A 62,583-nucleotide genomic window follows, 5' to 3' on the forward strand; every position below is an offset into this window, starting at 1 on the left:
GCAGCTGTTGGACATCCCAAAATCTGTAACCTGAAGTGTATGTAACCTGAAGTGTCTGTAACCCAAGGTACCACTGTACTGTTTTTGAGAAGCAGTCTTAATCTTGCTGCACAGACTGCTAGTGAAGCAGCATAGACCGCTTTCCTAATGGTTATACTGGTTGCCTGTTCGAATACTCACTTGGAAACGGAAACTCAAAACCAGGCTTCCTCAACCTTTGGCCCTCCAGATGTTTTGAAACTACAATTCCCATCATCCCTGACCACTGGTCCTGCTAGCTAGGGATCATGGTAGTTGTAGGCCAAACACATATGGAGGGCCGAGGTTGAGGAAGCCTGTGCAAAACCAACTCTCACTTTTGTTACCGTCTCACCACAAAGCTGGTTTCCCCCTTACTTTGGATCTCGTCAAGCTGTTGCTGAACGGATTGCAAGAACCTGTGGTCCAGGCTGGGGATGCTAAGTGCTCAGAAGTCAGCCCCCAATAAGATGTGGTGAGATTTTAATTCTTTTTCAGACCAGCGCAACTGTTCTGGAAAGGGAAAGTTTTGTTCGTAAATTGGCCGTTCAGCAAGAACCCAGCACCCAAGTTCCTTTGTCACTCCTGCTTCTCAACTCTTTCCCTCAGACTGGCAAAGCAGTGAAAGCAGGGAAGATCACAAGCGATCAGCGAGAAATTGAGTTGCAGGGCAGAGGAGACTGGAGGTTCCCTAACCCTGCTAAAACCTTTTATTTCTTGCGGTTGCATTTTGGGGGGTGGGCTTGGCAAAGAGGAAGCAGCTGGAAGACACAGCTAAAACCAGCTTGTGCCTATTAATGCCTCTGCGGCGGCTGCGTTTGGCCTGCACTGCACAAGGCCTGGCAATCCCTTTTGACAACGCCACAAGGCTTGTCCTCCTGCTGCTTTGCCTGGGCGCACAGCAGCTGGTCTTAATTTTTAGCAAGGAATGAACTCGTTGCCAGCAGCCAAACATTTCTTCGTTAAGAGCAAACACAAGAGCTGGGTGTCTGGGGACAGCTGGCCAGCAGCTGTAGGGAGATTGCGCAAGAGTCGGGTATTTGGCGTTTCAGAAGCATCTCCCAGAATGACGCGAGTCTCGTGTGCTTTTCTCTTTTGGGGTTGTTCTTTGGAATGTCCTTTGGACGGTCCCAGGGATCCCCTTGCTATCACATCCAGGGCTAGAAAAAAACAACAAGGATTCCTTGTGCAGGGTCATTTACGTTAATATGATGCATATGATGCGTTTGAGCCAGAAAACTCTCTTCTCTGAGCCCAGAATGTTTCGTTGAGCCTTGGAAACAATTTTCATGTCTTTTTTGGGGGGTGGGTGGTGGGTGGGAAGGAACTAGAATCTCCAAATTCTTACTCAGACAAGTTTTATTTTATTTTTTTAAATGCTTTTTATTGAGTTTTTCACAAACAAAAATAAAACAATCTTTTACAGTCATCATTTTATGTCGTCTTATTTACACTGCGTATATTCACGCCCAGACTTCCTTCCTTCCCTGCTTTGGTTTTCTAATATATGTCTTCTCTTGTAGATTCTTACTCACCTTCTATACACATCACAGGATTTATGTTAACCCTGCTATAGTTTTTAAACCTCTACAGTTAGTTCTTATATATGCCACAAATTTACCCCACTCTTCTTCAAACTTTGTCCCTTTTTGGTCTCGAATTCTATACGTCATTTTAGCTAATTCTGTATACTCAAAAAATTTGGCCTGCCATTCCATTATCGTTGGGGTCTTCTGTAATTTCCATTTTTGGGCCACAAGTATTCTAGCTTCTGCAGTAGCGTGTTGGAATAATTTATGGTCCTCCTTTTTTACTTCCTCCCCTATTATCCCTAATAAAAAAGCCTCCGGTTTTTTTTGGGAATGTATACTTGAGAAGTTTCTTCAGTTCATTATATATTAAATCCCAAAACTTTTTCATCTTTTCACACTCCCACCACATGTGGTAGAGATCCCCATCTTTTGTTTTTTTTTAAAAAATAATATTTATTACTTTTAAACCTTACAAAAAAGAAGAAAAAGAAAAGAAAAAAGAAGAAGCAAAAGAAAGAAAAAAAACAATACAATACAATATATAAACAGTACACAACACAACATTAACACATTAGACTAAACAAAACAGAGCAAAAACAATTTAAAAACATACATCATACCATTTCAATGCCTTATCTTTCATTCCCTTGTTTCATCGACCTCCTCTCACCTCCCTTTTTGTATTCCACTTCTATTAATTGTTTCAGCAATTCCTTTCCAACTTTCTATATTTTCTGTCATATAATTATCTTAACTTATTTTAACCTTATTTTCCATTAATACTATAATACTTATTTATGGTTAACTCCTTATAACATTTCTACTAAAGCCATATAATTTCATTCCAACATTTTTCTGACACTCATTAATTTTACAGTATAAATAAACTTTAAACGTTTTCCAATCTTCTTCCACCGTCTCTTCTCCCTGGTCTCGGATTCTGCCAGTCATTTCTGTCAATTCCATATAGTCCATCAACCTGGTGATCTTCTGTCCGAGGCTCTTAACTCTGTTCCAAGTCCGAGATCCCCATCTTTTGATTTGCATTTCCAACAGGCTTTATTACTCAATTTATTCATTTTTGCCAATTTAACCAGGGTAATATACCACTGGTACATCATTTCCCCTAAATTTTCTCTTAACTCTTAACTCAGACAAGTTTTAAAAGCTGATTCCTCCTTCATTTCATCTGGCTACCCCTGAATCAGTCGGTCCAGGTTTACATCTTATCTCAGGCCTGGGATAATCAACAGGAACTTGCTGGCACAACTCTGAACGCTTGGCATAGTTGTGTAGAATAGCGACAACAGCCTGAAAATGCAGAAGCTACTGCTGGTCATGCACTATAGCATGTGCGCATGCAGGAAGAGGAACCCGGTGAAGCCCAACATTTTGATGAATGCGGCAATCAGTATGCTCCTTGCAGTTGTGGCATATGGCTTCCACTTACCATATTGGCCCAAATATAAGCCGCACCTGCAAATAAGCTGCACCTTTAAAATTGAAGGGGGTGGGAGGGAAAAAGACAATAACCAGGCTGCTTCCTGGGGGGGGGTGCGCCACTTTGCCGGCAGCCTCCCCTCCCCTTCCCCCAAAAGCTTGGGAGAGGCTTGGGGGCTGTGGGCAGGTGGTGCGCCATTGACCCACGCTGCGTCCTGGAGGGAGGGGGAGAGCCGTAATGTTGCAAATGTAAGCAGCGCTATAACTTTTCAGAGTCAGAATTTGGGGGGGAAAGGTGAGGCTTATATTTGGGCCAATACGGTACAGTGGTACCTCTGGTTACGTACTTAATTCGTTCCGGAGGTCCGTTCTTAACCTGAAACTGTTCTTAACCTGAGGTACCACTTTAGCTAATGGGGCCTCCCACTGCCGCCACCGTGCGATTTCTGTTCTCATCCTGAAGCAAAGTTCTTAACCTGAGGTAATATTTCTGGGTTAGCGGAGTCTGTAACCTGAAACGTATGTAACCTGAAGCGTATGTAACCCAAGGTATCACTGTAGTTGCTCTGGCCTCTGCTTTGCTTAGTACAGTGGTACCTCGGGTTACAGTGGTGTCCCGCAAGAAGAATGCCTCGCAAGACAAAAAACCCGCTAGATGAAAGGGTTTTCCGTTTTTCGAGGCGCTTCGCAAGACGAATGTCCCTATGGGCTTGCTTCGCAAGACGAACGAGTCTTGCGAGTTTTTTTCCCTCTTTCCCCCCTTTTTCTAAGCCTTTAAGCCGCTAATAGCCGCTAAGCCGCTAATAGCGCTAATCTGCTAAGCTGCTAATAGGGATGCTTTGCAAGACGAAAAAACCGCTAGATGAAGAGACTCGCGGAATGGATTATTTTCGTCTTGCGAGGCACCACTGTATAGTGGTACCTTGGGTTCTCCGATGCAGCAATATACAAGGTTTCTGAGTGCCATCTGCCTGGTGTCAGAGCTGCTGCCTCCAAGCCTTGGGCAAGCCGAGCAGCAAAGATCGCGTAGTTGGCCAAGGTCTTCCAGGTATTGCTGGCTCTCCCACGCACCCATCAAAGCGATTGCAGATGGAGTGATAACTCTTTCCCTGGTAACAAGACCAATCTCCCCCCCCCCCCGACTGTTGCATCCCCTGAGCAAGGCCACCAGAAGTGCCTATCTCTCCATTTCAGTTCCACAGACATAGGATGTTACCTGCGTAAGTACATTTCCTGGATTCATGCTGATCTGCTGACATGTACAATATAATCATAATAATTGATTATCTCTACCCCACCCATCTGGTTGGATTTCCCCAGCCACTCGGGGCGGCTCCCAACAGAATATTAAAAACACAATAAAACATCGAACATTAAAAACTCCCCTAAACATGGCTGCTGTCAGATGTCTTCTAAAAGTCAGATAATTGTTTATTTCCTTGACATCTGATGGGAGGGCGTTCCACAGGACAGGTGCCACTACCGAGAAGACCCTCTGTCTGGTTCCCTATAACCTCACTTCTCACAGTGAGGGAACCGCCAGAAGTCCCTTGGAGCTGGACCTTAGTGTCCGGGCTGATCGATGGGGAGACGCTGCTTCAGGTATACTGGGCCGAGGCTGTTTAGAGCTTTGTTGATTTGTGTTGCTATCCAACAGATGCATCTTATTCCTTTATAGCTGAAAAAATGTTGCTTGGGGTTCGTGATTTTGCTCAGGAGGCTTTTGCTACTCAGGAGGCTGATGGATGTCTACCCTAGAACCCTTTTGAGCACGTGTGCCAGCTGTTTGAACAACTGCAGAAGTCATTTTCATTCATTTAGATCAGGGTTTCCCCGTGGACTGAAGCACATAACCGCATGCCCCAAGAGGGGCTGAAGTTTGCCTTGAAAAAGCAGGCGACCCGGTTGAAGGCACCTGCCACATATGTCCCTCGTGGAGGGAGGGGGCTGTTTGCCAAATCAATCCTGTTCCTTTCTGCTCTTACACGAACAGCAATATTCCCAGGGGAAATAGCAAGGATACCCAAGGGATTCCCTGGATCTGCATGATATCTGACAGGTGTGGGCATTGGGGAACATCAACACAGCTTCAATAGTACAGTGGTACCTTGGGTTAAGAACTTAATTCGTTCTGGAGGTCCGTTCTTAACCTGAAAGTGTTCTTAACCTGAAGCACCACTTTAGCTAATGGGGCCTCCTGCTGCTGCCACACCGCCGCTGCACGCTTTCTGTTCTCATTCTGAAGCAAAGTTCTTAACCCAAGGTACTATTTCGGGGTTAGCGGAGTCTGTAACCTGAAGCGCCTGTAACCCGAGGTACCACTGTACTAAGCAAAGCAGAGGCCAGAGCAACTACAGTGGTACCTCGGATTACATACGCTTCAGGTTACATATGCTTCAGGTTACAGACTCCGCTAACACAGAAATAGTACCTCGGGTTAAGAATTTTGCTTCAGGATGAGAACAGAAATTGCACAGCGGCAGCAGCGGGAGGCCCATTAGCTAAAGTGGTGCTTCAGGTTAAGAACAGTTTCAGGTTAAGAACGGACCTCCAGAACGAATTAATTGATTTGGCAAACAGCCCCCTCCCTCCACGAGGGACATATGTGGCAGGTGCCTTCAACCAGGTCGCCTGCTTTTTCAAGGCAAACTTCAGCCCCTCTTGGGGCATGCGGTTATGTGCTTCAGTCCACGGGGAAACCCTGATCTAAATGAATGAGTTACAGATAGGTAGCCGTGTTGGTCTGCCATGGTCAAAACAAAATAAAAAAATTCCTTCCAGTAGCACCTTAAAGACCAACTGAGTTAGTTCTAGGTATGAGCTTTCGTGTGCATGCACACTTCTTCAGACACCTGAAGAAGTATCTGAAGAAGTGTGCATGCACACGAAAGCTCATACCTAGAACTAACTCAGTTGGTCTTTAAGGTGCTACTGGAAGGAATTTTTTTATTTTCTAAATGAATGAAAATGACTTCTGCAGTTGTTCAAACAGCTGGCACACGTGCTCAAAAGGGTTCTAGGGTAGAAATCCATCAGCCTCCTGAGCTAGAATCACGGAACCCCAAGCAACATTTTTTCAGCTATAAAGGAATAAGATGCATCTATTGGATTGCAACACAAATCAACAAAGCCCTAAACGGCCTCGGCCCAGTACACCTGAAGGAGCGTCTCCACTCTCATCGATCAGCCCAGACACTGAGGTCCAGCTCCGAGGGACTTCTGGCGGTTCCCTCAGTGTGAGAAGTGAGGTTACAGGGAACCAGGTGGGGGGCCTTCTCGGTGGTGGCGCCCGCCCTTTGGAACGCCCTCCCATCAGATGTCAAGGAAATAAACAACTATCTGAAGGCAGCCCTGTTTAGGGAAGTTTTTAATGTCTGATGTTTTATCGTATTTTTAATATTTTGTTGGAAGCTGCCCAGAGTGGCTGGGGAAAACCAACTAGATGGGCGGGGTATAAATAATAAATTTTTATGATTATATAATTATATATATTTAGGTGCTGGGCAAAAACATTGCTCTTCTCCCTGACCTTTGGCTAAATGTTCAATCTACGGCCTTTTAAACTGGACGGGGGGGGGGGTATCGCTTTTGTTTGTTTCTATGCACAAAAATGGATAGCTCAGTCGGCAAAGCATGAGACTCTTAAATCTCAGGATTGTGGTGGGCAAACGATTCCTGCTTTGCAGGGGGGTGGCACTCGATGGCCCTTGGGGTCCGTTCCAATTCTATGATTTTTGTCTTTTTCTATTGAAAACCGCCCTGTGATTTTTCGGATGAAGGGTGGCATAGAAATTTAACAAACAAATAAAGGCAACCCATCTTCTGCCATGCTGCCCCTAGCCCAAGGTGAAAGGTTGTGTGGGTGAGATAGAAATAATCTACACCGGATGGGTGGGGTAGAAGTAATCAATTATTATGATTATATTGTACATGCCAGCAGATTAGCATGAATCCAGGAAACGTACTTACGAAGGTAACATCCGATGTCTGTGGAACTGAGATGGAGAGATAGGCACTTACAGGCACTTCTGGTGGCCTTGCTCAAGGGATGCATTGGAGATTAGTCTTGTTACCAGGGAAAGAGTTATCACTGCATCTGCAATCGCTTTGATGGGTGCGTGGGAGAGCCAGCAATACCTGGAAGACCTTGGTCAACTACGCAAGCCTTGCCCAAGGCTTGGAGGAGGCAGCAGCTCTGACACCAGGCAGATGGCACTCAGAAGCCTTGTTTATTGCCGCATCGGAGAATCTGACTCATCAGAGACCTTGGAAGCCCAGCTGGCCCCAGATGACAACCAGGCAAACTGGTGAGAATCCATGTTGCGGATGGACTAGCAAATTTCCCCAGCTCTTGATCCTTCTAAGGGGGAGTTTACCTTGCAGCACTTGAAATAATTTCGTTCAATCTGAGACTGAGTCCCTTTGAATGGCATAATCTTCCTGGCTCTGGTAGGTCATTGGACTGCCAAGACCATATAACACCAGTCCTGAAAGACCTACCCTGGCTCCCAGTACGTTTCCGAGCACAATTCAAAGTGTTAGTGCTGACATTTAAAGCCCTAAACGGCCTCCGCCCAGTATACCTGAAGGAGTATCTCCACCCCCATCGTTCAGCCTGGACACTGAGGTCCTCATCCGAGGACCTTCTGGTGGTTCCCTCACTGTGAGAAGTGAGGTTACAGGGAACCAGGCAGAGGGCCTTCTCGGTAGTGGCGCCCTCCTTGGGGAACGCCCTCCCATCAGATGTCAAGGAAATAAACAACTATCTGACTTTTAGAAGACATCTGAAGGCAGCCCTGTTTAGTGAAGTTTTTAATGGTTGATGTTTTATCGTGTTTTTAATATTGTTTTGGGAGCTGCCCAGTGTGGCCGGGGAAACTCAGCCAGATGAGCTGGGTATGTATGTATGTATGTATGTATGTATGTATGTATGTATAAATTTGTTGTTGTTGTTGTTCCCAACCAAATGATGCCAGAATAAAGGTAAAGGGACCCCTGACCATTAGGTCCAGTCGTGACCGACTCTGGGGTTGCGGCGCTCATCTCGCTTTATTGGCCGAGGGAGCGGCGTACAGCTTCCGGGTCATGACTAAGCCGGGTCATGACTAAGCTGCTTCTGGCGAACCAGAGCAGTGCACGAAAACGCCGTTTACCTTCCCGCCGGAGCGGTACCTATTTATCTACTTGCACTTTGATGTGCTTTCGAACTGCTAGGTTGGCAGGAGCAGGGACTGAGCAACGGGAGCTCACCCCGTCGCGGGGATTCGAACCGACGGCCTTCTGGTCCTAGGCTCTGTTGTTTAACCCACAGCACCAGAATACAGCCTTGTAAATAAGAGTAATGGGGGCTGTCAGGAGAGGCAGTGGCGTAGCGTGGGTTGTCAGCACCCGGGGCAAGGCAAGTAATTTGCGCCCCCTAACCCATGGATTTGCGCCCCCAACCCGTGGATTTGCGCCCCCTAACCCGTGGATTTGCCCTAACCCCAGATGTTGCGCCCGGTGCGGCCGGCCCCCCCTGCACCCCCCACGCTACGCCACTGAGGAGAGGGATGAGGAACCTGTTGATTTTTATGCTAAGTCTAGAGGAGAAAGCTTCCCCCCCCCCCGTCTTGGTTTTGATGGTGGGCATAGAGGGACACGGGCAAGCCTTTCCACTCCTCCTTTACCAGCTCACTCATGTAGCTGCATAGAACTCCTAATGACCCTGGGAACCTGTAGCCCTCCAATGTTGTTGGACCATAGTTCCCCCGACCCCTGACTGTGCTGGTTGGAACTGATGGGAGCTGGAGACCATCAACAGCTGGAGGGTCACTGCTTCCCCATCCTGGGGTACCAGGTGAACGCTACAATACAAGGCTGCCATAATATATGTAAGTCTTTAAAGCTCCACAAAATACCTTGTTTTTGCTTGTGGAGATGAACATTGCTACCTGCCTTATTAGCTGGGGACGGAGAACCCTCCAAAAGTCGCCAGAGGGCAACTGCCATCTTCCCTGACCATCGGCCAGGCTAGTTTGGGCTGATGGGAACTGGAGGCAAACAGCATCTCACAAGGCCAAAGGTTTCATGTAAAAAAAGGTAAAATATTTTGATACACTTCCATGGGGTTTGTTGGGTACACAGTGCCAGATAAACACCTTCAACCCAGGTTTTTACCTAAATAGCCACTGTTGCTATACCTGCCCTTCTTCAGGGCATAATTAATTTCTGCTTGGGAGTTCAGGATTTGGCAGACTCTGGAAACTTCTTAAAAGTGTGAAGTATAAAAAAGCGAGCAGTATATAGGCATTAGAAGGGTGGGACAGAGCACCCTCTAGAATTAACAAATACTGGAAGTAATTTGCAACGTTCATGATTGCATGGCATCTGTGGACAACATTCAGGCTTTGCACCTAGAAAAAATATACCAGAGGTTGCTCAGTTGAACTCTTCTTTGTGACTACAGTTCCATTGTGGAACTGAAGCGGCATAAGAGTGCCTTAAATATATGGTGTGGACGTGACCTCTATCTACAAATCTAAGGTTGGGCTTACTTGCTTAATGCGCAAATACAGCTGGGGGGGGGAGAGATACTTAGCTGTATGTGCAAATAAAGCAAATATGGAACCAATATATAGCGATTACAGGATCAGACTAGGAACAGCCCCTCAACCCGCAAGGGCCCAATCCTCAGCAATAAAGAGCACACCGGGTAACCACATTCAATCTAACCTACTTCACAGGGTTATTGTGGTGATAAGGGGGGGACGGACACATGTATATTGTCCCACATTCCCTGATGGAAGGGCAGGATAGAAACAGTATCTTATTTAAAACCTCATCTTGTCTTTCACTCCCTACAATTGCCCCTTTTCTTTTGTGGCACCTTACAGGATTCCCTTTCCCCAGCCATCATCAGGAGGGTGTATACTGTACAGTGGTACCTCGGGTTACATACGCTTCAGGTTACAGACTCCACTAACCTAGAAATAGTACCTTGGGTTAAGAACTTTGCTTCAGAATGAGAACAGAAATCGTGCTCCGGCGGTGCGGTGGCAGTGGGAGGCCCCATTAGCTAAAGTGGTGCTTCAGGTTAAGAACAGTTTCAGGTTAAGAACAGACCTCCGGAACTAATTATGTACTTAACCCGAGGTACCACTGTATTTACTCGAGTCTAACACACCATTGAATCTGATGCGCAACTCGATTTTCAGAACCTTGAAACCCCCCCAAAAGTTTTTGCTGGCGAATGTAAATATGCCATCAAATCTAATGTGCATCTTAATTTCCGCAACGCAATTAGACAAAAAAAGAGGTGAGCATTAGATTCGAGTAAATACGGTAATTTATTCTACTTCTCATACAAATACAGAGTTGGAAGGGACACGGAGGATATCTAGTCCAACCCCCCCCCCTGCAAAGCCGGAATGTTGTCCCTTACGGGGATCGAACCTGCAACCTTGGCATTGTCAACACAACACTCTAACCAATGAGCTATCCACCTCTAGTCATTCTGGGGATCAAGGAGGAGATTTACAGGGCACTGCATGCTCTCTTAGAAATCCTGCTCACATCGCTGTCTAGCAAGGTGTGCTTCCGTAGCGTCCTAACTTCACAGCAGTAAAATTAGAAACAGAAATCATGTGGAATGTGTAGTGCACATCCATGCACAAGTCTCTCCTGGCCTTTTAAAAGTAATGCCTTGTTGTTGATCCTAATCAGCACCTTGCAGTCTCCAACTGCATGTTAAAAGTATAGGAAAACAGAATTATAGGGCATTTGGGGAAAGCCGATTAGAATGCAAAAACTGAGGCCCAGATGGCGATCTCCCATTGAAACCGACCCCCTAATTTCATTGGGTTGATTCTTAAGGGTGGATGAGGCACCATAATATTGTTAAGGGATAAAGGGGGGCAATCCTCTCCCACAACATGCTCCGTTCACGGGGGCTAGCAAGTGAGGTTCCTAATCGCAGAAAATTGGATGAGCAGGTAACCCACACTTCTGCCATAAAAGAAGCTTAAAAGAAGCAAAATTTATGCTACCAGACTAATGGAAGGGTGGGGAGGGGAATTCTTAATTTCTGTTAAACACACTCCACAGGCTTAAGGCTGGATAAGCTTGTTACTGCCACTGGAAACCCTCAAGCAGAAATCCAAGATGACACTTTAACATGGGTAAAAGATTTAGCTTTTTATTCCTCCTTCTTATGCTTCACATCTGTCTACTGCCACCAGTTATTAGTCAAATACCATAAATGGAGTGGAAATATGGGGCAAGCATATTTGTTTGGCAGTAAGGGATAAGGAATGACAGGCTGACTTCCTGGTTTAGGAGTAACTGCTCCCCCCAAGTCTCAGGTGAAGGCGCTCTGGCTTCCCCCTGGCTCCCCCTTGCATAAAGCAATTTACCATATTTTTCGCTCCATAAGACGCACCTAGTTTTTAGAGGAAAACAAGGAAAAAAATATTCTGAACGGAACAGTGGATGTATGATTTTTGTGGTTCATGCTGTGGCCACAGACATGATATGTGATCTGATGGTGAATTTGGGGTGACCCAATGCAAAAATCCTGAGGATCTATGTGGATCCATGTTTTATAACCACGTTTTTGTGCCACTGCGGCCCCATGAAACAGTGGATGTGTGTGTTTTTTGGTGCAGGCTGTAGCCATGGACATGCTATGTGATCTGATAGTGAATTTGGGGTGATCCAATGCAAAAATTCTGAGGATCCATGTGCTTTTACCTCCCCCCTCCCAGGCAGCCTCCTTTATCACTAGTGTCCCTTATCTCCCCCATGATCGCTTGCCGATCAGCTGCTCAGTGGCTTCATTTCAACACCCCCTTCCCTCTTTCTAAAAAAAAAACAAAAAACAAAAAACACGATCTGCTTTTCGCCCCTGGGCAATTCGGCTCCAGGGACCACACATTCGCTCCATAAGACGCACAGACTTTCCTCTTATTTTTTAGGAGGAAAAAAGTACGTCTTATGGAGCAAAAAATATGGTATGCATAATGTGCAGTGTGATCCAATACATGGTTACGCAGAATTAAGTCTGACTGTTTTCACAGGATCATACAACTGTTAAGAGTTGGAAGGGGCCCTAAGGGTCATCTAGCCCAACCTTCTGCAATGCAGGAATCACTGCTAAAGAATCCCCCGACAGATGGCGATCCAACCTCAGTTTAATAACCTCCAACGAAGGAGAGTCCACCATCTTCCGAAGGACAATTTCCCAAAGAGTGACGGGTGGCTTGGTCCATTTGCAGTCTGTGTCAATGTCACCTGTGGCCACTCCTAAGTCTATGGTTATTAAGAGTACTGTTAGCTAGAATTAACCAGAAAAGAAAAGATCGCAGAGCTGAAGTGAATAAAAACAAACTTTTAATAATGTACAACAGAAAATTGGACAGCCTCATTCTTATATTAAAACAAAAGATTTCTTTACTATATTACATGTATTTACATTTGCATACTGAGGAGGTAAAGTGTCTAAGTGGCTATTTTACAGTCTTTTTCTAATAAAACATACAAAACCTGAACGAAATATAAAGATCAAGTAGGAATCAGGGGTAGGTGGACGAGAAAGTGGGAAAAGGGGGTGGGGCAGGGAAGAGACAGACAACAATACCAGAATGATCTATTCTGAAGCCAGTGTGCCACCTGACAAAATCTAATAGTACCAGTCAGGAACCCACACCTTCCATCTTCTAGATTTGAAAAAAAAGCAGTGAATGAACTCTTTTCCATTTGGAGGTCGGACGTCACCAGATTCTTTCATGTCTGCCTTGATGCCAAGATGAAGCTAGTCGCTCGTTCCCAAATGGAATTAAGAACTCAAATTCCATCCTGTGACTTACCTGAACTTCAGACCAGTGGACTAAAAACTTCAAGGTTGTCTGGCTACAGTTATTGGTTTTCTTCACTCTCCTAGGTGCCCTTAGTTTATGCTGTCTAAAAAAAAGATCTCAGCAGTTATTGTAGCTGCACTGTTGGGTATGTCTTTTATTTGAACTTTTCACATTATTAAGAAGAAAACATGCACAACGGAGCGCAACTGTGTCTGTTTGAATTTTAAGAAGAAACTAGTGGCCCTCCGACTTGCCCACTTCTTTCTGATCTGTGGGGAGTGGGACAGGAACAATAGTCCTTTGAACGTGACATTAGGATTTCTATCCCTATTTATCTTTGTAGCAGGTGAAGTGGGAGCAGGAAAACCTCTCTTCCTTCAGACTGCTGCAATTTGCAGTGCTGTAAATTGCAACCCCAGCCAACGTCTACCTGTCACTGGTCAGATATATGTTAGAAGAGAGAAATGTGCTAAATGAGCATCTAGCCTTGTAATGGCACAGTGCTTTTTAATGCTCTTTAGCTAGCTGCCTTGCTCCTCTTCTGATAGCACTCCGGAGCAGCACTGAGCAAAAATGTGTTTCTGCTGCAGCCTCTTTGATAAATGCATATTATGACGACTCTGGAAGCCAACTGTGCGATACAGCCTATCCCTTTTACTTTTCAAGGTGCAGCACTACACAGTTGGCTTATTCATAAGGACACAACAGCGGTGTGTCTGTGTAGTGGTGGTAAGTTATTGTAAGATATTAATTAGGTGAGTTGTACTCCAATTCAAGCTGCTTTTACATCAGGGACATCATGTGTAGGCTACAACTCCCATCATTCCTTGGCTATTGGCCATGCTTGCTGGGGATGAAAGGAGGGCATCATTCTGCCTGCCTCTGCTTTACATAGAAGTAGGTTCTCATCACACTTCCAAGTGGTGTGCTTAACACTGCAATGTCATAAAGTTAGAGTGTACAACTTGCTTCTTGGGGGAACACTCAGAATGTGCTTAGGCACCATGTTACACTACAGCTTTCTCAACTCTTCCAGCCATCAAGGCCAAGCGGTTTCAAAGGACAATGGCTCTCTTGTTACTTAAAAAAACAAACCCCAACCAAGGAGAACTTAGCAATGGAATTATGTTACCGCTGCGAGGTGGACATGTGCATCTTCCAAATTTAAGCCTCCATGACGTACTATCTTCAGCTTCCAATGTCAGCAACCGAGTAGTCAATTTTTCATTGATGGGAATACATGATCTAGACAAATGTCGAGGTGCTTTTCATCTTAGAACCAAGTTGTAGAGGTGATTTGGTAAGCTGTGTCCATTTGCTGGAGAGGTGTGGTAGCCTCTGGCTCAAAAGCAATCAGAAACAGAATCACAAAAGGCAGCAGGTTTTACGAAAAGGGCAAACTCCACTTGTCCCTCCGTGAATAAGAGCGCCTGAGATTTTCAAAACAAAGCCCTGGAGGAAGCTACAGTTTGCTTCAAACCAAAAGGAGCGTGTAAAACTGACTCCAATACACAACACGACATTGCTTCAACTTTACACACTGACATAGTTGAGAACAAGAGAAGGGGCTGAAGGAGGAAGAGACAGAGACGAACACCTACACCCACAGACAGCAAAACACACAATGTTTTATATACTTAAAAAATGCCCTGTCTCAGAGTGGACATAATGTCTCCTCTCAGAAGTCAGGGCCCACAACTTGAGTAGAAACAGTTCCAGTGTAAAATTGAGCTGTGTGCATTTTTTTTCAGTATTTTTTTTTTGTAGTGATTTCTTTAAAAAGAGAATGAGAGGTAATTATCAATTTTACTTCTCTTATAAAGAATAGTAAAAAAAGTTAAAATCCAGACCCTCCCAATTAAATAAGAATTAACAAACAATAGTCAAACCATTCCAGTTAAAAGTTATGGCTTCAGGAGTTATCTACCACAAACACCCAACCCACATACTATGGAGTTTTCAACGCATTATTTGCATCATAATACAGTCTCGGGCTGTTCCCAAAGCAAACACGACAGCCAAATCAGTCTTATTACACCCTGATCATTTAACTGAAACAAAATGCATGCAAGTTAATCCATTCCAAACTCTCCCCCCCCCACCCCATTCCAAGTGACACATAATCACTTCCAGAATACGGGAGACCATATACATATATACACACACACACACACACACACACACACAAACATATATATATACACACATACACACACGCACACACACACACATACACTTTTAATAATAAAAAGTTTAGTTTTGCAGTCATCATTCCTTAAGGGATAAATCTTCACAGGAAGCCTCGGAACACACTATTTTGCCACAGATGCTTCATTAGAGAAATGTTTAAAATGCTAGAGTTGTTTCTTGAGAAATAGAACGGCAATGATCCTGAAAGGTCAACTGCTTCCCACAGCCCTACTTTTGCCTTGCTTCCTTTAACCAGGAGGACCAGCACTGATTTCACCTGACACCTATTCCTTCTGCAGATTGGACTGCCTGCTAAGCAACTGTTGCCGCCCAGCCCTGACAACACAGGAGGACCATGAAACTAAAAAACACACACACGCAATAAAACCTATTCCCTGCTTTGAAAAGAAGGGAAGGGTGGCAGTGAGATAGTTTTGTGTAGTGCCCCGATGGGTCTAAAAATTGCCAGGGAGGATACCCTCGCATCCTTCCTTAGCGAGAGGAAAAAGAGATAACGATGCTCAACGTGTGGGACAAAGAGAGCACGAGCACCTGCACTTTCACACGAGGACACTCTACATTTGCACATGCACAGGGGCACAAGCGGACACGGTAATACCAAAGGGGCACAGGGACACGTAACTTTGCACATGCTCACGCGGCTGAACACTAGTGGCTGCGGTGGCTTAGGATCTGTCAAACTAGGAAAGGACTAAGAGCTTCACATGGCCAGACAAGGGAGCACCCAAATCTTGTGTGTGCATGTGTGTGCATATGTTGGTCCTCAAGCACTTCCCTAAGCCAGAGGGCTGTCTCCGACAAGCACGTCGCGAGGATTTACAGGGATTTCCATCAGAGAAACAACAAGATACGGTTGCGGCCAACTTCTCTCTCTATACAACAAGCCCATCCTTACGCTCTCCGGAGGGCATTAGAAAAAAAAAAGATGACTTTCACTCGTGAATCAGGAAGGGAGCCAAGTCTGTGGGTGTCCACTTTCCTCACCTAACCTGCACACCAAGTTGTCCAGCTGATAGGAACAGGCTGTGTAGAAATACGAGGTAGGCCTTCTCCACCATTCATCAATTCTAGCATGACAGCTTTTGCGCAGTTTCCTCAGGAAAGGGGCTTGCAGACTAAACTTTCACATCCTCCTGGAGACTGAGATGAGAAAGAGTTTTCTTGATGCGCAACGCTGTTAGTCGTGCGGCTCCATTGGCATACCAGCACTCGCGCATCATTTTCCCCATAACTCGCAAAGACTAAAAACGAGGGGGAAGGAGGGGGGGAGAGAGAGAGAGAAAGAAAGAAGACATCAGGGATCTCTCAATGGCATATTCAATGCAATGTCTCTTTCAGTCTACATAGGACTCGTTGCATATGCTGTATGGGTATGTTTTATTTCGCTACAGACAGCATAGCATACGAAGATCGATCCATGCACAGACATGGTCTTGCTAATTCCCTTCAAGTGGAGCATTTCTTCCAGTCACCATGTGGCCATCACACAGGTAGTACCACCTGCATAAACTGGCTTCTGTTTACCGACACTATCCACTAGATTAAGGAGAGGAGCTACCGTATTTTTCGCTCCATAGGGCGCACCGGACCATAGGGCGCACCTAGTTTTAAGGGGGGGAAATAAAGGGGAAAAAATTTATTCCCCCCCCCAGTCCCAAAGAGCAAAGAAGCCAAGACAGCGAGCAGGATCCATCCTGCTGGCTGTCTTGGCTTCTTCTTTAGCTGCGCGCAACCTCTCCAGCCGGGAGAGGCTGCGCGCAGCTTCGTTTTTAGCCGCGGGGCTGGGGCGGGGGAAGCCCGAGCTTCCCGACCCCAGCCCCCAGAACAGGTCCGGGAGCGGCAGGAAGGTTGCGCGTAGCCTTGCCGCGCTCCCAGAGCTTGCGGGGCTGGGGGCGTGCTCCCAGCGGGAGTTGGCGCTGCGCTCCCCGGGCTTCAGGCTGCTATCCGCAAGCCTTCGGAGCGCGGTGGGAACTCCTGCTGCACTCCAAAGGCTTGCGGATAGCTGCCTGAAGCCTGGAGAGCAAGAGGGGTCAGTGCGCACCGACCCCTCTCGCTCTCCAGGCTTCAGCGAAAGCAACGCGAAGCCTCCGGAGCGCAGAGGGAGTGCTCCCTCTGTGCTTCGGAGGCTTCCCATTGCTATCGATGAAGCCAAGGAGCCTGCATTCGCTCCATAGGACGCACACACATTTCCCCTTCATTTTTGGAGGGGAAAAAGTGCGTCCTATAGAATGAAAAAATACAGTAGATCTTGCAAAGGGGTTCTCAAGACCAGACAACCATCCAATTGCAAAGTGCACAGCAAGACCAGACAAAGCACTGCACAAGTGTCTTCAAAACTCTTTTTCTTTTTTGGCTTGGTCAGATTTTTACCTGCCCCGCATCTGATCTCAGGTGTAGGGCAGGAGGGCATGGCTTGGCTGAAATGGCTAAGAATAAGAATAAGCCTAATGGTTTACTCCCAGACACGTTAAATGCTCAGCGATAAACCAAATTCCTATTAGATTTAATTCCAATAATTATTATCAGTATCAATAAAAACAACACACACGGCCAACGTGAACAATTTTCTAAATGTGTTTTCAAACTGCGTCAATCAGCCTAGATCAAATGGGAGTACAGTGGTACCTCGGGTTACATACGGAACGAATTAAGTACTTAACCCGAGGTACCACTGTATGGTCATTCAAGTGTTCTAACGCATACCATATCTCAGCTTAGTGTGGTGCTGGACCATTTCAAAAGAACCATTTGAAATTGCATGCTAAAAACAGTGTGCTTGGTGGAACATTAAGAGAACTGTTATACAGTGGTACCTCAGGTTAAGTACTTAATTCATTCCGGAGGTCTGTTCTTAACCTGAAACTGTTCTTAACCTGAAGACCACGTTAGCTAATGGGGCCTCCTGCTGGCACCGCGCCGCTGGAGCCCGATTTCTATTCTCATCCTGAAGCAAAGTTCTTAACCTGAAGCACTATTTCGGGTTAGCGGAGTCTGTAACCTGAAACATCTGTAACTTGAGGTACCACTGTACTGTGTTCATTCCAACATCTGGGCCATAAATCACTGACCCGTTTCACACGTTGTTTTTAATCATAGTGAAAATAAATTATGGTATAATGTGAAATAGCAGGCACTTCCACAAGGCGTGGTCTGGCTTGTCGCGTTGTCCGCTTGTGGTTTCTAATGGTTCAATGTGACGTGTGAACCAGGCCACTGACTGCAAATCAACTCCTTTGTCTCTCAGAGGTAGCAGAAGTTGCACTTTCAGAATCCCAAAAGATGATACTGGTTCTCACATAGTTAGCCACCTCCTTTTAGCACACTGAAATCCTGCCTTCTATAGGTAGTAAAGCTTGCACAGGCCTTGCTCACAAAAGTTATGCGAACAGAGGGCTAGTGTTTCCCTTTCTGCCCTAGCTAATGCGGCAAATGTTATTAGTATTAATATTGTCGGTACCTCTTGTTCAAGAAGCGTCAAGTTGTTATAGTCTTTGTCACAGTCTAACTGTACCTCGTAACTCTGCCACCAGTTGGGAACATTAGGCCGTAGCTTCTGGTCACATACAACCTTCCGCATTTCTTCTATGGAGGGGTCAGACGGTACAAGGTCATAGTATGGCAGCTGATATTCTTCATGAGTACCTAAAAGATTGAGGATGGGGAGGGAGAAAAAAGCTAGTCACACGCCCCAAACAAAAAACTATGCAAAACAGAACTATATTAATACACTGATGCATCTGAGAGTGAGTGAGTGAGAGAGAGTGTGTAATCTTCAACAAACTCAAACAGAAATTAGAGAAAAGTTTAATGACATTACATACATTAAAAGTCCTACACAATTACCGTATTTTTTTGCTCTATAAGGCTCACTTTTTCCCTCCTAAAAGTAAGGTGAAATGTGTGTGCATCTTATGGAGCGAACGCAGGCTGCGCAGCTATCACAGAAGCCAGAACAGCAAAAGGGATTGCTGCTTTCACTGCGCAGCGATCCCTCTTGCTGTTCTGGCTTCTGAGATTCAGAATATTTTTTTTCTTGTTTTCCTCCTCCAAAAACTAGGTGCGTCTTGTGGTCTGGTGCGTCTTATAGAGTGAAAAATACGGTATGTTGAAGAAAGCTTTAAATATGCTCTCTCTGTCTCCATCTTCCGTTGTGGATGATTTATACACCCTGCTGACAAGAGTGTGCACAGGTCTCAGAACATACCTGAGACTGAGTGTCGCTAATTGACTGATGCTGTTCCACGGGAGACCAGTGATCGTCCGGAGGCAGCTGGGGGCCTGCCTGATGCCCCCGTCTCCCTGGCAGTATCCCAACAACAGGCATTTGGAAAGGGACGCGCTGTACCAGGAGAGTGACATGTGTCACTCTGTTGGTGGCTGTTGGCGGGTGGACAGCACAGCTGGGGGAGCTGAGCAGAGGGATACCTCTGCCACATCCAGCATACCCACCCTGCAGCCCAGAGTGGGGTGTTAAATTACTCTGCCCCTCGCTCACATGGGCTGCTTTTGCATAGTTTCCACTCAGCTTAAGTTCCAGGCTTTCCCTGTTCTTTCTCATCTCCTACTAAAGATAAAGGGACCCCTGAGCATTAGGTCCAGTTGTGGCTGACTCTGGGGTTGTGGCGCTCATCTCGCTTTATTGGCCGAGGGAGCCGGTGTACAGCTTCCGGGTCATGTGGCCAGCATGACTAAGCCGCTTCTGGCGAACCAGAGCACCGCACGGAAACACCATTTACCTTCCCGCCTGAGCGGTACCTATTTATCTACTTGCACTTTGACGTGCTTTCAAACTGCTAGGTTGGCAGGAGCAGGGAGCGAACAACGGGAGCTCACCCCGTCGCAGGGATTCGAACCGCTGACCTTCAGATTGGCAAGTCCTAGGCTCTGTGGTTTAACCCACAGCGCCACCCGCGTCCCTTCATCACCTATTAAGACACCCAATAATTGGAGAAGCAATCAGCTTTCCTCAGTCCATGACAAAGAATACAACGGGGGTTGGGGGGATCTGAATTATAATGCCCACTACTTGACCATCAAAATAACACACAGAGTGACCAGCATATTCTTGAAACTTTTCTGAAACAAAATATGCCAATATATGAATTACCAAACATGCACATGTGAACTCAGATTAGGTCAGGTGCTGTTGATTAATACTTCATGTTAATGACTCAGTGCATCCAAGAAAACAGGAACAACCATTTTAAAAGTCATCTAGAACAGAGACTCCACCCACCAAAGACATGTCAATAATCCCCACCAAACCCATTAGCGAGAGTCTGATTAAAATGCTGAGTCAATGGGAACAATGTGATCTTCTGAATCAGCAAGACTACTTCCTTCTCCAAACAAGACAGGCAGAGCTCCCATGCTCCTCCTAATTACATCTCTAGTCTACATCCTTTTAAAAATTTCTGTGCATTTGGATGGCACTGTTTTATTGCAACATTCGGAGCAGGCAGAAACCCTCTTAATTTCTATGCAAAGAAAAGATAAAGAAAGCCATTACCTCCTGAGTTGCATCTCCGAGCAATTTCCCAATAAACTAGTCCCAGGGCATAGATATCAGCACATTTAAATGAATCAAAATGCTTCATGTTAATTGTCTCATCAAGAACCTCGGGAGCCATGTAGCTGAATCAAAATAAGAACAAATCACATTAATTACTATGACATCGATTGTGGCTAAAATCTAATACTATTATGGTATCTGAGAGTAATACAGAAGTATCATTTGCTGTAACTATGGCTCAAGAATCACAATTTTCAGGGCAGGCCCCTTGTTTGAAAGCCCATTCAGCTGAACTGCACATTCTGACAGAAATTATTATTTTTAAAAATAGGTAATTATTGCCTTTACGTTAAAAAAAACAACCCTCAAAATGACATGAGCAGCAGGGGGTGGAACTTAATGTTCAGTTCATATTTTGTTGTAAATCTATACACACACAATGTCCTCTTGAGGGGGTGTGTGTAAGTGTGTGTGTGTGTGTGTGTGTGTGTGTGTGTGTGTGTGTGTGTGTGTATGAATGAAATGATGTGAGAAGCCATGTCCAGCACTTTCCAACAATTTCAAAATGATGCCCATTGTTTCTGCCACCTCCCAAAAATGCTCGAGAGACTACTCATGTCTAAGAAAATAAAAAAGCTGTTGAAACAACTGAGAATAATAGTTGAAGTAAAATGCATGAAACACTACTGTAGGTCATCCCCAATTGCTTGAGAGTATTTGTGTGGGGGGGGGGAGGGGGGTGATCACAGGTAAAAGCGCAGTGCAAATTCTGCTCTTCTGAGTATGGGATTCACGCGAACAGTACAGAGAAGCAGTTGTTGAATTCTTGCGCTAGGTGTCCAGCTATTGTTAAAGTCAGATTACTGCAGTCAAACAAGCAGTTAACTAATTTGTTTTTATCATTAACATTAATAACAAATCTGCTGGTGACTAAAAAGGGGGGGGGTTCTAATGAAGTTAATGCATTAAAAAATGTTTTCAACTAGTCAAATGTCTAAGCCTAATGTTGCATGTAGGCAAAACAAATCAGTTAGCACTTAGCAAGCGTCTGATCTAGGAGAAAAGCACAGAGAATATAAACCAGGGTTTGTCAACAGCTAGCCTAGGCTAGGGCTGGGTGATACATCAAAAAATCGTCCAAAACTGGATTAAAACCCATATCTGTTTCATAATTTTTGACCTGGCAATATATAACGAATCATGATTATTTGTGTGTGTGCGTGTGTGCACGCTATGCAAAAATCACAATGCGGGGAAAACCGTGAAGCCAGCCAATGCCTCTAATTTCACACATTGTGATATATCAGTATATTGCAATGCTTAGCTGGTGATATCACGAAGCTGAAAACCAGATACCGGTCAGCCCTAGCCTGAGCCAATCCTCTCTCCCCAACCACAAGTAAAATTTTCTGGCCAAAGACACACCAATTTGGGCAGCTGTCAGGGACAGGACTCAAGTAAAACAGAACTGGGATGGGCAGAGAAGTTTAAATTTCTCCCTGGTCTCCACCATTCAATGAGGAAGGGAGTGAAAGCCACACTTCACAGCTCATCTACGTTGATCAGCTGAGGGCTATGTGTCCCTCACCTCCGTATCTCTGTGTGTCTCATGTGTGTGAATTCTGTAAGCCCGATTTGTGTGTGACAGAGAGCATGGGGTGACCACATTCGCCATTGGTATGCTGCCCCTTGGCGGTTGGACAAGGGTCAATGTAGCCATTTGGCCAAAAATGGTCAGGCAGCCCTGCTATAGATGAAGCAACTGCAACAACTTTGGGTCGTATTTTTGGCTCTTCACCCAAAGCCATCAACACTGAACCCCTGATCAGCTGAGCCACCATTTTCTTACCGCTTTGTTCCAACCCTCTGATTGGGGGCTATGTCAATTGTATCAGTAACAGCGTCATGGCGGACAGCCAGACCCAAGTCAGCAATGGCACAAGTTCCAGTCTTCTTCACCAGTATATTCTTGGATTTCAAGTCCCGGTGAGCAATCCCAGGTTTTCCTAGTAAAATGCAATGAAAGAGAATCCTACAATTGTCCTTCGGTGTAATGATAAAATTATTTGCCAATAATAAAGTCCAAAAAGGAGCAGACAGCAGCACAAAAGCCACAAAGCTCAGTCAGTGTTAAAACTACAAACTACAAAGTGTTAACTATGAAGGAAATAAACAAGATCTCTTATCAGACTCAGTGCAAGAGCCAGTAGATAGGATAGTGGCCTTGTGCAGATATGCATTGTTAAAAGGATAGTTTAGCAGATATGAAGAAGCACTGGAACGATAACTCCTTGGGAAACCAATCCTGATCATCTCAAACTACAGTTCCTCATGATTTCTAATGTAGGGAATTGTGGCTTATACAGGTTGCTTACTTGTTTTACCCTAAATACTACTAGTCTCATTACCAGCCGACTTAAACTTTCTTCCTGCTTTCATCTAAAGAATGAGCTACTTCGTCTTCCTCGGTTTATGCTGGTCTTAAGAGAAGCCCTGCCGCTTCCTAAACGACCTCTGTAAAATGTGCATCTGTCAAACCTGTTTCTTACCTTGGGTTCCCACAATTTCCATGTGCAGGTGTGCTAGTCCACTGGCAGCGGACAGAGCCAATTTAATCATCCCCTCGATGGTTACAGTGTATCGGTTGAGGTAATCAAACAGAGAGCCATACTCATGGTAATCGGAGACCAACCACAACTGAGTCCAAGTGCCATTATCTGTTGGCAAGGCAAACGGGAGAAGGGCCCATCAAAAGGGTGAAGAAAACGGCAGCCATACTTTTGCGCTAGAATTCATTGAAGAGCAGCAGGTAGCATATACAACAAAAGGTGGAACAGTTGAGAAAAATCTGTTTACTGTATAGAATAACAGAATTGTGGAGTTGTAAAGGATCATCTAGTTCAACTCCCTGCAATACAGGAATATGCAGTAGAAACCTGCAACCTTGGCATTACCAGCACCACGCTCTAACGGAGCTATCCGGCATGAATATGTTTGCAGACATTTACTATGGTATCTACTAGGTCAAGTTCAAGGCTGCTGTGCTAGTAGTATACAAAGCCCTGAATCACTCAGTCCCACGATGCCTTACTTTGTACACTCTAAGTTGATCACCAATATCAGTTTCAACAATTTTTTATTGGTTTTTACACTATTTTCCAGCATAACATCCTTTTAAACATCATCTCGAAATTTTGGGTTTCATAGCCTAAGACTTCCTTCAACCTCGACCGATGGTTTTCTAAAGTCTTTCTAATAGTGCATTTTGTTACTATAATTATTGCTATAAACTCAAATTTCCAATACATCTATTCTTAATTCTTTTCACAATAATTTATAAATTACTCCTTACAAAACTTCTTTTAAACCTACAAGCGATGTCATTGATTACAACTGCTTTCCAAATATATTGAAAACTTCTTCCATTCCTTTAGGAAAGTCTGGTCCCGCTGGTTCCGAATTTTCCCTCTTAGTCTCGCCATCTCAGCATAGCTGATCAGTTTCTCTTGCCACTTTTCTTTAGTAGTTGATCACTGATATCACTGGGAGGAGCACCATTGGTGACTATTTACAGGCCCCAAGCATCACTCATGTCAACGAGGAGTCATGCCTACAGTGTCCTAGGTCCAACTCTATGGAATTTCCTCCCACAAGAAATTGTACATGAACCATCTCTACTGAATTTCAGACATCTGGCCAAAACCGCTTTATTCTAGGCCTTTAAATTCTTGAGGTTTTATATTTCAGAGGTTTAAATTTTAGCGCCAGTATGGCAAAGCGGTTAGCATATCAGACTAGGGCCTGGGAGACCAGGGTTCAAATCTCAACTGGGCCATGAAGCTCACTGGGTGACCTGGGGCCAGTCACTGCCTCTCAGCCTAACCTACCTCACAGGGTTGTTGTGGGGGATAAAGGTAGGATAGAAATCATTTATGTCTAAGTTTTGTATATTTTACTGCTGTACAGTGGTACCTCAGGTTACATACGCTTCAGGTTACATACGCTTCAGGTTACAGACTCCGCTAACCCAGAAATAGTACCTCGGGTTAAGAACTTTGCTTCAGGATGAGAACAGAAATCGCGCGGTGGTGGCGTGGCAGCAGTGGGAGGCCCCATTAGCTAAAGTGGTGCTTCAGGTTAACAACAGTTTCAGGTTAAGAACAGACCTCCAGAATGAATTAAGTACGTAACCAGACATACCACTGTATGGTACTTGGAGACTTACATCGTGAAAAGCTGGAATTTTATTTAAAAATAAATAAATAATAAAATAAGCATTGTCTAATACCCTAACCCTACTTCACGTTCATCACCTTGCCCCTATTTAGGACATGTAGCAGTTTCAAACAGCCGTATGAACTTTATGGTGTCTGGATCTCGATATGGGCCACACTGCCTCCCAGGAAGTAGCAAACTGCCAGACCAGATCTGTTGCCAATAAGCCCTACAGACACAAGACCAACTGGAACTGCTGTGAGCGGCAGACCCCAACAGGACTGGTCCTCGCACACTTTGCCCCAACGAAAAGGGAGGAACAACAGAAATTCCCCCTGTCATGATCTCTAGCAAAGGCAATGATCCCTGGGAGACTAAGGAGAGGGTAGGGCTTGGCAATATATTGAAATATCATCCAAAACCTGTTTGAAGTCCATATCATGATATTGGTTTCATACTTTTTGACCTGGAATATATTGCGAATCATGATGTGTGTTAGGGTTGGGCGATGTATCATCCAAAATGGGTTCAAGGTCCATATCGTGATATTGGTTTCCTAATTTCTGACCTGGCAATATATCACGAATCATTTTGTGTGTGTGTGTTCTATGCAAAAATCACAATGTGGGGAAAACATGAAGCCAGCCAATGCCTCTACTGTACATAGCTCCATTCATATTCCAGATATTGTGATATATAGGTATATCGCGATGTTTATAACAATGCTGAAAACCAGATATCACCCAGCCCTAGGAAAGGGACAGATCCCTGAAGCTGCCTGACTTGGCTGTCAAGAGAAGACAGTGTGTGATAAATCACATACAACATTCTTTTGCTCCTGCTGTATGAACAGCTCCAAAGTGAAGCACATTGTTGTGGCATTACAGGAGCAAACGACTGGTGTCCCCAAAGGCCAAGCACACATACGCACACACAACACTGCATACACTTGAAAGCAACTCATTTTATACCAGCCTTCTTTGGCATCATCAGACAATGAATACTCTTTAATAGCTACTAATAAGAGTAACTGTTAACCTTCGTTTCCTGTCAAGATTATCAATTTTGCATGAGAGGCACAAGATCAGGTCTATAATGCAAGAGCTGTTTCTCAAAACTGGCAATATCCAAGCTGGTACAGAGACATGAATTTTAAAAAGCGCACTAAGCTTAAGTGATTTCTATAGCAGCAGAAGCATCTGTGATGGGCTGGGTATGTTTTCCAGGTTGAGAAACTGAACAGCTTGGACAGAAATGGAGGAAGTCAGATGACTTTGCCGTGAATGAAGTCCTAGGACTTGCTTAGCCCCAAGCCACCCCAGGGGAGGTTTTGCTTGAACACTCTCACAGAAAAGCTAATAAATGAGCCAGTCACTAAACTAGAAGCTGGTGAAATTTAAAAGGCAGGAGCCCTCACAGTGTGTGAGGTTAATCGTTTCTGAAAGCCTGGGAAAAGTTATTTGTACACTGGTCTGCAATAAAATCAGTTTTGAGAAGGGAGTTATTTGAAGTAGCTGAATTTGAATAACCTTTTGAAGGGGGAATGTGACAAGCTGCTTGGGAAATATGCCAGTGTAATACATCTGAATTCTGCACATATTCAAATCACGCCAATGTGACCAATTCCGCCAATGTGACCAATTGTTACGACAGTTAGCAATCAGAAGCCAAAGGCTGTGACTGTTGCACATCTTAAAGAGGGAGAGGGATGGTTCTGGTTGCTCTACGCTTGAACCACCACCAGCCAAATGCAAAGCTGCCCCTGTCATGGACAGACATAGGCAAAGTGATACTCAGAGCTGCTCTGCTAGCCACTGCTGCAGTTTCCTGTGCTCAACTTAGAGCAAGGGTAAGAAAACTGTGGCCCTCCAGTTGCTGTCAGACTCAAACTCCCACCAGCCTCAGCTGGCACGGCCATTGGTCAGGGTCGACGCAAGCTGTAGTCCAGAAACATCTGGAGGGCCAGAGGTTCCCCACACCTGGGTCTAGAGTTAACTCACCCAAGGTTGAGCTCTCTCTCCTCCCATCTGGTCAGCCCAAATTGATTTTTCACATTCAACTCTTTGAGTGCTTCATGATGACTCCCTTGAATTTTCCAGGTGAAGACCCTGAGAGTGGCCCTGTGCCTCCTATCATTGATCAGAAAGGAAGATTGAACCAGGTGAAGTGTCTATTATTGTATCATTGTGATATGGGGGGCAGGAAGAGGAGGGGAGAACTGCCCCAGCTGAATTTTGTCTTATGGCAGCCGTAAGATACAGAAAGACAACAGTATGCCTCCCTTGCCCATAATCCTTTAGCTTTCTAGTTTCTTTGCCTTTCTTCCTCCGCCAGAGTCAGTGTGAGGTTTTAGCCCTATCAAAACTGGCCTCTCACCAAAAACAGTAAAAAAATAATTGTGCTGTGTTGCTGCTTTGTCTCTCAGCACTTAAGGCATTCACGAACATTTCAGGATGACACATCAGCGCAGTCAACAGACACAGAGGCTTCAACATCGCCATGAAACTATAATGTAGACTGCAGATAGCACAAAGCAATATTTTAAAATACAATCTGTAACTCTGGTTTGTTTACTGGAATGCAGAAGCAGCATAATACCTTTGTTGTCTGCAGCGATAAACCCCAAAATATTCTCATGGCGCAGCATGACCGTTTGGTAGATCTCGGCTTCTCTGAACCAGGATCTCTCTTCCCGCGAAGAAAAGATTTTCACAGCTACATCGCCGCCACGCCACCGGCCACGCCACACTTCCCCAAAACGACCTTTGCCGATTATTTCCTGCAGGACAATTGTCCGAGCCACAGTGCGCTGGACAAAGAGTGGCAAACCTGCTGGCAAAAAGTTAAATTAGAGATAGGGAAGACAAGGCCAGTATAAAGAAGAAAGTAGGCCAAGTTTGGTTATGACATACAGTGGTACCTCGGGTTACAGGCGCTTCAGGTTACAGACTCCACTAACCCAGAAATAGTACCTCGGGTTAAGAACTTTGCTTCAGGATGAGAACAGAAATTGCGTGGCAGCAGCACCAGGAGGCCCCATTAGCTAAAGTGGTACCTCAGGTTAAGAACGGACCTCCAGATCGAATTAAGTTCTTAACCCAAGGTACCACTGTATTCAAGAGTCCAAATCAAAGATTTCCTGCTCTTATTAAGGCCTGATGCAGCAATTATCTTCTAAAGATCCAAAGTGTGGATATCCTCAAAAGAAGCATAGCAGCCACGTCACTGAAACAGGAGCTTGAGTCTGCAGTCCTATGTGCGCAACCGGCCTTTGCTATTGTGGCTGGCTGACAATGCTCAATATGCAGAAAGAAAGGGTTGAATTCAACATTGTGCTATGCTGAATGTTCTGTCTAATGCCAGGCAGAACAACCCCCCTACTCTCCATCTGTATGCCATCCTGGGGTTCTCCTGACCCCCGAGCCAATTTGGGGGGTCACACATATGGGAAAAACCTGTTGCACAAGTGGAAGCCCTTCCACATGGCTTCCACTTACAGGGTTTGTTAGTGGAATACTCATGCAGTAAGAAAGGGAAGTGTTGAAAGGGATCCCATAGGGCAGGAAGCCAAGGTGGCTTGGCTTTAAGTACTCAAGAGCCTCTTAAGGCGTCATGTGCAAAAAAGAGCAGGTTCCTTCAGCTTTATAACAGATGTGAAGAGGGAATTTCAGCAACTGCCACTTGTCGTGCAGGAACCTGTCTCTTTTGCATCTGACCATGCGATTGGGACGCGGGTGGCGCTGTGGGTAAAACCTCAGTGCCTAGGGCTTGCCGATCGTATGGTCGGCGGTTCGAATCACCGCGGTGGGGTGAGCTCCCGTCTTTTGGTCCCAGCTCCTGCCCACCTAGCAGTTCGAAAGCACTCTTAAGTGCAAGTAGATAAATAGGTACCACTTTATAGCGGGAAGGTAAACGGCGTTTCCGTGTGCTGCGCTGGTGCTGGCTCACCAGAGCAGCTTCATCACGCTGGCCACGTGACCCGGAAGTGTCTCCGGACAGCGCTGGCCCCCAGCCTCTTAAGTGGGATGGGCGCACAACCCTAGAGTCGGACACGACTGGCCCGTATGGGCAGGGGTACCTTTACCTTTACCTTATGCTATAGGCAATCCATTTATAACTTCAGTGTCCCGTGTGGTGCCTATGAGTAGAAAACTGGCACATTCTCAATTCAGATTCCATTTTAGCAATGGGTACAACTAGACCACATTTGAGGCTTGCCCATCGCTCAACCTCAGTCAGTCCTGTGTGCAAAATGGGGACACTGACAATCTATCCTATATGTCGCTGGCAATTACTGAGCTATTGAGAAGCATTTTGAATGCTCTAAATGATACGCTAACTTGCGCCAAAGATATGCAGCAGATGTGAATGCAGCTATGATACCAGGCCTGATCTGAACTATAATCTACACTGGGAAGGTGATAAGTCACATGGGCACCTATTGCAGCACATAAGGAAGTGGAGCAAAGGCACATCCTTCCTTTCCTGCCCATTTTCACCCCTGCTGTGCAACAGAAGGGAAAGGAAAATAACTGCTGAGAACTTGACTTTGAGGAAGAAAACACTCTCTTCTTTAACTACTCCAGGCGAGAACAGCAGCCAATTTAGGGCGAATTGCTACTTGCTTTCAGCACCTATTGTTTAAACTGCAACACTAAGAAGGAGAATGGTTTCAGAATTCCATCATATTAAAGAAAATGATTTAATAATAATAGTAATTTTATTACAGTGGTGCCTCGCAAGACGAAATTAATCCGTTCCGTGAGGCTCTTCGTATAGCGGTTTTATCGTCTTGCGAAGCAAGCCCATTGACAGATTAGCGGATTAGCGCTTTTAGCGATCAGCTGTTAAGCGGCTTATCAGCGGATCAGCTGATAAGCGGCTTAGCGGCTTAGGAAAAGGGGGGGAAAAGGGAAAAAAACCCGCAGGAACTCGCAAGACATTTTCGTCTTGCGAAGCAAGCCCATAGGGAAATTCGTTTTGCGAAGCGCCTCCAAAACGGAAAACCCTTTCGTCTAGCGGGTTTTCCATCTTGCGAGGCGTTCGTCTTGCGGGGCACCACTGTATTTATACCTCGCCCCTGTGGCTGGGTTTCCCCAGTCACTTTGGGTGGCTTACAGCATATATAAAAACATAATAAGGTGAATATACTGCATTTTTACTAAAATTAGAGCCATATAACATAGCTTAGCAACATTTTTAAAAAACAAAATGTTGCATAAAAAGGAAGGCATTTGTACCTGAGCCAGAGCCAGAGGTAGACAGATCATACACTAGATCTTGAAGGGTTTTATCCTTGGATAGACACATCTCGCAAGATGGATCTTCCATGTCCAGCCGTTGACGATTGTGATATACTCGCTGGTGGTGGTGAAAGACAAAAACCACTATGATCAAAATGACGAACACAAGGAAGACCGGGCCTGCAATCACAGCCACAAGCTCCACAGGCCCCCAGCCAGAAGGTGTTTCGTCATCTTTCCGATGCCCTTGAGGAGAGACAAAGAACAAACGTTTCACCTTCAAATTCAAAACCAGCACGCATGCAATAATTTTAGGTTGCATTTTAAAAGTGCGCAGAAAGGTCTGTGATGATGAAAACCAAAGGTATGGAGCAAAGAGAGATGAAAGATATTGGCAGGAATTTACACTGGTTACACGGAGCATGTGCACCCTTCCTCCATCGCAGAGATCATGAGCATCCCCCTTCTCCCCCCCCCATATAATTTTTTATTGGTTTTCCATTGATTATAGATATATACAGTCTAGATTACATAAGTTGTAACAGCTATGTTATATGCAACTTATGAGCATCCCCCTTCTTGTTTTCAACCAACTGCAGTTTGTCATTTCATCTGAATTAAAACGAACTGCAGTTAGGAGAAAATGGAAGGTAGGAGGAGGCTTTTGCTCATAACACTAAATCAGGGTTCAGCATTATATCTGAATCAGGCCACTATAATACTGAAAAGAAAGTCTAAATGAATGGGATTTTTGTTTTCATTCTCTAGGTTTTCAGAAGTCTCTTCTCACACTGATATAGACAACTAATGGAATGTTGATGCAAAATAAGAAGACAAGCATTGCTTCAAAGTAACATAAGCTACTTCCATAGACTTATCCAGCATCTCCTTTATCCCCTCTCAAGAGTTTACTGCTTATTACTGAAATTGACTCCCTTTTTAAAATCCTAGAATCATGCAAATTTGCTCACTTCTATTGAAAGAAAGCTCTCTTAGGCCTTAAGTAACTATATGGCAGGAAGGCGCTTCTCAGGTGTGGCTTTTGCTGTTATGATGTTTTATGAAAGTCAGAAACTACTTGCATAAGCAGAAACTTCACTCCAACATGCAGCAATTGTCTACTTAACAGAACATAAAGCTGTTGAGTCCATAGTAGATATGCAGGCTAAGCGTATTAAGCATAACTTCCATAGCTGAGAAAATAGTCCTTCTTTATCTTTCCTAATTATGTAACCCAAATGTTTTGCTTTAAGTTAATTCACACGTAAGTCTTAGACTGCATACGCACCATATATTTAAAGCACATGACTTTCCCCAAGGGAAATGAGTTTACCCCTCACAGTGTTACAATTTCCAGGATTCTCCAGGGCAAATAATGTGCTTTAAATGTATGGTGTGCAGATAATCTAAGCCGAACCACAGCTTAGAGGAAACACACAAGTGAGTGGTTTCCTGGAGAAAAGATGGCAGCCTGTGTGTGTGTGTGTGTGTGTGTGTGTGTGTGTGTTCCTTCATTCCTGTTGCTGCACTACTCAGATCTAAGCCATGGTTTGGCCAAATGTGTTGTCCAAATCTGGGCTTGTGGTTGGTCTCCTCCATAAGCTATAAACTCAAGAACAAACCTTGTGGTTTGTGTGTAAATTTACATATGTTTTCTAATTACAAAATAAACTTCGGGGGGGAGGGGGAGAGACGCACAATTCATGGTTTGTCTGGAGTGAGACAAGCCATGAGTCCAGGTTCAGCAGATACACTAAGTCAAACCATGCTTTAGCTCATAGAGGAACCCTCACACTCATGCATTTGTGCTAAGCCATGGTGTGGTTTAGCATTAGAATTTAAGGCACAGTAAATATGCATTAACCTTAATCCCCAAGTTTTACAAACACATTGCTTTTCTGTCAAGTCTGCCATGCAGACAGGCTCTCTATAATCTGACAGGAACAATGAGTTGCAATGGAACTTGATGTCACGAGGGGGAGCCAAAGGGATTCTCACGTGTACTTTTCACCCTCTGCAAATAAGAACAGAAGAGCAGCCGGGCAGCCTATCATCCTGTTTCCCAAAGTAGCAAACCAGACACCTATGGTCTGAACTGGTCCTTGCAGGCAAGCTACCTTGGAAGCAGTACAGAGCCCTCATGACTACTAAACACTGACAGGTAAATTCATGGATGACAAGGCGAATTCCTTTTTAAAGCCATCCAAGTTGGTGGCCACCACAACATTTTATGGTAGTGAATTCCATAATTTAACTATGTGCTGTGTGCACTTTTTGTTTGTCCCAAATTTCCTACCATTAAGCATCATTGGATGATTCTGCAGTCTAGATTTAAGAAAGAGGAAAAAAACCCTTTTTCATCTACTTACTCTACACCAGGGTTTCCCAAACTTGGGTCTCCAGTTTTTTTTGTACTACATTTCCCATCATCCCTGACCACTGATCTTGCTAGCTAGGGATGATGGGAGTTGTAGTCCAAAAACAGCTGGAGACCCAAGTTGGGGAAACACTGCTCTACACCATACACAATTTTATAAACCTCTTATCCTGTAGCCCCTTACCTTTAGTCTAAGCTAAAAAGCCCCAAACAATGTAAGCTTTCGTCATATGAGAGTTGTCTAGACCCTTGATCAAAAGCCTGTGAGGCAGCATTCAAGTGAGAGGGTCTAATATACAATCAAGGAATTTCATGCATAATTTAACTCCTGTCTAGGCCCTAAACAGGGTGCTAAAACCTGCATAGCTGTGAATATGCCAAAGGGCGGATAAGGTATTTAAATGAAAATCTAGCAGGATATGTCTGCTCAAACCTGTTTGGCTGTTCCACATAATATCTGCGTTTATAATGCTAACTGTTCTTATCCATTCCTCCCCCCCCCCCCAATTTATATTTTATTATCTTCCGTCAAAAGAACAACACAATAAAAACACAGTCAGGATATAATCAAAGATGCATATCAAAAGAGCAAAATAAAATTCCAATCAAACTCTGGTATCAAGAAAAAAAAAATCTAAACATATTAAATACAATGTCACTAATATGAAACCAAATAAAGAATTCAAAAAAATCCCAGTTAAGAAACTATATCAGGCTCAGGTGCCCTCAGAGTATACAGCTGTAAGAATAAAATAGCTACTGTAAGTGTGCACATAAACCTAATTTTTTATTTAAATTACTAATTTAAAAAGAAAATCCCCACCTTTGGTTAATCACTCTCTACTGCAACTGAAAAGCAAAATAAATAAATAAGTCAGAAGTTTTTATCTGACTTTCACCAGAAACACTCAGGAAATGAAGTCTTCATTCCCTATGTATTTCTGGTGAAAATCAGATAAAAACTAGGTAGGTGAACCATCAAGGCTTGATTTCTGTCAAAGTTTGAATTAACTTTTTCAAGCCTTTATCATACAGTTTAATAACAGTGTTCTAAGAACGTTTATCAGAATCCTGATATTAAAGTTCCAGATGAAAAACAGGTTCAGCTCTGGTTTTGGAACTGCTCAATCTCAAGAGGGTGGTAATTTTGACATTTAAAGCCTTATACAGCTCAGGATCTGTATACCAAAAGGACTGTCTTTCCCATATCAACACCAGAGGCCTTTTTGTGTGTGTCACCTCTGAGGGAGGTCCAGAGGGTGGTGACAAGAGAATGACCCTTTGTGTAGCAGCTGCCTATCTAAGGAATGCTCTCCCCAAGGAGACCTGCCGGGCATCAACTTTTTCATTGTTTTGGTGCCAGGCAAAGACGCTTGCATTTTCCTAGACATTTTGGCAGAACAAATGACTGGATAGCTGTATTATAATTATGTTTTTAATATGCTTATGTATTTTTATTATTGCATTTTCATTCCGCTAGTACCATATTTTCGCTCCATAGGGCGCACGTGACCATAGGGTGCACCTAGTTTTCAGAGGGGGAAATCAAGGGAAAAAATATTCCCCCCCCCCGCCCAGCTCTGGGAGCAGCGGACAGGCTGCAGGCAGCCTGTGCGCTTCTCCCAGACCTTCTCCCTGCTTTTGTGGGAGGTGGGGGAATTCCCCCATCTCCCGCAAAAGCCCACAGGAGCCACACACCTTTTAAGGAGCACACGGCTCCTGCGGGCTTTTCTACGAGGAAGGAGAAGGGACTGACGTGGGAAAAGCCCCCAAGAATGGCGTGCTCTTTAAAGGGTGTGCGGCTCCTGCGGGCTTTTCTAGGCGGTGGGGGAATTCCCCCACCTCCCGCAAAAGGCCGCAGAAGCCGCGCGCTCCTTAAAGGGGCTGCGCGGCTTCTGCTGGTTTTCCTAGGAGGTGGGGGAATTCCCCCAACTCCCGCAAAAGCCGCGCGCTCTTTAAAGGGTGCGTGGCTCCTGTGGGCTTTTCTACGAGGTGGGAGAAGGGACTGATGCGGCCAGTCAGTCCCTTCTCCCTCCTGGGGAAAAGCCCGCAAGAGCCGTACGGAGCTTGTGTGTGGCTCTTGGGGGCTTTCCCCGCCTGCCTCCCCCTTGCATTCTCTCCATAGGATGCACACACATTTTCCCTTGCTTTTTAGGAGGGAAAAGGTGCGTCCTATAGAGCGAAAAATACGGTACTTCATTTCAGGACATTTTGGAACAGGAAGTGGCATATAAATTTAATAAACCTAACCGATCAGCTTCTTAATATGGCTGTTGCCCCTTAAATCAGGGGTCAGCAACCTTTTTCAGCCGTGGGCTGGTCCACCATCCCTCAGACCATGTGGTGGCCTGGACTATATTTTGAGGGGGGGGGGATGAACAAATTCTTATGCCCCACAAATAACCCAGATATGCATTTTAAATAAAAGCACACATTCTACTCATGTAAAAACATGCTGATTCCCAAATCGTCCACAGCCGGATTGAGAAGGCGATTGAGCCACATCCGCCCCCCGGGCCTTAGGTTGCCTAGCCCTGGCATAAATAATTTCCCTTGAGACTGGATTCTGTTGTGGGGCTAATCACATTTTCCCTCTACTCAAGCTCCAAAATTGTGTCACTAAGAATGTGGTGCTGGCTTTCAAAATAGTGCATCTGTTGCTTTTGGCTTTTCTAAAAATGGAATGTGGTTGTACAAGAGTCATGGGCATGTATTTGCAATGCCATTAGTGTCAGCAAAACCACTAGCCCACTCCATTTTGTGAACTTTTACTGCATATTTTTCAAAAAATGCATTCCATGGTTGTGTGCTCTCCTCCCAAACTCATAAAAAGAGGAAGGATACTAAATCTGCCTGTACCCTACTATTTCAGAATGGAGTATTGCTCATCTATCCAGCCCAACTTCCAAAGGGTGGGGGGGAGTGAGAGTTGCGAAAAAAAGAATGGTTTTCTCATCCTCTTATATGGGAAATGGATGTTGTGCTCTGACAGCCATGTCTGAAGAGTGGTCAATAAATATTAGCAATTAAAAAATACACACCCAAATAAGTAAAAAAATAAAATACCCCCATGATCCTTTTGGTATTATAAAACAAAAAAGAGAAATACTGGTGCTGGATTTAGCAAGCACAGCACCAAGAATAAAACCAGATGTTTCAAAAATTGTATTTTAAGAGACCCACACACTGCACTCTTCCCTTCAGCTTACTTACCACTGGGTACCAGAGGATCAATTTTGTTACAGTAGTCTTCATAGCAGCAGTGTGTATTGCGCACATCTTCTGAACTCAGGCAGAAGAAGGGTTTTCCAGCAGGTATCAGCTTGGCTTTAGGGATACAGGTTCGGACATGATGCATCAGTCCATTCACATTTGTTATTGAGACCATGCAGGCTCCGTCTGTTTCACATGTAGTGTTGCCTTGGTTGCATTCGTTGCACTCACACAATAAAGCTGAAGAGACACAGAAAAAGAACGCTCTTGTTAGCAAACTCCCAGCCGAAGCACAACTTGTGGTCCCACTACCCTGAGATGGGACTCCAGATTGCTCCAAAGTTTCACCAAGATGAACCTGGCTTTAAAGCAGGACCAGTAACATTACAGAACGTTTTGAACACAAATAGGCCAAGACTACATGTCCAACATTTACTGCTATGTTCTCAGATTTCCCATCTGCTAAAATCCATAAAAGAATGACTCATTCAGTTCCTAGTTCCTATAATTCTATATTGCCACCAGGAATAAGACAAGCCTCTCACTCATAGCTACTCTTTATAGAAAACACTCCCATACTTAAGGACTCTTCAGTAAATTCAGTTTGGAGAATCTCTCAAACTGATGCACTTTCCCAATTCATGTATGAACTACTGAAAATATATGTGGGCTTAGCTACCTCAATCAGCCAACTGCAAAATAAAGCATTTAGAAATATATTTTTAAATAAATATCAGTGCTTCAGAATATCCCATGCTGGACACTGACTATCAATGCATTCTTTTCAGCTAATTTGTTTCTGCTCCGCCAGACTATCTTTAAGTGCAAGAGAAGCAAATCTGCTGAGATACGGGCCCTTTGTTGAGAATTTCAACTAGACTATATATATATATATATATATATATATACACACACACACACACATATTCAATGTATTACCATGCAAAACACCTCCCATTAAACAAAACACCCCCCCCACCCCCCACTATCCACCCCTGAAAAGGACAGGTTCATTTCCTGTAAGATACTGAACAGCTGGGTTGAATATCAATGACAAAGGCAGGATTCAAACTGTTATCTGCAGTGAAAGACCCAGCATCCTGCCTGTTACTGGGAAACTTTAAAGCCATCAGTAAGCTTTAGTACAGTACCAAGAAGTTATCTGAAGCTGCAATTCATTCTCTAGAACAATTTTTAAAAATAACTCCAATATACTGTTTACCATAGCAAAGCAGTTGGGGTGGGGAAGTCCAGAGAAACCAAAAACATCAACTGAGGACACACGGTGGCAGGTCAGCCTGCACCACTTTGGTTAAGTCAACTCAAAAAGGATCGTGGCAGTAACTGCAAACAGTTAAGTGTGAGATCCCAATAAGTATATCACAGTGGTTCCATTAATATACAGACATAACTCGGAAGTCGAACGGAATCCGTTCCAGAAGTCCATTCGACTTCTGAAAAGTTCGGAAACCAAGGCGCGGCTTCTGATTGGTTCCCGACTGTGCAGGCGTGCTGGAAACAATAGCGGAAGCTGTACCGAACATTTAGCTTCCCGAAAAAGTTCAAAAACCAGAACACTCACTTCCAGTTTTCGACCATTTGGGAGCGTTTGACTCCCAAGGCATTTGGGAGCCGAGGTGCAACTGTATTCAAGGTCATGTCCAGAGAAAAGTACTGGGTGAGTGTTCCTCAGCCCCATGGCATTTGTGCTATGGGGTTCTGCAGGGTACAATTCTTCCCCAGTGGTATTTAATATCTAAATGAAGCCATGGGGTGTGGTCATTAGGAGTTCTGGAGCGAGGTATTGCCAGTATGCTGATGACATGCACTTCTGCTTCTCCATAACATCTGACTCGGGAGAGGCTGTGAAAGCTTTGGAACAGTGTCTTGGTGGACAGGATGAGGGCCAATAAACTGTGTTTAAATCCTGGAAAGGTAGCGGCTCTTTAGGAAGGTGGTTTCCATGTTTGGGAAATTGGCGAGCTACCCATTCTGGATGGGGTTGCACTCCCTCTGAAGGAGCAAGTGCACTGCTTGGATACACCTTTGTCATTTGAGGCCCAAATTTATTTTGTGGCTTTGACCAGTTTCATCCAGTTTGCCAACTACAGCCATTCCTGGACAGGGATAGACTAACCACTGTAGCCTTGTGGCTAGATTACTGTAATGCGCTCTTGGTTCAGAAGCTTCAGCTGCTGCAGAATGCTGCAGCCAGACTGCTGATGTGAGTTTCTGGTCAAGAACATGTGACACCATTGTTAAAACAGCTGCACTGACTGCCCATCTGCTACCGAGCCAGGTTCAAGGTTCTTGTACTGATTTACAAAACCCTGAACAAGATGGTTCCAGGATACCTCAGGGATCTCCAGAACCCTTATATTCCAGCTTGATCACCGAGATCATCTGCAGGAGTGTCTTTGGTCACTCCTGAGCTGGTGAGGCTTTTTTGACAACAGTGAGCAATCAAGCCTTTCATGTCATTAGCCCCATACCCTACCATTAGAGATTCAGAGGGCGCCTTCTGTGCCAACTTTTCAATTCCTGATGAAAACTTTTCTGTTCTGCTGGGCAATTAAGACTGCATCCCCCACAATGGTCTACTGATGTTTGTTTTTAATTTCTTTTTGCTTTTAACTTGTTTTTAACCTTTTACGATGTTCTCATTTGGTTTTATGTGTTTTTATATTGCTGTAGACTGCTGCGATTTTTTTTTTTGATACAGCTGTATATAAATACATTTTATAAATAAATTAATAAGTTGCTGATGACATCTGGATATAGGCTTTCAACATAAACTGTACCACAAACTCCCCCGGCAGCCTAGGGCAAGCCACACTCACTCAGCAAAGTACAGTAGGGACCCACATTGCAGAGTTGTATTAAGGATTGCTGAGATCACAGATGAATTTAGATAATCCTCCAAACAATGGTTTTGAAGAATGGCAATGTGGCACAGGCTTGCACTCTCTTCCTTCCTCCTCACATCCCAATCCCTTTCTCCATTTACAGGTTTTCTCCAGCTGTGACATAGGAATTAGACAAACTACAGCTGCTAACTTCCAAACTACTTCAAATACACTTACTTCAAACCATGATTTTAGAAGTTAGTGCTACCCTGCTTACCTGATTCAATGTCACAGCAAACTGTGGCTGGAAGAAAATCAAACTGAAGATGGAACTGGCATGCAAGGAAAGGGAATGCATGTCCTCATGTTACCTTCTTACTACTCCAAACTATGGCTTGGACGATTGGGTTATGATTTCTCAACTGTGACAATGAGAAAAAAGCTCTGAACAATTTTACAGGGCAATCCTACTCAAAGTAAGTCCCATTATGTTCAATGGGTCTTCCGCCATATAAGTGTGCAATGAATATAATAAATGCTATTGTTGAACCTCATGTGAGAGCAGACTCATGCTGCAAGGGAAAGATAGAAAAGGGGATGGGAATTTCCAGATGGGAAATGGAAGCCACCCCCCCCCCGTCCTGTTTTCCTGTGAAATGCACTTAAGGACTTCTTGATCAGTTATTACCGTATTTTTCGCACCATAGGACGCACTTTTCCCCCTTCAAAAATGAAGGGGGAATGTGTGTGCGTCCTATGGAGCGAAGACAGCATAGCCCCGCGACCCTCTGCCGGCTGGAGAGGTGACGCGCGGCTATGGCAGGAGCCTCTATAGCCACACGCCACCTTTCCAGCCGGGAGAGCGCGCTCGGGGCTAAAGAAGCCCCGCTTACCCTCTCCCGGCTGGAGAGGTGACACGCAGCTATTGCAGCAGCCTCTATAGCCGCGTGCCATCTCTCCAGCCGGCAGAGCGTGTGTGTGGCTAAAGAAGCCCCCCGCGACTCTCTCCCAGCTGGAGAGGTGACACGCAGCTATGGCAGGAGCCTCTTTAGCCGCACGCCTTTGCGCTGCTCCCCGACCTGCTCTTTGGGGCTGGTGGTGGGCTCCCCCCAGCCAGCCCCAAAGAGCAGGTTGAAAGGAACCTGAAGCCTGGAGAGTGAGAGGGGTCGGTGCGCACCGACCCCTCTCGCTCTCCAGGCTTCCAAGGTAGCCGCCTGAAGGCGTCTGAACGCACCTTAAATGGCACCTTGTTTTAGAGGGGGAAAACAAGAGGGGGAAAATTCTCCCCCTCTCTGCGCAGCGCCTCCTGCCACTTCGCTGAAGGGGCACTGGGCAGAGAGGGAGAGATTTTTTTCTTCTTGTTCTCCCCCCTCTAAAACAAGGTGCGTCCTATTGTCCGGTGCATCCTATGGTGCGAAAAATACGGTACCTTAAAACAGGAAATAACCCTGACTTACGGATTTCAGGGGGTAGAGGATTTACAAAGAACAGGGACACACAGAATGCATTACAGCCTCCCGCCCAACATTTCTCCCTTATAAATGTTCTCACCTTGCATTCATATATCAGAAAAAGCAAGTTTGAGAACACACATTTGCCAAGAATGCACATAATTCCATTCTGAATCTCGCAGGTACATGATGCCACTTGTTTTCTATGAAGCAACAACCACTTGCTACACTATGGGATAAAGACTGCATTCTACCCTTTATTCAAATGCAAGGCAGCTGCCAATTTTCGTATCTCAAGCCTCCAAGCAAAAGCTGTTCTTCTCTCAAGGTGGCTGGAAAAGAAAATGCAGCCAAATCCCGAAACAGCAAGGATGAATATAATAATGTCAAGGAGAAGGGTGGGTGCACATAATGAGCACGCCATACTTTCTACAGCTGTCATCAGATCCTGTTTCCCCAGAGGGGATAAAGAGCATGTACGTACCTGCAGTGTGGAGTTCAAGGCAAAAAGTTGGTTGCAACTTTTAAAAAGGAGAAAGAAAAAGCTCTGTGATTAACTATTGCCCGCTCTTAACAACAAACTCCTCCAATCCTTAGGAAGATGTTATCACACTGTCAAGTCAGTTCAGAATACCGTTCAGAGGCAATGAATACATCTGACAATCTAAGCAGGGTCAGGCCCAGGTCAAGCCCTGGAACGGTGGTTCTAAGGAAATATCCAAGATGTTGCAGGAAGCGATGATGTGTACGCAGACAGTCTTCTGTATCAGCACCACAGTGAAATCTCTAGCCTAGCACACTGGCCTGACAGGCAGAGAGTGACATCTATAGTCTTGGTGAACTCTGTGACTCCCAGGGGGGAAACTGGCTAAATACCAACCTTGTAATTACCGTATTTTTCGCTCTATAGGACGTAGTGGACCATAGGACGCACCAGACCATATGAGGGGGAGAAGAGGGAATTTTATTTTTTTAATTGTTCTCCCCCTCTAAAACAAGGTGTGTTCAAGGTGCATTCACCCAAAGCCTCCGGAACGCAGCGGGAGTTCCCACTGCGCTCTGGAGGCTTCAGGCGGCTACCTTGGAAGCCTGGAGAGCAAGAGGGGTTGGTGCGCACTGACCCCTCTTGCTCTCCAGGCTTCAATGAAGGCAACCCGAAGCCTCTGGAGTGCGGCGGGAGTTCCCTCTGGGCTCCGGAGGCTTCAGGTTCCTTTTGACCTGCTCTTTGGGGCTGGCGGTGGGGGGAAGCGCTGCTTTCTCCCACCGCCAGCCTCAAAGACCAGGTCAGGGAGCAGCGCAAAGGCGGCGAGCCGCCTTCCCGCTGCCCCACAAGCTTGTGGGGCTGGCGGTGGGGGGAAGCACTGCTTTTCCCCACCGCCAGCCTCAAAGATCCCTGAAGCCTTTGGAACGCAGCGCAAGTTCCCGCTGCGCTCCAAAGGCTTCAGGCTTCGGGGACAGCCTTTGGAGCCTCCGCAGGACCCCTGCGGAGGCTTTGCGCAGCCATCCCCAAGCTAGAACAGCGAGACGGAACGCTCCACAGCACTCCGTCTCGCTGTTCTGGCTTCGGGGACAGCCTTTGTAGCCTCTGCAGGCCAGCCGGGTGAAGGCACCCCGCTGCCCTGCAGAGGCTTTGCGCAGCTAACCCCAAGCTAGAAGAGCGAGACGGAGCGCTCCGCAGCGCTCCGTTTCCCTGTTCTGGCTTTGGGCTTAGCCGCGCAGCCTGCATTCGCTCTATAGGACGCACACACGTTTCCCCTTAATTTTTGGAGGGGAAAAAGTGTGTCCTATAGAGCGAAAAATACGGTACATTAAGGTCTCGCATCTTCACCTTGCAGTTGCAACTGGATGCAGCTTTCTGATTTTCCCTCTCAAACAGGACCAGTAAGCTGCAAGACAGTGCCTGCATTACAAGGTAATGAAGATCCTACTTGAGTAGGATTTTGACTGGGCTAACGTAAGAGTTATGGAAGGTAAGCTATTAAGAAGAATCAGTTACAAACTAACAGAAGAAGTTAAAAATAAAGTTTTCAATAGTAGTTCACAAGAGATAAACATAGATTAGTACTTCAGCCCTGCTGTCTGGCACAGGCAGATATCCTTTCTATTTTGGGATTGGAAAAAGGAAATTGAAGACAAAAAGACTCTGCTGTTCCAAGATGGAGAGAGAGATACTATGCATTTGAATTATTTTGAAGGGGAGACCTCATTTTAATATGAAAATTCAAACAACTCAATTAAGGTTGAGACTGTTGATGGTCTTTAGGTTAATCAGTTTTCGGCGGCAGCTGTGCTGCCTTCTCAAAAGCTCTCTGAGAATGCAGCTATGCAAGGCAACAGTAGAAACTTTCACTCCTAAGTTTAGTTAAAAGAAACAACAGGTTTTTGAGTACACTTCCTTTACTATAGAGCCATTAAGTGACTTTGATTCTGACAACAAATGAAAGTCTAACAAATTATTGTTGGTATGGTGCAAGTTGGAGACAAGATTAAATTGAAGAGATAAGAAATAAAGGGGCAATTTTCTAGTTCTCTCTTCCTGAGCATCCAGCAAGTGCAAACACAATTTTAAATTCCAAGCCGTGGGGAGTGGAAAGAAAGGAGGGATCTTTTTTATTTTTTTGTAATGGCAAAACGACCACCATTAAGAGCAATTCCATTTGGTTTATTACTGCTTTTGACGAATATATGCAGTTCGGCCCATGTTGTTACTTAAAACACCTTAAAGTGACTAACATAGGCTTTAAAAGACCAGCAGATGCATGAAAACAAGCAATCCAGAGTCTACGATTCTGGATTGTCAATATCAGGGCTTTCTATTTTAAGAATACAACCTTTGGGAGCCTGCTTGTATTCTGCCCTTGAAAGGAGTGCAAGATGACAAAAATGTTGTCATCTCATTTTATAGATCCAATAACCCTGTAAAGTAGCTTTAAGCTAGGACAGTGACTTGTCCAACACTCCTGCCATGTAATCAGTGCACTACTAGACTTGTAGCAATTCCTGATGAGTCTTCTTAATGGGTTAATGCCTGTTAAAGTCCTGGCTCTGCCTGGCATACTAAATAGATGATACAAACATGTCCTGTTCTCTGACACAAAACTTCTAGACCATCCATGCTAAGCATGTACAGCACCCTGAATGCCCATTGGCTGGATTCCGCTGAATGTTTGGTTTTAACTGTGTCTATTCTGTTTATATGCATGAATGTACAGAAACATCTGTCAATGTTGGGTAGCATCTGATTGTAATCGTTGACACCTTGTCTGTAGTAACTGGTTTACTGAAACCAGTTTACATGAAAAAGGCTTCGAATTAGTATTTGTGTGTATCTTACTTGTGTTGTCTACAACAGCACCTGTGTGGGCACAGAACTCCCATATTAGAAACTGCACTAGTTTGGAGAGGAAATGTTAGCTTTCCATACTGCTGTACAAAATAGCCATACTAACATAAATACCACAAATTAAAAACTGCAATTGTTATCTTTGAAAGCCAGTCATGTGCTATAGGTAGCTAATTTTCCTATATATTACTGTATATGGCAGGTTAGTAATATTGCAGGTTTTACAAACTATCGGGGAGAATGATATATACAGAAACCTGAGACACATACCTCCTTTTCCCAGAGCTACTATAAGGATGTTAGACTTAGGAAAGCAAGAGAATATATTCTTATATTAAGGTGGGAAAACACTTTTGTCCCCCCACTTGCCAATCTGATTCTACCGGAAATCAACAAGACTTGCATTTGGTGCTGAATTTTAACAGCACTGAATTCAAGCCTTGCTGCAAATAAATAATTGGGAGTGCACTCTTAAGCTGTAACATCCCAATTGTTCCTTGGCAGCCGTGGGTTTACCTGTCCTGCAAATCAAAACTACAAAATGCAAATACAAATTTTCAAGGCTGTAGCCACTATTTACAAAACAAAGAAGTTACCCAAACAATACAGATGATTACTTATGAGATCTCTAGAATTTTATCTCATTTCATACTTCTTCAAAATCAGAATGGAGACTCATTCATAGATTGTACCCATAAATCCCCTTCAGTGCCTTGGTTTTCTCTCTCTTGCTTTCAAGAATGTTGTATTCCAAAATGTTATCATTCGTTTGATAATGTTGGAATGAATACACACATACACAGAGTCACAAAAAACTCTTCAATTTGTTTGATTTTTTCTAAGTTCTTAATCATTTTCGTTCAAACCTGAATCATATGATAACCGGAGAGTGATGGCTTGGTATAGTTGGCCAAAAATGGTCTTGTGAGTCAAATTAGGTGGTCTGGAGGACCTCATTTGTCATATAAACTAGAGGTTCCCCACCCTTGTCATAAATACACCAAAGGCCAGGACTTAGATGTTTTTATACAAAATGCAAAAATGTGAAGCTTTTCCCCACTCTTCACTTGGTACTGGGCAGGATATCCTCTAAATCAAATACTGTACGTCAAATTTTTCTTACATAAGTAGTTGAGCTTTTTTTCCAGCCCAATTGTTCACTGCAATAAAGTTTCCTTGTTGGAAAAGGGCTCCCAAGTCCCTTATATTTCTAACCAACAAAAATATACATCAACTTGCTTACCTGTGTTAAATCACTTGTCCATCAACCACACTGAACTGATTCTCCTGCAATTTACAAAAGCTTCTTTGCCAGAACTAGTGTTTTACTTGCCAATGTTTACTGCAGGTGGATAGGGACGGCTTAAAGGCCTTTTGCAATTCCTCTTCAATATGCTCTAAGGTTGTGTCCGGCAGCTAACCTTATAACTGATTTAATTTTTTAGGGGGGGGTGGAATGGGGAGTGAATATACCTCAAGTAAGAGGTACCAACTAGCAGAAGGGTATGTACAGCTGTCCATATTTTGGATAAGTCTACTCTGGGGTTTAGGGTAAAAAGGTAAAGGTACCCCTGCCCATATGGGCTAGTCTTGCCAGACTCTAGGGTTGTGCGCTCATCTCACTCTATAGGCCGGGAGCCAGCGCTGTCCAGAGACACTTCCGGGTCACGTGGCCAGTGTGACAAGCTGCATCTGGCGAGCCAGCGCAACACACGGAACGCCGTTTACCTTCCCGCTGGTAAGCGGTCCCTATTTATCTACTTGCACCCGGGGGTGCTTTCGAACTGCTAGGTTGGCAGGCGCTGGGACCGAACGACGGGAGCGCACCTCGCCGCGGGGATTCGAACCGCCGACCATGCGATCAGCAAGTCCTAGGCGCTGAGGTTTTACCCACAGCGCCACCCGCGTCCCACACTCTGGGGTTTAAAGGTACCTTAATCGGCCTTCGGTATTGTTTTATTTTAATTGTGATACACTTTGTCATTCTCTTTATAAACCACATTTTTTATGACATAAAAAAAAATACTATGAAATCCTTGCTTGTCTGCAACACCTTGATAATGCAGCCCTGTTTGCCAAGGTTGGTGATTTCACATGAAACAGGTACGTCAGCCTTAACACCCCAGGGCAGAAGGAAACATGGGCAGCGGGGGGCAGGGAGAGGGAGATTAGAAAGCAACTTGTGCAGTTCTGGTACTTCAAGTTTTGACTAGCGACGGGAAAAAATTCTCCCCGTGTCAATAAAAGCAAAAGAAAAGTTGGTATTATTACGATTATTTCACCTTGGAGAATGTTGCATGCTCAGAATCCAACAGGTACTTAAGAGGCCAGTGGCAAGTTCTTTTCACAGAATGATTGAAAGTGCAGCTGGGAATGTTTGAGCAAGCCCAATAAAAGAAATAACTGAACAAAAGCAAAATTCAGACCAGACTTTTTCTAGCAGTTAGCTTGGAAGCAGGGTAGAGACACCATTTATAAAGTGGAACATATAATCCACTTAATTAAAACAAAATTCCTGGGTTGGACACAATAAGGTTCATGTGATCTTTATCTACATCTGTGATAAAATGTCTAAAGATGCACTGAAAGAAAGGTGTAACACAAGCTTGCTGGGAATTGTATTTCTGTCTGTTTGGCGTGTCTGTGTCTGACATTCTGCTCCAAGACAGACACAGCCCCAAAAGACGCTGTTTAAACAAGCCTAGCTAAGCTTCAGAGCCTCCGAATAAAAGCTTTGTTCTTGCTCAAGAGATCTATAGAGTATGCATTTCTGCTGAAGTGAATTAGCTGACACTGATTTCATCAGACCTAACATACATCTTGCGAAGACACAAGTTCAGTGAGGGACAGAAGGCCCAGCTCAACTTTGCTTCTGCCACAAAGCAAGCTGTAGAACAAATAAAAAGCGGGATTCAACTAAGTTGTTGCGTGCGTGGAACCAAGTCCACTAGCGCAACAGTACACATATCCCACTTAGCACTGCATTGAATTCCACCTTGGGGCATCTTCAAACTCAATCAATCTGCACTGCAGGGAGCTTTTCAAAATGAAGACATATTTGGTAAATATATAAACCACCCTTTGGTAGAAAACTATCAGGGATTCATATAGTTTTAAAATAGTAAATAGTAGTAAAATAGCAAAACAGCAACACAGAACTGCAATAAAATATCAGAAAAAACGTTCATAGCATATTAATAGCATTTAAACAGAATGGCTAAAACTGGCCCCACAACCATGATTGAATACCTGGGCAAAATATTATTATTTTATTATTTATTTGGAGCATTTACACCCCTGCATCAAGGTTGGTGTCAAGTGAGCTCCTCTGGGGAAGACATTCCAAATATGAGCCACCATAATTGGAAAAATAATACACATAGCCTATTCCTGGCAACTACCCGTCTAATTTCAGAGGGTAGGAGGAAGTGGACTTTAGGTACTTGAATCCAAAGCTCTCTTAACACTTTTATAATCAATACAAACTGAGGCAAGGGCTCCTATTTTGGAAACTGCTCTTAGAAATCCTCTTCTGACTTTCACACTAAATGTGCAGAGGTCCTATGTGCCCAGATCACTGGGGCAGGGCTTGCATTTCTGCCCTTGTCCTCATCTGCAGTTTGAGCCTTCATGTGTTTAGTTGAGTATCTGCACCAGCATTCAAAATTCACCATACGCCAAGTGCATTTTGCACCTGGCTATTGGTAACTTGCAACCAAGTGAAGATGCCTGGGTACCAGGATGGCGTTTGATTATCTCCACCTTCTGGAGGTGCATACCTAGGGATTCTTGGGTCTTGACTATTTTTACACTAGCAACACAGCCTGTAGAATTTTCTCTATTATATTTTATTTGCAGAATCAGAATGAATTTCAGGAACCAAAACGTTGTATTGAAAAATAAAACTTTTGAGCCGTCTGGCCCCAAAATGGCAACTAGGCATTCAGTTTTGGCAACTGTACCCCTGGTTTAAGGAGCCATTTGGCACCTAGATTATGAGAGTTTCTAACACTGATCTGCACAAGCTTTCCATGTCCAAAAAATATGCTACAGCCCTGTTTCTCTTCAAATTTAGGAAGCAGTGGCTCCTTTCTTTTTGTTGGCAGGACTGCTAAGAGTGAAGAGGTAAGGTAACTTTTCATTACAATGCACAAACATACATATATAAACATAAAAACAGAATTTAAAACTTTAATGCAACCAATAATAATAAAGCGTCCAGAACAATGAAACAGAAACAGTCCAGTAAGACCATAAATATAGTATCATCGGAATAAATCAGCGCCATGAATTTCTGCATGTTTTCAAAGTCTGCTTTAAAACTGCTAGGAATGGGGCTTATCTGATCTTCAGGTTGGAACCGAGTTCCACAAATGCAGGGCCACCAAGAAAGCCTTCTCCCGCATGCTTGCCAACTTGATTACTCTCAAGAGGTGGGCCTACAAGCACAGCCTCAAAAGCAGGTCTCAATGTGAGTGCGGTCTGGTAGGCAAACAACACTCCAAACTGGGTCTGTGAACTCACTGGCAACTAACACACCTGATCTAATGCAGTATTTCCTGGTTGCTTGGCAGCAATCACAAAAATAGGAATTTAGGGTAGAAACTGCAAGAATTTACAATAACTGCAATGCTTAGTGTGTCCCGTCCCCTCCGGCGGAATAGATCCTATAAGATTGGTATGTCACATCAATCAACTAAGGTCAAATATTCCAAGAAGCTAAGAAACCACTCCTCGTTCAGCATCCCAGACCAAGAATGCTTGTTTATGTGTGGCCTATTTTTTATTGCACCAGAGTGCCATCTGATAGCCAAAGAATTAGGACTCTTTGCTCTGAGCCTTGTAGGAGTCAAACTACCAAGAGAAACAGACACATATTTTAAGATTAGTTGGGAGAAGGAAGTAGCAAGTGGAGAACAGTCTTTTAATAGTGGAAAGGCTTAAACCTCTCTTTCCCACCCATCTTTCTGTTGCTTACAGTTGCAGAGGAAAATTATGCAACATGTAGGTTGGCCCCAATGTTTTATCTCAACTAACAACAAATCTGCAGCATATCTTGCTGTTGCTTCCTAAGTCCTGCTAAATGACACAATTTTAAAATGTGTACACACAGGATAATGTTAAACTGCCCCAAACAGATTGGTTTTTTAGAAGTGGTTATTATTGGAATAATTAAGTGAGATATTTCCTAGACAAACATATTCAACATCAAATATCTGTATGGAGTAAAAGATCAAAGGGATTGGGAAGAAAATTCTATCCAATGAATGCAGCAGAAATTGGCATTGGGTAAGACAGTAGCTTATGAACAGGCAAGTTATTTCACTTTACTGTGTTTAAAATAAGACTATAGGAATGCACTAACACACACAGATTGATTTATGAGCTATTCTTTCTTCAAGAATTAAGCACCTTTTAAAAACCTCATTTTAATTTGAATATTGAGCAAATCCACATTGGCTCCATAGTACTCTGGGTTTATTCATAAATGGTCAATTTGGTAAGAACATGTACAGCAACTAAGATTGGTTTTGAGGCTTCGATTCAAATATTTAAATTATATATACAATATTGCTTTAAAGGCTTAGCAGAGGGGCCTCGAGCTGCTAAATCTCCACTTTAATTTGTTTATGTTATGCCCTCACTATTAAGTGAAAGCTCGCCTTAAGAGAAATTATCTCCTTGTGGTCTGCACTTCTGGAATGCAACTACAGAGAAGCACTCTGGATAATAGTGTAAAAGGAAATAATCTTACTCGTGGACACCCTTTAAACTGCTTATTTGACCATAGGGCTAAAGTTTTACTTGAGGCCATTTAAAGTGCAGTTTCCACAACTGCATGCAGATTGAGATATCAAACCAGATGGCCAAAAGTGAGAGGAAAATCTCAGCGTTCTGGCCAAGATGTGTGAAAAGAAGTTCAAGGACGTGTTTTTTTTTTGGACAGTGCACCCAATTTCCAATTAAGCGGTATCTTTCTTGGAAAGTAATAAAATACAAATTATGTTCTATTCTGAACTAAATAAATCCTTGTTCTGAGAAATATCAGCAAAGGAATCCACAACTTTTTACTTTCAAGTAACAGCTAAGCTTCTAAACATGTAGCTTTATTAATCGTACAGGACACTGCATGCTCAGAAGCTACGGAAACAGCAAGCTGAATTATGCTTCCATACAAAGTAATTAGGAAGCTATTTTATTCTTATGTAAAAATACATATGCAGCACAAGTGAAAGCCACTGAAAATGAACCTTATTAGCAAAGCACAGAAAGCATGTTATGGTTGCTTAAAGAGACACCAATTACCACAGTTAAGCTTCAAGCAGTTCATGCTGTTTACTATTATCCTTTTAAAATTGGCTTTCACCCACCCACCCCTTTCTCTTGCAACTTGGCAAAATTGGTTCCTTGCACACACCTTTTCACAAACATCAGTTTTTATTTGCACATTTTTCCTTGCCCATAAAACCATGCTGCATACACACCTCACTGAGGAATCCTATTAGTAAAAACGTACATTGCAGCATTTGCTGAAAACAATTGCTGTCAACCAAAACAAAGCATCAAAGACTATGGAAGTCAATTTCCCCATTCCTATTTATTTTTTCAACAGGCATGAGTTTGAAGGAAACCAATAAGAACTTTTCAGAGCAGAGTGAAGTGTGACATGAATGGAGAGGTTCAGTCTTCAGTAGGCTTCACATACAAAGTTAATCTGCTCCCTAATAATTTCACATTTAACAGTTAGATAAGCACCCACTAGCTCTTCTGAAATCCAATTCCACCTTATGCTGGCAATCTGGATATTTTTTAAAATTGGTTTGAACAACCCAAAGCTGGAACAAATGAATTGAGAACTAAACTAAGAGATGGAGGATTAAAAAGACCAAAATATCACAACAATGCTATGAAGCAATATTATTACTGTCAATTTCATTGGATTCTCATTTGTTAGTTCCTGTATCATGTACAGTAGTCAGAACATCCAAGCACCCATACTGTATATGTTCTCATAATTTTTAAGTTTTTCTCAACACACAAAACTTAGCTAAATAAAATTATTGTAAAGAAGCAAATGAGATTTGTAGCCCAATCCTAGGCATGTTTACTTAGGACTGGCATACTGGTGTGAAGAGTTCAGTGGAGCTACTATCTGCTTAGCTGTGCATAGGACTGCAGCATTAGGGTGAAATTAAGCATGCTATTGACTGACTGACTGACTGACTGACTGATTGATTTTTATCTCCTGTTGTTATTTTTGATGCTGCCATTTTCTACTGTTCTTACTGTCTGGTTCAGACATTTCCGGATTTTCTATTTTTTTTAATTGTTAGCAGCTTATTTGTTAGCAAAAATTTGCCCATTTGTTAAGTTCTAATAATGGAATTGTTTTAGAATTGCGGCTCTCCTCTACACTGGGCTGTAATGTGAACCTGGTAGCATATCCTTTTAAAAAAAACTTTAATTTAAGGGAAAGCGAGTTCACAGAGTTCAATGCTAAAAAGAAAATGTTAATTAATCAGAAAAGGGAGCAGGGCTTTAGATAAAACTGATGGGAACACCTGATAGCAGAACCCCTTTAAAGCTGTGTTCTTTCCAATGGCAAACAACAACCTTCAGAAACTATGGCAATACACCCCTTAAAAAAAAGAGATTAAGCCACACAGCCTTGGACACCATCATTCAGGAACGTGGTAAGATTGTATTTATCCCTCTGCAAACTCATACTTCAGAGATAACATGCTGCCACCTATCCCTATATGTTGATCTTTTTTACATCCTCCTTTGAAGCACCCATTTTATATCTTTGTACCAGAATAAGCCCAGCTCTGCAAATGTCCTGCTACCAGTGTTCTCCAAATTCAAAATTTCCAATTAGCTGAATGAGGCATTGCCAGACTCTGTCCTCCCTCTTCCAAGAAACTGAGATATCTTGCCACAGCAACTATCTGGCAGAAGAAACCATCTGGATACATGTGTTCCTTATTCACAACAAATTCTTGTACCCAGAAGACTTTCTGGAAGAGCCCAAAGGGAAGGGCAATGATATCTAAGCTGACTTTGCCATATACTAAACTGACTGAGTAGCTTGATGATTTATTTAGTATGTTTATATTCTGTTTTTCCCCATCACAGAATCCAAGACAGCAGCACACACACGGCTCCCAGAAGCTCTCCCATCTGACCCAGACCTGGTTGGTTTCAGCTAGGTGGCTGCATCAGGTAGCCTCAGTTCATGACCTGAGATATCCAGGTCACCAAAGAGATCCATAACAAGAAATGATTGAGAACTGGCCAACTTATGACAAGCTGATTGGTTCTACATGTGGCCACATCACCTTTAACTAGTTACCCATGTGGCAAAAATCACTCACACCGCATTCCAACATTTCAAAGTGGAATTGGCTTTCCAGGGTCTTGAACAAAACTCTAGGTTGTCCTGAGATGCATCAATATATAAACAGACTAGCTGTCTAGTGGCATACAATGCTTAGCCCTACCTGATCAAAAGCTTTGTTAAGAAACAAGACCTTCTCAAGGCTGATGCCCCACACCTCCCTTTGCAATACATTAACAAACAGGTCTGCAAATAAGGAACTGGTTTTTGACTGGCTCCTTATGTGATGATGTCTTTGTTAAGGCAGCAAGGGGGACTCTCGAGTCATCAGGCCTGAGGACACTTCATGGTGAAACCAAAACATTCTCAGAGGTAGGCTATTTGGGGTGAACAGGAACTCCACTGTGGGCCGATAGTGGGCTTTAAGTCTCATACCATGCCTCCTTTTTTATGTTAAAATTCTGGAGTTTTACATACTTGTTGACACAATTAACAACCATCACGCCAGCCTATTGATTAAAAACATGCTTTTAAAATTCATTCCTCGCCAAGTCTGATCTGCAGAGGGGTTGGCAGAAGCAAGGAGCCTGAACAGGGATTGGGTTCATGTGACCTCCATTACACTCCCCCCCCCAATACACACACACACACACACACACACACACACACGAGAAAGGCATCACAGATCTGCAAGGCCCCTAAAAAGAAACACCACCCTCCCTCCACCCCTCGAGGAAATCAGGTGTTCCTCCAGTTGGCCATTGTCTCTCTTGACGAATCGGGCTCCAGATTTCGATGCCAGCCACCCGTCCCCCTAGATCAGGGCTGGGTAGATCTCTGCCAGTGTTTTTTTACGGTGGTTGTAGATCGCAGCCTCTTGGAAGTCGCACAGCCCTGCCCTAGATGTATCACAATTATTTTTATTTTATAATTATTTTTATTTTTTTCAGACCTCCCATCCCATATCCCACCCCCAATCCTCTGCCTGCACCTCGCAACCCCAACCCAACCCCCCAGCTCTGCTAAGGCACGGCAGCTCCTCAGCAAGCAGCCCCCCAACCCTCGCGCCCCACGGCTGCTGGGAGCGAAGGATCAAAGGCAGGGTTTCTATGGAGGGTCCGCAGACCCCCCTCCCTATAAGCTGACAGCTTGAGTGGATTTCTCGGTGGATTTCTCTCTCGCACACAGACCGATCCCCACCCCTCAGGGATGGGGACCCCGCCTCTCCACCCAAGAGACCCTTCCTCCCCAACCCCGCGACGCCTCCGCTCTCCCCTCTTTCGCCCCAATATTTACACGCCCCACCCCGAGCTGAAGCCGCCGCCGCCATGTTGGATGAGGTCCCTGACTTCTTCTTCTTCTTCCTCTTCCTCCTCCTCCCCTCTTACCTTGGGCCCCGCGGTGGCCCCCGAGAACCAGTAGGACGAGCAGCACCGTCTTGGGCCCCAGGGGCCGCGGGCGGCGAGCCGGACCGCCCGCCATGGCGACGGCCTCGCGACAGGAGCTGAGGCGCAACCGGCGACAGCCTCGCTTTCGCCCTCAGCTCGCGCGGGGCCAGAGAGGCGCGAGAGGCGGCGGCGGCGGCGGCGCGAGCGCGAGACGAGGCAGACAGACACCAGAGCGGCAGCAGCAGCAGCAGCGGCAGCGGCGGCGCCTCAGCAGCCAGGGGAGGGCGGGGTGTGCGCATGCGCGCGCGCGAGTGCTCGGAGATAGGGCGAGAGAGGCGGCGAGGGGCTTAAAGGGGAAGCGGCCCTTTGTTTAAAGGAGAGGGGAGTCGGAGAGGAGGGAAAGGGTCCGCCGACGGGAAAGGCGGAGGCAGACAAAGGGGAGCGGGTGTGTTTGTGGGCAGGAGCTTGAATAAAATATTGGGGGGGGGGGGAACAGACCAGGTAAGCCCCACCTCGCATAATCGATCGCATGGTTTTGCGGTGCGCGCACACTATTTTTTTTTTTAAAAAAATTTATTTAATTTTGACATAGAAATTATAATACATACCACAAAACTTCATGACTTATATAATCATTTTTGGGGACTTCCATCAGCACCTCTGATGATCCACCGTTTTGACCCCTTCTTATGCATTTCTTAAATTCATATGGCCTTTAACTATTTTAACTAACCGCCCTCCCCCTTATCCATTTTGGCAATAATTCCAATAATACTCCTCACAAAACTTCTTGCGAACCTACAAACGTAGTCTGATCATCACAAATACTTTTCAAATAGTCTGTAAATTTACTCCAGTCTTCTGTGAATTTCTGGTCCCGCAGGTTTCGAATCCTTCCTGTTAGTTTATCCAATTCTGCATAGTCCATTAGTTTCGTCCTCCATTCTTCTTTCATCAGTAGTTCTTCTTCCTTCCATTTTTGGGCCAATAACATTCTTGCTGCACGCACACACTATTTGAATGGCAATGCCCATCAGCTTTGACCTGGGTTGAGAGAAAGCCTGTTGTTGTTTAGTCGTTTAGTCGTGTCCGACTCTTCGTGACCCCATGGACCAGAGAACGCCAGGCACCTCTGTCCTCCACTGCCTCCCGCAGTTTGGTCAAAGAGAAAGCCTAGTATATAGAAAAAAACACATTTCTCTAGCTACATTTTTCTGGTACAAGGAAAGACTTCTTCAAGAGGGTAACATAAAAGCATACACTCAAGTACATTTGAATCAAGAATTGTTACATTTGAAGCTCAACATCAAAAAAACGAAGATCATGGCCACTGGTCCCATCACCTCCTGGCAAATAGAAGGGGAAGAAATGGAGGCAGTGAGAGATTTTACTTTCTTGGACTCCATGATCACTGCAGGTGGTGACAGCAGCCACGAAATTAAAAGACGCCTGCTTCTTGGGAGAAAAGCAATGACAAACCTAGACAGCATCTTAAAAAGCAGAGACATCACCTTGCCAACAAAGGTCCGTATAGTTAAAGCTATGATTTTCCCAGTAGTGATGTATGGAAGTGAAAGCTGGACCATAAAGAAGGCTGATCGCCGAAGAATTGAGGCTTTTGAATTATGGTGCTGGAGGAGATTCTTGAGAGTCCCATGGACTGCAAGAAGATCAAACCGATCCATTCTGAAGGAAATCAGCCCGGGTGCTCACTGGAAGGACAGATCGTGAAGCTGAGGCTCCAATACTTTGGCCACCTCATGAGAAGAGAAGACTCCTTGGAAAAGACCTTGATGTTGGGAAAGATGGAGGGCACAAAGAGAAGGGGACGACAGAGGGCGAGATGATTGGACAGTGTTCTCGAAGCTACCAGCATGAGTTTGACCAAACTGCGGGAGGCAGTGGAAGACAGGAGTGCCCGGCGTGCTCTGGTCCAGGGGGTCACGAAGAGTCGGATATGACTAAACGACTAAACAAATATAAAAAAAACACATTTCTCTGGCTACATTTTTCTAGTACAAGGGAACACTTCTTCAAGAGGGTAACATAAAAGCATACACTCAAGTACATTTGAATCAAGAAATTGTTACATTTAGGTATGTTCTCTAGGCGATGAGATACATAAAAGATACTCTAGGTGATGAGATACATTAAAGATAGATTAAAAGGTAAAGGGACCCCTGACCATTAGGTCCAGTTGTGGCCGACTCTGGGGATGCGGCGCTCATCTCGCTTTCTTGGCCAAGGGAGCCGGCGTACAGCTTCCGGGTCATGTGGCCAGCATGACTAAGCCGCTTCTGGCGAACCAGAGCAGCGCACGGAAATGCTGTTTTCCTTCCCGACGGAGCGGCACCTATTTATCTACTTGCACTTTGACGTGCTTTCAAACTGCTAGGTTGGCAGGAGTAGGGACCAAGCAACAGGAGCTCACCCCGTCGCGGGGATTTGAACCGCCGACCTTCTGATCGGCAAGTCCTAGGCTCAGTGGTTTAACCCACAGCACCACCCGCATCTCTGCTGGTAGTATAGGATTCAAATTAAAATGTGTCTGGTTGCAACAGAAAGTCAAAGCGCCATTCCTCCCTTTTCCAGCTACGGTACACGCACACACTGTGCTAGTGGTCTCTTGGGGACCATGTGTACTATTGGAGCAGTTGCATTCCAGACTTAAAAGAAAATCCCCATCTTAAATTCTCTCTGAAGGCTCAGCTCATGATTCACTTGTGGAATTCCTCGTCTGCCTGTGTTCCTACACAGAGTTACACCAGGCCTCTCCGGAGCTTAAGGAGCAGAGATCGTGTCCAGCTGCAGCAGCCTTGCCAAGAGATGCAGAAAGAGTGCAAATAAGGGATCGCTGGTAAATGAGAAATCTCCCTGGAATGAACGGCGGAGGAAGCGTTTCAGAGAGAAGTTGGCAATACTTCATCAAAATGAATTTGTTCCCTGTCCCTCCGCTGTTGTCACAGAAAAACACTTGTCCGTAGCCACAATGCTTTGCTGGCTGAGCATATAGTCAGAGAGGAGATAAACTAGATGAATGGTCCACAAGGGGGGAGGTAAGGTAAAGGGGGGGGGACCCCTGACCATTAGGTCCAGTCGTGGCTGACTCTGCGGTTGTGGCGCTCATCTCGCTTTATTGGCCGAGGGAGGTGGCGTACAGCTTCTGGGTCATGTGGCCAGCATGACTAAGCCGCTTCTGGCAAACCAAAGCAGCGCACTGAAATGCCGTTTACCTTCCCGTCGGAGCAGTACCTATTTATCTACTTTCACTTTGACGTGCTTTCGAACTGCTAGGTTGGCAGGAGCAGGGACCGAGCAACGGGAGCTCACCCCGTCGTGGGGATTTGAACCGCCAACCTTCTGATCGGCAAGCCCTGGGCTCTGTGGTTTAACCCAGAGCACCACCCATGTCCAAGGGGGGAGGTAGGCTTCCCTAAAGAAGCTGTATGGGCAATACCAGAGTTTTCCTTTTACCCAGCGTAGGGGAACCTGTGGCCCTGCGATGATGCTGTATCACATTCAGCACACCGGCTGGGACTCATGGGAGATGAAGCCTGGAGGGCCACACAGTGGGGTCTTTAGCATATGCACCACCGGGATGCAAATATCCGCCCAGCGCCCCCAAATTTAGTTTAGCCCCCAAATTAACTTTCATTATACTTATGCCAAATACCATGCAACATAATATTTTGATGTAAGAGTTAATTTTGCGTGTACAGTGCCTTTGAGAATGACAAGCGCCACTGCTTTGGTAAATGAGCACACAAAGTCAAAAGTCCTTTAGTGAAACAGTAGGTATACATTTTGGTAATACCTAGGTACAGTGGTACCTCTGGTTACATACGCTTCAGGTTACATACGCTTCAGGTTACAGACTCCGCTAACCCAGAAATAGTGCTTCAGGTTAAGAACTTTGCTTCAGGATGAGAACAGAAATCGTGCTCCGGCAGCATGGCGGCAGCAGGAGGCCCCATTAGCTAAAGTGGTGCTTCAGGTTAACAACAGTTTCAGGTTAAGAACAGGCCTCTGGAACGAATTAAGTACTTAACATGAGGTACCACTGTATATATGTGTTTTGTTTTTCTAGCTTGATCACAATTATTTATTATTTCATAACAGGTAGATAGTTAAGAGCTTAGGCGGCTTCAGCGGTGGGCACCTGGCGCCCCCCAGAATTCAGCGCCCGGGTGCCCTGCATCCCCGGGTAAAGATGGCCCTGGGGCCACAGCTTAGTCAGCCCAGCTGTAACCCTTCCCATTGGGTGTTAACCCAGAGTAACCTAGCCCTAGCTTTGTCTGATTATTATTTTTATTGCTCTGTTCCAGCACCAGTGTAATGGTCCTTTATGAGTTAAGATAGGGGGACAGCAACCTTTTTCAGCCATGGGCCAGTCCACCGTCCCTCAGACCATGTGGAGGGCCAGACTATATTTTTGAAATTTTTTTTGAATGAATTCCTATTCCCCACAAATAACCCAGAGATGAATTTTAAATAAAAGCACACATTCTACTCATGTGAAAACACCAGGCAGGCCCCACAAATAACCCAGAGATGCATTTTAAATAAAAGGACACATTCTACTCATGTGAAAACACGCTGATTCCTGGACCGTTCGGGGGCCGGATTTAGAAGGCGATTGGGCTGCATCCAGCCTTTGGGCCTTAGGTTGCCTACCCCTGAGTTAAGATAAGCAAAGCTACTGGTCCTTGCCCCGAGGAGCTTGCATCCCAAGCACCAAATGATTGTGGTGGGGATGCTTTTGCTTGTTTGTCTAGCGGGAGGGTGATTATGACCACACTGAAGATGCTATGTTAGCTGTTTGATGCAGACCACTAGGACATTTTATGGAGGGGGAGGGGATATGAAATGTTGAGGCAGCTGGAGTGATGGAGGGCAGTTGTACATGCAGCAGGCGCAAGAAGAATACCATTGATGGGAGGCATCATTGCCCCTGCACAGGACCCTGATATCAGCAGGGTTTAGGGAAACATAATGTGTACCTTCTTTGCTATATGTTCCATTCATGCAGGCCCTTCTCCTTGGAAGCCTATGGAACTACAGGCATCTCCTTGCTTACTTGAGGGTTTTGTTCCCGAGTACCACACATATACCTATAGCGAGAAACACCAAAAACTCCGCCCCAGATCCACAAAAATCCACCAGTCGCTCCCTCCAAACATCCTTTTCCAAACTCCAATTCTCCACAGACATCAGCAGTCAGTGCAAGTCTGATGGGATTGCAGTTGCAAAGGCTCCTGGCATTTTATTGCTCTTTCTGCACCTTTTTTGCACTATTCCTGCTCTTTTCGGGCTGGGTTTTTTTGCTGTTTTGTGCCTTTTGGCCATTTAAATAAATTGATTTAATCCTTTCTCGGCACTGTGCTGTTGCACACTAGTCAAGCGTGCGTTAAGTGGGGAGACTCCTGTACATCCATCCTGCTGCTTTACAGTCGTGGTGGGGAACCTCAGCCCAGTGGGCTGAATGTGGCCCTCCAGGACTCTGTCTGGCCCTTGGAAGTTTCCCCAAGCCACACCCCCTCACTGGCCCTATTTTGCACCCTGAGTGTCCTTGAAGTCTGATGATGCTATGCTCTCACTTGCCTGCATGGAGCAGAGAGACAGATGTGCAATTGTGTGTAGAAACTAGCAGAGATAAAAATAAAAATTACAGTTGTTACCCCATTCACTTTTGCCTCTGGGTCCTTCCCATCATGGGCATGTGGTTCCTCAGACACTTTCAGTTCCCTCAAACACGCTAATAAGACTTCATAGTCCTCTATCCTAACCTACCAGCTCCCTTTCAGTTTCGGTCCTCATTTTCTGTGTGAGATAGCTGCCTTCTCTCAAAGTAACAAGCTGTCTTGCGAAAAGATAAGTCAGCCCATCCCAAATATTTAATGCACATCAAACCCCTTTGCATGCTTTAATTGGATCATATATATTGGATTTTCCAAGGTAGGAGACCTCTGTTGAGGTTGAGAGGGGGGATACAAGTCTATTCCAGAAGGAACTGCAGATTTAGTTGTGTTTTACTCCTCCCCTCCAAAATATTTTTTATAAAGGGGAAAAAATATGTTTTCCAAATCTGTTTTTAAAGTTTGGCTTATGGAAAGGGTTTGACTATCTAATAGGTCACTTCCATTTTGTGTACTTCTTAATGTTTTGCAACATTACTGGAATCAGTGACAGGGGGAGGGGGGAAATCACATATTCCAGGAAATGTCATTGCACCATCTGGACTTTTATCAGAAAATCAAACCAAGGAGTCATTTCAACAAAAAAATTGGCCTAAGTTATTATTTCGTCTCCATCTGCTTTCCCACCCTTCTTCTTCTGGCTATGTTTGCTTCTGTTATCAGCAGGAAACTCCTAGATTTTAAAAGAAGGGAGTTGGCTGATAACCGCCCGGCCGATGCAGGGCATGCAAGTTCATGGGCTGTTCGGCTTCAAACAATGGCCTCGGCATTTCCAGTGGCTGCAAATGTGATACGCGTACATTTGAAGCTGTATATTGTGGCGCTGTGGTCTAAACCACAGAGCCTAGGACTTGCCAATCAGAAGGTTGGCAGTTTGAATCCCCGTGACAGGGTGAGCTCCCGTTGCTCGGTCCCTGCTCCTGCCAACCTAGCAGTTCGAAAGCACGTCAAAGTGCAAGTAGATAAATAGGTACCGCTCCTGTGGGAAGGTAAACGGCATTTCCGTGCGCTGCTCTGGTTCGCCAGAAGCAGCTTAGTCGTGCTGGCCACATGACCCGGGAGCTGTCTGCGGACAAACGCCAGCTCCCTCAGCCTATAGAGCGAGATGAGCGCTTCAACCCCAGAGTTGTCTGCCACTGGACCTTACGGTCAGGGGTACCTTTCCCGGGGGGGGGGGGTAATAAAGTCAGGTGTTGGACAGGTGTGTTTCCCCACCCACCTGTCAAAACTGGCACATGACTGTGCACGGGGGGGATAGATGGATGGACTGACAGACAGAGGCTAAGCAGGATTAAACCCCCTGCCCACCAGCTAATAAGCAAGGAGCTCAGTCCTTCTGTCTGCATAGATTGGCTGCACATGCAACCTGTCCAGTCATGTCCCCACCTGATCTCAGGTGTGATGGTAATTGGCTGTAGTATGGGGAAAGGGAGGGACGTGGGTGGCGCTGTGGGTTAAACCACAGAGCCTAGGACTTGTCGATCAGAAGGTCGGTGGTTCGAATCCCCGCGACGGAGTGAGCTCCCGTTGCTTCCTCCCTGCTCCTGCCAACCTAGCAGTTCGAAAGCACGTCAAGTGCAAGTAGATAAATAGGTACCACTCTGGTGGGAAGGTAAACATCGTTTCCGTGTGCTGCTCTGGTTCGCCAGAAGCGGCTTAGTCATGCTGGCCACATGACCCAGAAGCTGTACGCTGGCTCCCTTGGCCAATAAAGCGAGATGAGCGCCTCAACCCCAGAGTTGGTCACGACTGGACCTAATGGTCAGGGGTCCCTTTACCTTTACTATGGGGAAAGGGACCTTTGTAGGCCAACTTTTTGCCACAGCTGCAGGTTCCCCACCCTTGCCCTTCACAAAAAGGTGTGCCCTCCCCCTGCCCATCGAAACAATTCCAGTTTCTGCATTCGAAAAGCAACATTTTGCATTATGCCCATTACCGATGTTTGCTTGATTGTGCATAATTTGTTCTGCTCCTGCTAATCTGTGTTGAGGGCAGAGGATGGGACAGATATTGTAGCCCCATCCCTTAGTGTTTGGAAGGTCTTGCTCAGTTCACCAGTGTGATTTGATTGAGGTTGAATCCTGACAAGACAGTGAGGTTGTTTTTTTTTTAGTTTTTTTTTAATTTTTATTCAATACAAGTTAAAATACATACATAATCACAACAAAAGAAAATACAAAAGAGAAAAACAAATACATCTATCCAAGGAAAAGGAATTAGAGAATATTTTGTCTCTTTTCATATTTACAGTTATTTATACCTCTATAAAATGCCATTCATGATAACACAGTGAAATGAAATGTAGGATATCAGAATAAAGAAAAAGGGAACAAAAAGAGAATAAAAAAGTAAAAAAAAAATCATATATGAAACTTTTTCAAAATAGATAAGCACTCACAATACATAGCCATTTCCCATCCACATTTAAATTCAATTGTATAATTTCGTCTTGTCCTTATCTACCTTAAACAAATTGTTTCTTTTGAAAGAAAAAAGAAAAAACAGAAAAAAGAAAGAAGAAGAACAAAATGACTTCCACTGTTTTTAATAATCCGTTCTTCAGAGCCTCTGTTCTTCATATTTTCCCTTTAGGTTTCCTTAATGTCTCACTTTGTATTTTTTTTCCGATATTACGCACAAGGTTATTCTAGACACAACCAGATTTTTGTGGTTGAGCCCTGGTTTTGTAAATAATCATTTAAACACTCCCATTGCTTCATAACCATAGTTTTGGATTTTCTCCTTATTATATCTGTCAATTTTGCTAATTCCAGGTACTCACAAAGTTTCCCCCACCATTCTCTTTTTGTTGGGATGCTGTCCTCTTTCCAGTAGCTAGCAATCAAAATTCTTGCCGCTGTTGTCGCGTATAGAAATAAGTTAATTTTCTCTTTGGGGATATCTTTATCTAAGATTCCTAATAAATATGCCTCTGCCTTTTTTATGTGATGTCCTTATCAATTTTTTTATTTTGTCATGGATCATGTCCCAAAAGATTTTAATCTTTGGGCAAGTCCACCACATGTGATATAATGTACCTTTTGTTCTGTTACATTTCCAACATTTGTCGTTGTTCCTTTTATTTATTTTTGACAATCTGTCAGGGGTTAGGTACCATCTGTGGTACATTTTTCTGAAATTCTCCCTTAATAAATCACAAGCAGTAAAATTTATATTTTCCTCCCAAAAAGTTTTCCATCTTTCCAGATCTATCTCATATCCCAAATCGTGCTCCCATTTTAACATGTTTTCCCCTTTCGTCTCTTGTTCTAGGGTGGTTTTCATTAATAGTCTATACATTTTTGCAAGTATTTTTTGATCGCTCTGTAGTATTTCCTTTTCTAATTTTGAGGTTTTATTTTCAAATCCCCCCCTTTTTATGTCTTTTTCATAAGTTGCTTTTAATTGATAATATTGTAACCAATTTATTCTAAGTGTTTGTAATTGTTCGTAGGTTTTTAGTTTAACATTTACATCTGCTTCCTCTAATATTTCCCTATATGTTGGCCAAGTCTCTTTTACATTACTCTTTAATGTTGTAGTTGCTTCCACTGGTGAAACCCATTGGGGAGTTTTCTCAATAATTTTTCCTTTTGTTCTTTCCCAGATATCCAATAGAGCCTTTCTTACTATGTGGTTTGTAAATTTTTTGTGTAGTTCTTTTTTATAATAGAATAAGTAGCCGTGCCATCCATATATTTTGTCCCAGCCCTCTAATGTTAGGACTTCCTTATCTTTTAATAATATCAATTTTTTTATCCAGCACCAACACGCTGCCACAAAATACTTCCTTAAATCTGGCACTGCGAATCCTCCACTCTCTTTTGGGCCCATCATTACTTCTGATTTTATCCTTGCTTTTTCCCCCTGCCATATAAAATCCTGCCATATTGAATCCTGACAAGACAGAAGGACTGTTTTGGGGGG

At 44.4% G+C, this 62,583-nt stretch overlaps 1 protein-coding gene across 2 annotated transcripts; it reads right to left on the reverse strand.

Moving 5' to 3' along the window:
* Positions 1-12,334: 12,334 nt before the first annotated feature.
* On the reverse strand, positions 12,335-53,143 carry ACVR1B (activin A receptor type 1B). Of its 2 annotated transcripts, none has more exons than XM_081849758.1 (9): positions 52,961-53,143; positions 35,595-35,834; positions 30,002-30,250; positions 27,360-27,590; positions 23,096-23,263; positions 22,396-22,552; positions 20,544-20,668; positions 18,492-18,676; positions 12,335-16,275 (listed from the first exon to the last, which is right to left on the reverse strand). In XM_081849758.1, exons 1-9 carry the CDS (start codon positions 53,052-53,054, stop codon positions 16,150-16,152), a joined length of 1,575 nt encoding a protein of 524 aa, XP_081705884.1. In that variant the 5' UTR covers positions 53,055-53,143; the 3' UTR covers positions 12,335-16,149. The 2 variants fall into 2 exon arrangements, with proteins under 2 accessions (XP_081705884.1, XP_081705885.1); XM_081849759.1 differs by having other exon boundaries at positions 18,546-18,676; positions 52,961-53,141.
* Positions 53,144-62,583: the final 9,440 nt, after the last annotated feature.

The sequence above is a fragment of the Podarcis erhardii genome (genome assembly GCF_964252035.2).
Source record: "Podarcis erhardii genome assembly, chromosome: 2".
NCBI classification, from domain to species: Eukaryota; Metazoa; Chordata; class Lepidosauria; order Squamata; family Lacertidae; genus Podarcis; species Podarcis erhardii.

What these genes read in the sequence shown, in the direction of transcription:
- ACVR1B (XM_081849758.1), bottom strand. Translation starts at nt 53,054, where the DNA reads ATGGCGGGCGGTCCGGCTCGCCGCCCGCGGCCCCTGGGGCCCAAGACG. An exon ending in CAGAGGGTTGGAACAAAGCG is followed by an intron (nt 20,669 to 22,395) that starts GTAAGAAAATGG and finishes ATTTTGATTCAG; the next exon opens with CTACATGGCTCCCGAGGTTC. An exon ending in TGACGCTTCTTGAACAAGAG is followed by an intron (nt 16,276 to 18,491) that starts GTACCGACAATA and finishes CCTCGTTTTTAG; the next exon opens with TCTTTGCGAGTTATGGGGAA.